This window comes from Phacochoerus africanus, chromosome 9 (assembly GCF_016906955.1).
Source record: "Phacochoerus africanus isolate WHEZ1 chromosome 9, ROS_Pafr_v1, whole genome shotgun sequence".
In the NCBI taxonomy this organism is placed as follows: domain Eukaryota; kingdom Metazoa; phylum Chordata; class Mammalia; order Artiodactyla; family Suidae; genus Phacochoerus; species Phacochoerus africanus.
Genome location: NC_062552.1, coordinates 59,266,889 through 59,325,126, shown reverse-complemented (window position 1 = coordinate 59,325,126; position 58,238 = coordinate 59,266,889). Strand labels below are relative to the sequence as shown.

At 46.4% G+C, this 58,238-nt stretch overlaps 2 protein-coding genes across 3 annotated transcripts; both read right to left on the bottom strand.

Annotated features, from left to right (window-relative positions):
• Window positions 1–11,808: 11,808 nt before the first annotated feature.
• Window positions 11,809–39,056, bottom strand: SNUPN (snurportin 1). 2 transcript variants are annotated; one of them, XM_047796351.1, is made up of 9 exons: window positions 38,924–39,056; window positions 35,466–35,628; window positions 30,760–30,907; window positions 23,609–23,713; window positions 23,302–23,398; window positions 20,578–20,675; window positions 16,950–17,027; window positions 13,807–13,887; window positions 11,809–12,397 (listed from the first exon to the last, which is right to left on the bottom strand). In XM_047796351.1, the coding sequence occupies exons 2-9, from the start codon at window positions 35,621–35,623 to the stop codon at window positions 12,074–12,076; spliced, it is 1,089 nt and encodes a 362-aa protein (XP_047652307.1). In that variant the 5' UTR covers window positions 35,624–35,628; window positions 38,924–39,056; the 3' UTR covers window positions 11,809–12,073. The 2 variants fall into 2 exon arrangements, with proteins under 2 accessions (XP_047652307.1, XP_047652308.1); XM_047796352.1 differs by lacking the exon at window positions 16,950–17,027.
• A 15,547-nt stretch (window positions 39,057–54,603) lies between these two features.
• On the bottom strand, window positions 54,604–55,751 carry IMP3 (IMP U3 small nucleolar ribonucleoprotein 3). The gene has a single exon (XM_047797010.1). The coding sequence runs from the start codon at window positions 55,682–55,684 to the stop codon at window positions 55,130–55,132; it is 555 nt and encodes a 184-aa protein (XP_047652966.1). The 5' UTR covers window positions 55,685–55,751; the 3' UTR covers window positions 54,604–55,129.
• Window positions 55,752–58,238: the final 2,487 nt, after the last annotated feature.

Below are 58,238 nucleotides of genomic sequence, written 5' to 3'. Positions count from 1 at the left end.
GCAGGTGGAAGGAACAGACCCTGCTAGCTGGTTGCTCGCGGCCCCAGCTCGCTCTCTCCTTGCTGACTGTATCCTGTAATCCATCACCAGTGTGGCTAATTTTAGTCCCTCACAAAAACAGCATCTGATTTCAAACCACTTTCAAGAATCACGGAGCTTTTGCAAGCCTTTGCTTTTCGCTAAGGCAAGTGCAGCAAAGAGCTTGGGAGTCTTACAGGATACAGTCTTGGGAGTCAGTTTGGGAGTGGAGGGGACAGAGGAAAAGGAGGACTAGGTCTGGCACGTTTTTGCATCATTCCAGACCAAAACTAAATATTCCAAAAGGGATCCAACTAACAAGTGAGTGCCACAGCTAGTTCCCAGAGCTGAAGCCTGGAGAACTCACAGAGAGAGGTCCATGGGAGGGGTCTTAAGACAACTGAGGAAGATGCTGTGAGTTCTGATGCTCCTTCTGGGACTTTAAAAGCAATTTCTGGAGTTCCCGTCTTGGCTCAGTGGTTAACTAATCCGACCAGGAACCATGAGGTTGTGGGTTCGATCCCTGGCCTTGCTCAGTGGGTTAAGGATCTGGCGTTACGGCGAGCTGTGATGTAGGAACAATCCTTGAGCTGTGTTATGAAGTGAAAAAAAACAAAACTCAAATAGTGTGCATAATAGGCTGTCATCATTATAAAGGAAAAAAATGAGTATCTGTTTTTAAATTTATTTATATATAAAAGAGCTTTGAGGGGATACATAAGAAAGATGGTAGTGGTTGTCTCCTGGAAAGGGAACTGGATTCTAGAGAACCGAAGGGAGAGAGAGACTTTTCCCTATATTGTCAATTGCACATTTTAAGTTTCTTTTAAAACTTTTTATTGAAGTATAATGTACATACAGAATAGTGACAATATGTATACAGTATGATGAATTTCATAAACTGAGCACGCCCATGTACCCAGCACATAGATCAATAAATAGGACATTCCCAACTTACCAAAGCCCTCATGTCCCCTCCCAGTCACTATTCTCATTACCACTGTCTTTGCTGCTAACAAACATTGTGTGTGTGTGTGTGTGTTTAAATTCTGCACGTGGACATTTAACCTTTTCCCCAAAAAAATGTTAAATAGTAACTTAAAAAAATACATAGGAGTTCCCGTTGTGGCTCAGTGGTAATGAACTCAACTAGTAGCCATGAACGTGGGTTCGATCCCTGGCCCGATTAGTGAGTTAAGGATCTGGCGTTGCTGCTAGCTGCAGTGCAGTTCGCAGAGGCAGCTTGGATATGGCATTGCTGTGGCTGTGGAGTAGGACAGCAGCTGCAGCTGTGATTCGACACCTAGCCTGGGAACTTCCATATCCCACAGGTGCGGCCCTGAAAAACTACGTGTATATATATATGTGTCTATATATGTGTATATATATGTATATATGTGTGTGTATGTGTGTGTGTGTGTGTGTGTGTGGTTTTTCTTCCTAAGCAGGCAAATGGCTATAGGACCAAGCTGGAGTAAGAAATGGCAGAACCTTAGTAGTACAAACCACTGATTGGACACAAAAGGATGGAGTTTCTTACATTTATATTTACATTTTTTACACTCGTTTTGTCCAGTGGGCCTCAGGACAGCAGGGGTCAGTGATTATCTAAAGGTCACACAGCTCATTAATTTGTATTGAGCTAGAACTGACTCCTAGTGCAGGTATCAGGTTAGGACAATTTTAAAAGGGAGAGACTTAACAGAGTGTGCTGGGAGAGAGAACTCAGTGTTTTCAGAGGCACAGCTGTGTGTGTGGGTGTGTAAGGGAAGTTTTCCGGAACTGTGGCCTATCACAGTCCTAATAGGACAATGTTTGGAAGTTTCTGAGCAGAGATGTAGGGAACAGAACCAAGTGCGAGGCAGCTGGCTGGATTTGCTCTGAGTAGCAAATTGGAGGAAAATCAGAGTACAAAGGCCTGCCCTTGGAGTTCATGGCTTAGCGGTTAAAGAACCTGACGAGTATCCATGAGGATGCGGGTATGATCCATGGTCTCGCTCAGTGGGTCAAGGATCCTGCGTTGGCGTGAGCTGTGGTGGAAGTTGCATACACGGCTAGAATCCCGAGTTGCTGTGGCTGTGGCGTAGGCCGGTAGCTGTAGCTCTGATTCGACCCCTGTCCTGGGAACTTCCATATGCCTCTGGTGCGACCCTAAAAAAGAAAAAAGAAAAAAAAATAGGCCTGCTTTTAACTGCAGGCTCAAATGAGCAAAATCAAGTATGATACCGTAGGACTATGATGCTCAGTCAGACCTGAGACTTTGAAACAGGTTTGTAATACAGAGATTAGAAACAATATAAAGGCTCATCAATAGAAAACTCAGTAAATAAATTATAATGGACACATACACTGAAATAATAAGTTCACATTTATTGTATCCTTACTGTATGCCAGATACTGCTCTAAATGACTTTCATCTAATCTCACCATCACCAGTATGAGATAGCTAAAGTTTTGATTTCAAAAAATAAATATGGGAGTTCCCATTGTGGCTCAGTGCTTTACGAATCCGACTAGGAACGATGAGGTTGTGGGTTAGATCCCTGGCCTTGCTCAATGGGTTAAGGATCCAGCATTGCCGTGAGCTGTGGTGTAAATTGCAGACATGGCTCGGGTCCCTCGTTGCTTAGGCTGTGGTGTAGGCCAGCAGCTGTAGCTCCGATTAGACCCCTAGCCTGGGAACATCCATGTGCCACGGGAGCGGCCCTAGAAAAGGCAAAAAGACAAAAAAAAAAAAGAAGGGAGTTCCAGCTGTGGTACAGTGGGTTAATGATCCAGCTTGTCTCTGTGGTAGCACTGGTTTGATCCCTGGAACAGAAGGTTAAGGATCTGGCATTGCAGCGGCTGCAGATGGCATTTAACCCTTGGCCCAGGAACTTCTATATGCCTCAGGTGGAGCTGAGAAAGGGAAAAAGAAAACAGACATAAGGTAGATCGATATGTATTGACATAGCCTTGGATTTTTGAATGCTTGGCTGCAGGGCCTCAGAAGGAAGGCTAGGGTAGGGTTGGGGGAGTATAGGTGAGAGACAAAAATCACGTTTTTATTAAATTAACATGAACTGAAATCTGAAAGTAGAAAATAAACTACAAAGAGAGAACCCTTGGGGGGAGGGGTATTATAGGTTGTACTTTTGTTTTTTTGCTTTTAAAGCATAGGTTTCAGGTCTCTGTCTAGGAAGCTTATCCGCCCTTCCTCCCACCTCCTTCACCAGACGAATCTGACTCATCCTTAAGGTCTCAGCTCAAAAGTCACTTCCTCAGCACAATCTTCCTTGACTACTCCCTAAACTGCTCCCTGTTACTTCTCTCTCCCAGTACCTTCTTATTTTTTATCAGAGAGCTGATCATGGTTTATAATTGTGCACATATTTCCATGCTCAACATAAGCTCCGGAATGGCAGGACCATAGCTGTCTTGTAGTCCCCTTTACCCTCAGTGCCTAGAGCCTAGTACCTAGTAGCAGGTCTTTCATAAATCCGTGCTGAATGAGTGAAATCAAGAGGGCAGCCGCCTCAACTCCGAGACCTCTCTTACCATTTTCTCCTGCCTTTTTTTTAACATTTGTTCAGGTCTATGAATAGATATATTTCCAAAGCTGTGATTAGAATTTTGTAACCTTTCCCCCCAAATACCTTTACTTCTAAAATCCAAAGCTCTTCTCAACTATTGCTCCAAAACACCTACTGCCTATGAAAGAGACGTGTGTTATGCTATATACATGCTTTGGCTACAAGAGAGAAAAAAATTCTTATTGCCATTTTTCTAAAAGACTGATACAGAATAAATAAGGTCATACTACTAACCACTGTTAAGGGTGAACATTTTTTTGTTTATGCATAGGCCAAATCTGTAATCACTAGGATGGCTGAAGTGAGCTATGTAAGGAAGGTGAAAAATCTTACCCCTTGGGAGTTCCCATCGTGGCGCAGTGGTTAACGAATCCGACTAGGAACCATGAGGTTGAGGGTTCGGTCCCTGCCCTTGCTCAGTGGGTTAACGATCCGGCGTTGCCGTGAGCTGTGGTGTAGGTTGCAGACGCGGCTCCGATTCCCGAGTTGCTGTGGCTCTGTCGTAGGCTGGTGGCTACGGCTCCGATTCCACCCCTAGCCTGGGAACCTCCATATGCCAAGGGAGCGGCCCAAGAAATAGCAAAAAAAGACAAAAAAAAACTTACCCCTTGGAAATAACATTTCCCCTATTACTCAATACTTTAGGGCCTGTTACTTACCTGCTAATTTCTGCTTTTTATTTTTCTTTTTTCTTTTTGATTTTGTCTTTTTAGGGCCACACCCGTGGCATATGGAGATTCCCAGGCTAGGGGTCAAATCCGAGCTACAGTTGCCAGCCTACACCACAGCCACAGCAATGCCAGATCCAAATCGCATCTTCAACCTACACCACAGCTCACGACAATGCCGGGTTCTTAACCCAGTGATCGAGGCCAGGGATAAAACCTGCAACCTCATGGTTCCTAGTCGAATTTGTTTCCACTGCACCATGATGGGAACTCCTCTTTTCTTTTTCTTTAAACTAAAATGTGATCTGGCTCCTTCCTCACACAAACAATTTTCTCATCTGACATTCCTACTGACACTCCTACTCACCACTTCCAGATCACAGGTTAATCAGTCACTGTTCTATGTTACTTCTATACTTGATACCTGTTGTCTAGAGTTTACCTTACACTCTAATTATTTATGTAATTATTTACTTACTCATCTGTCTCTCCCACTAGACCATGAACCCCTTGAGGGCAGGGACCATGTCTTACTCACAGCTCTCTCTTCAGAAGCTAGCACAATGTATAGTACACAGTAGGTGTGCTCAATCAATGTTTGCTGAAAGAATGAACCAACCTTTCCTAGTAAAGGAAGTCCAATTTTTTTTTACTTTTCCTTTTTAGGGCTGTACTCGCGGCACATGGAAGTTCCCAGACTAGGGCTTGAACTGGAGCTCAGAACTGTCGCTGCCGGCCTATGTCATAGACACAAGGAACGCTGCCAGATCCAAATGCATCCATGACCCATGTCACAGCTCACAGAAATTCCGGATCCTTAACCCACTGAGCAAGGCCAGGGATCGAACCCATGAACTCATGGATACTAGTCAGGTTCTTAACCCGCTGAGCCACAATGGGTGACTCCTTTCTTTTTTGGCCTCTCCCTGTGGCATGCAGAAGTCTCCAGGCCACAGACTGAACCTGCACCACAGCAGTGACAACACCAGATTCTTAATTGCTGGGCTACAGGGAACTCCGCAGTCCAATTCCTGCCAAGGAATACTAAACGAATTTGGTTACCTTGGATACTTAATTGTTCATGGGAAAACATTCAATACAGGAGAGAGGTACTGAGTTACATTATTCTCACTCATTTTGACTTACCTGTGTTAATAGGCCAGAGCAGAACAGATAAATTAGGTCCACAGATAGAGCCTTATTTGAGCCAGTTTCAATTTCCCCCCTTATAAAAGCTTTTGTTAAAGTTCCTAATGAGAAGCAGAACTGACAAGACTTGAGCTCCATCTTTTATTTCCCAGTCTGACCGCAGAGAAAACCTGAAGGGCAAAAAGAGAGGGGGAGACAGAAGACTTGAAAGACTGCCAGCCCACTGGGAGGGAGGAAGGGAGGAAGTTTGCTACAAATGCTAATGGTCTGTGCAAAATTCTAGCCAGAAGAGCTCTCTAGGTTTCAAAATTTGCATCTTCTGGTTCCACATTGTCCCTCAAGATGAGGAGAATACCTCTGGGTTGGGTCCCAAAGAGAGGTTTACCTCCCAGATTCCCAGGGTAACTCTGGCCACTTTTCTGCTTCATGAAAACAGATACAAAAGTCAACTTTTGAAAATACTCACCACCACTTAGAAGGGATGTGAGAAAGAAATGCACACATCTTACACTAGGGTACTCTGTTCCTTCTCTCAGATATTTACTGCCTGGGGCCGTTCTTTTTTGGCTGCATCCACAGAATGAGTTCCTGGACCAGGGATCAAACCTGAGACACAGCAGGAACCTGGGCTGCTGCAGTGACAACACTGGATCTGTAACCCACTGCACCACAAGGGAACTCCCTCAGGCCATTCAGACCATTCTTTTTTTTTTTTTTTTTGGCTGTCCTATAGCATATGGAGTTCCTAGATCACAGCTGCAACCTGTAGCACAGGTGTAATACTGGATCCTGTTATGCCACAGCAGGAACTCCACTGAGGTCAATCTTTTTTTTTTAAGAAATATTTTTAATTTTTGTTTGTTTGTTTGTTCCTTTGTTTGTTTAGGGCCTCAAACATGGCATATAGAAGTTCCTAGGCTAGAGGTCAAATCAGACCTAGCCTATACCACAGCCACAGCAACACCAGACCCTTAATCCACTAAGCGAGACCAGAGATCGAACACACATCCTCATGGATACTAGGCAGATTGATTAACCACTAAGCCATGACGGGAACTCCCACTGAGGCCATTCTTTTTTCTTTTTTTCTTTTCTTTTTTTTTTTTGGTCTTTTTGCCTTTTCTTGGGCCGCTCCCGCGGCATATGGAGGTTCCCAGGCTAGGGGTCCAATCGGAGCTGTAGCTGCCGGCCTACGCCAGAGCCACAGCAACGCAGGATCCGAGCCTCGTCTGCAACCTATACCACAGCTCACGGCAATGCCGGATCCTTAACCCACTGAGCAAGGCCAGGGATCCAACCCACAACCTCATGGTTCCTAGTCGGATTCGTTAACCACTGCGCCACAACGGGATCTTCGAGGCCATTCTTAATTCGCCTTCACTACTGCCAGCCTCCCAGCTCTCCCAGGCCTCCACAGTTCACCTCTGTCTTGTCATTAGACAGTAGACTCTCTTGGGGAAGATGGAGCAGAGGATGAGTCACAATCCATCAAGACCCCAAACCAAACCTCTCAGCACTTGAATCTGGTTCTTCCTAAAGATTGGGTATAATAACCCACTTGTAAGACAAGGTGGGACTCAAAAATCAGCTCATCTCACCAAAGCAAGCAGTCATACTCTGGCTAAAATCTCAAGGTTTTTGTCAACTTTTCCTGCCCTACATATCAGAAGGCATAAAACAAAGGGCCACATTTGCTTAAAATATATGTATTATGGGGTTTTTACTCATGTTCTTATTAGAAAGGAAGTCTACAGCTAGGAAGATCATTTCCTTCGCTCCTCTAATGTATGCAGTGAGAAGTTTTAAGGCTGTCTTTTTAATCATAGTCACAGAATTAAATATAGTTCTTGTTCTTAGAAGTCTGCAGCACATGCAACCACCTGTTAGCAGCCCACCACACACCTCCATTCCACCTTCTCCCCAGGGTCACTCCCCTGGGCAGCAGAAAGGGGAGGGGCTCTCCTCCAGACTGCATTCTCATTCCAGCACATCAATTCGTTCATTCAGCCAACACTCATTGGAACAAGGGCCAGGCATAATGCCAGCCACTGGGGATCTAAAGATGAATAAGACCAGGTCCTAACCTCACAGAGTTTGCAATCTAATAGAGGGAGTGTGTAGTAAAGAATTTAACCTTGCCCAAAGAAAGGCTGGCCTTTGCCCTTGGCTCCTGGGAAGTAACCTCTAAGCCCTTGGACTGTCCCACCTAATAAATGTCTTTGTTTATATGGGGGGGGGGTGCTTTGGCTACACCAGATAATCCAACAATGTGACTAGAAGGGAGGGGCACTTTGCATCACATGTTATCGTTTAGACCCCAGGAGGGGCTGGAGACTGGAGTTGGCCAACCAAGTGGGACCAAGTCCAGTAAAAACTTTGAACACCAAGGCTTAGGTGAGAATCTCTGGTTGGCAATACTCCATGGAGTTTTGTCATACAGTTACCAGCAAAGTTAAAGTTGTCCAGAGTTCTCTTGTGGCTCAGCAGGTTAAAGATCCCTTGTTGTCACTGCAGTGGCTCTGGCTACTGCAGTGGCACGGGTTTGATCCCGGGCCGAGGAACTTCTGCATGCTGCAAGTGGAGCCAAAAAATTAAAAAATTTTTAAAAAGTTAAAAAAAAAATTGTCCATGACTCCACTGGGATAAGACAACTAGAAGATCCACGTTTGAAACTTTCCTGGATTTCTTTCCTTGACTGACTCAAATTTGTTTCATTTCACTGTGATAAACTGGAACTGGGAAGAAAACAGCTTTCAGTGAGTGTGTGAGTTTTTCTGGTGAATTATCAAACCAAAGAGCAGTCTCAGAGGCTATCCCTAACTTTTGGAAATAGATATGTAGTGGGATGGAAAGGGCGCAAAGCTGAGAATGGCTAATTCTACCTGCAGAGGTAAAGTTTCAAAGAAGTATCTGTTGAATGGTGTTTTCTGAAGATGGGTAGGCATAGTCGCCAGGTGAATGAAATCGGAGTGAAGAGGGATGGTTTTGGGGGAACAAAAGTATGAAACATGTGTGTTTGCACTAGGAACTGTGAAGCAGAATCACCAGAAGCAGGCAGCTAAGGAAGCAAGGTATTTTATGAGACTAAGGCCAGGTCACAAAGACACTTGCATGGCAGGCCAAGAAGCTTCACCTGTACCTTGCAGGCATGGGAAGTCCTTGGAGTAACAAGCTCAGATGTGCATTTTTAGGAAGGCTCACTCTGCCAGTTGTTGTGGCAGGGATGGATTAAAGTGGTGGGGGGAGAGGAGAAAGACTGGTGGCAGGGACACTAGGTAAGGGATGCTGGCAGTTCTCCAGAAGAGAAATGATGACTTGAATTAAGGCCTAGATTGCGGAAAAAATGGAGAAGAGAGAAGTAGGATCTAAAGGACAGTGACTCACCGGTGGGAAAGGTAAGAGATGGACAGGAATTGTCAAAACAATTCCTAGGTTCCTAGCTTCGGTGACTAAATGCTGTTAACACGGACAAGAACCCCAGGAAGAACATGACTGAGGGGAACTGAGGGGGAAAGATAATGAGCTCAGTTTGGGACATGCTGAGTTTGAAGTCACTGGGGGACTGACCGGTAAGTAGTGAAGAGAAAGCCTAGGAAATGTCCCTTAGATTTGCAAAACAGGAGACCACCAGTCCCTTATGTGAGCACTTGAAGTGGGAGGAACAGAAGTCAGATTTCAGTGGGTTGAGGCATGAGTGAAAAGCGAGCTAGTAGAGAAACAGCAGATGTAGATAAACCACTGCCAAACAAAAATAGACTAGGTGGACACCAATTCCTCCATGCACACCCTGGAACCCAGTGTGGCTTTTCTTAGTTAACATTAACATAACCAAGACTCCTTATTTTGCGGAGTTCCTGTTGTGGCTTGGAGGTAAGGAACCTAACTAACATCCATGAGGACATGGGTTCAATCCCCAGCCTCGCTCTGTGGGTTAAGGATCTGGCTGTGAGCTGTGGTGTAGGTCACAGGCATGGCTCGATCCCACGTGGCTGTGGCTGTGGTGTTGGCCGGCAGCTGCAGCTCCAATTTGAGCCCTAGCTGGGAAACTTCCATATGCTGTGGGTGTGACCCTAAAAAGACAAAATAATAATAATAAAAAAAGACTCCTTATTTTGCATCTACTGGTTGAAAAGCCTGATCTGTTCTCAGTGCATGCGTTTCAGTGGCACTTGAGATGAAATAAGTAAATGATCTCAACTAGTAGTCCCTTGACAGTTCATGCCAAGTTGGCCCTCCAGCCAAGGGAAGCAGGGCAGGCCACACTGGAAAATGATATCAGCTAGGATTCTTTGGGTGCAAGCCCAGGAACCAGCTCTGGCTAATTTAAGCAAGATAGAATTTACTAGATGCTCACAGGTCATAGCAAGAAGAAACACTTCTGTGGGCAAAATAAATGAATTCCAAATGATTCACTGTCTTTGTTCCTCTGCTCAAAACACAGATTCCTGGTGAGGAGTATGTGACTGGTCCATACTGAGTTATGAGCCTGACGTTTAGCAGAAGGAGGGCAGTTCCCCCAGATTTCAGTCCCACCAGGCCATATTGCATAGGGAAGAGATAATTCCAGAAAAAAAGAAACTGGGAGCTGTTCAGTATGGTGACCAGAAAACTAATACCCAATCATAGCATCCTATAGCACAACCATCTTTGAAACAAGTGGCAGGAGGTAGTTCTGTAATTCACCAACAAAAACGACCAGGAGACACACTCTTATTTGGTGAGCGATAGATAACACTGGCTCCTCAGTTAAAACTACAAGGCACTCCTCTGAGATACAGCCTTCAGGCTACCGTTCAAGTCTCAAGTTGTGCATGGTAATAAGTTTGGCTGATATGTTCTTTAACTCATGCATCTGTCTCCAGAGAGTGTCCTTTGGGGAAGTAGTCCTTCCAGACCGGGTTATTTCTGGGCAGAGCCTGGTCTAGTCCCTGATACTAGCATGCACGGCTTCTGAAAAGGTACAGCTGCCAGCTAAGAGCACAGACTAGAGCATTCAGAAGATCATCAAGCAGAGACAAAACCTCTCTGCAGCCTACAACATGCTTTTTGGCAAGAGGAACATGATGTTCCCATTGCAGAAGTGACCTAAATTCAGGAAAGCGTTTATTGATGTAGGCACGCTTAAAACTGCAGCCAGCCAGATCATCACTGGGTGGGTGTGTGGGGGGGTTCTTACTTCTCCAATTTTACAGAGTCAGCCTGAGCAGCTCTCTAAGCACTCAACGCCGGGGCAAGTTCCAATAGTGTGCTGAATCTGTGTAATCGGGCTCTGCTAAACCACAACTTCTGCCCAGATCTGTTCCCAGAATTAACACAGAGAAACAACTGCATGTCAGAGAAGATCTGACCTGGATCCCTCTGAAATTTTGTGCACAGAATATGAGCACTGCTGGAGTGGAAGAGGGAAGTCCTTTTGTCTAATCAGAGAAGTCCTAGAAAAGTGCAGAGCAGAATGGGGAGCAGATTGAGGCCACAGGAAATGGGACACACTTCCTGCACACAGAGCAGAAACTGATGGGTTGGGGTTAGATACCATCATCCACTCCCACAGCCACCAAGAGCTTGAGCTCCCAAATCTGAAAGGGCCTGGGCTGCTCAAAGAGTTTCACCCGCTCCTCTTCATCCAGGACAGAAAATCCCAAAACTCTGCCTAACACACAGGCCATTTACAATCAGGCCTGTCTCTCTCTAGCCTCCTCTCCCACAGCTTCCCGGCCCCTTACACTTGAGCCCTGCTGAACCAGCCTCAGGTCCCAGAGCAAGGACTGCCCAGCTCTGGAGCGGTGCAGCTGTGTACCCTCCTGCCTCTGTGAGCCAACTCCTCTTCCCTTGTCTGCAGAGCGCATTGCTGTCCCTCCTTTGAGCCTGAGGCCAGTTTGACCTCCTCTGCGAAGCCTCCCTCTGTTCTTCCCAGCCCCTCACCCCCGCCCCATGCGCTATGCACCTTTCTGCACTATAGCAATCATACCACACTCTTGATGCAGGTGGGTTTATTTTCTCACTGGCTTGTGAGCTCCTCAAGGATGGAGATCCATCCATCTCCATAACCTGCTCCTATCGCAGAGGCTTAGCACAAGGCTTATCTTCTGGAAGGTGCTCAAATGTTTGTTGAAGTAGTGAATGAACTCCATTTGCATTTTATCTCTGGCTGTGTCTAAACCAAAGAAAATCACACATCTTCTCAGAAGAGGGAACATATTCAAATACCAAGAACTGCAGTTCCTGGTAAGACCTTTTAGAAAAATGACGTTACCAACAGCAGCAACTGGAAACTCAGCAGAATGCTTAAGTGCTAAAAACACTGAGATGGGCCAAGACTTGAACTGTCATGGTTTCAGGAGCCTGGAGGGGTGGAGGTGGGGGGCACTCCTGACTGTGTTTAAGAATCACAGACAGCCTCCTTCTTAAGAATTATGTATATTGACATTGTGGATCTGGCATACATTTTCACAGGAGCCGCTGCTCAAATCTGACAACCACTCAATCTGGGAACCTCTCCCAACTGTTAGAGCCAGCATTTCAGATAGGAGATTAGCCATTTCCACTTTCCAGCTTTGGAAAGTCTGCTCTAAAACGAAGTCACCTTCTTCTTGTCACTGTCCTCCTCCCCAGCCTTCCCTCTGGGACCAAGCACCATCCCGTGACTCCCAAAGAAGGCTGCCCTCCCTAGTTCTCCATGAGGCTCCCCGGGGGGTCGAGGCTCTGGGGAGGGCTCTTCAGCTTGGGGGTAGACAGGTGCTCCAACTCATAGCGCCCGTTCTCAGAGGCCTTGTGTGTGAGCTTCTCCTTCACGCCCTCCCTCTGGCTCCTCTTATGCTCGATAATCTGTTGGAGCTGGTGCCCAGCATATTCTGGCTTGGTGGTCAGCGGGCCAGCTGGCACAGCTACACCGAGAACATCTGACACCATGTAGGGCCGCAGCCAGCCCACCAGAGGAGTGCTTCCAGGGCTGTAGTGGGTCTGCTTGTGGTAGAAGAGAAGTCCATCCACCTGCACAGGAGGAAACCAGGGATCAGAATGATTTCTGGGGCCACACGTTTCCAGGAGAGCTAGATGCACAGGGGCAGCCCCTGTGGTCCAACTCTTTCTTTCTGGGTCACTGCCAGAGGAAAAAGAGTCCTCGTTTCTCACACACGAATTTCTCTAAATGAAGAAATGGCCTAGAAAACTGAAATTTAGAAAATAAAAACATAAGTAGTACTTTCCTGTTTACAAGGTGCTTTCCTACCCACTCTTTCACCTTCTTACCCACCATGAGAGTGTCTAAGAGACGGGGCTGCTCAGGCTTGGGGAGGTCTGGGGCCTTCTCTAAACACTGAGTAGGAAGCAGAAACCAACTTGAACCCAGGTCTTCTGTCACCAAATCCCAGGCACTTCCTGCCACCCAGTCGGGATGCGTTCCAAACAGGGAACAAAGCACCAAGATGCTGGACAGCCGAGCACAGGGGAAACAGCCTGTTAAGAAGCTCTGCTCCCCTGCCACTGCTGACTGCCTAAACCTCCCCTCTAAACTGTTTGTGAGCCATGTTCTGGGAAACTCGGTTTTTCTCAACGGGAAGACCTCCCACAGTCCCATATTTTCTTTTCTGTGATTCAGTGACTCATCTCTAAAAAGCATTTATTGTCACTGTGGCATAAGGGTTATAAATAAAGATGGTGTTCTTACCACCTTCTTAATTGACTCCCAGAAATGAAGGCAACTCAGCCTTTGCCATTTCCTCATTCAGGAAGCTGTGATCCTTTTAGCAAAATTATATCCAGTTCAAGCAAATACTTGCAGATGACTAGGCAGAATTTTAAAGGGTATGATAGGCAAAAGCAGTTGGCTTGTTGAGCCTGGAGAGGGTAAGCCGGGACGATTAAGGACTGCCCAGGACTGAGGAGATTATGGGGATGTGGGGCTTTCAGCACTAAAACCGGGAAGTCCTGGGGAACCTGGGACAAACTGGTCACCCTACTGCCAAGCCGCGGCTCAGCAAGCACTGCCATCCCCAGGGGACCATTTGCTTTTCAGAGGAAGGAAGGATTAGGAGTTCTGTCATCACAGAAGCCCCTTTACAACCAGCCTTGGCGATTAAACAAGGGGCCTGGCTCTCAGGCTTGTAGCAGAAAGAGGAACTCAAGAAGGACCTAGGAATGGAAGCCTCCCGCCTCTCTGGGGCTCAGTGTGTCCCCTGTGAAATGGGGGAGTCAGATGAGCTGTCCTGTCAGGGCCCTTCCTGCTCACTTCTCTGGCAGCGGGGAGCTGAGGCTCTAAAGGGCCCCAAGTGCAGCCTTTCCCAAGAGTCAGCTTTCAGCTCTTTGCTGGCACTTTGACCCAGCAAAGTCAGAGGAGCTCTTAAGATGCTGTGTAACCAAGTTTGATCATGTCAGAGCAATAAAGACAATGGTTTTGTTACCTCAAAAGGGAAATCCATAGATAGCACTTCACACAGGCTCTCAGGGGTACAAGGGAAATTCTTTAGCCCCACAAATTTAAACTAAAATAGAAATGAGAACAAAGAATGAGTGCATGTTACAAAAGATACTGGTTCCAGCAACTGAGGAGCTATATCAAAGAAGGAAAGTTTTCAGTCTCATCCTTCCCTACCGGCTCCACTGAACCTCCCCTCTGACTTACTAGGTGAGTGGTTCTTGGTTCTCAACCTTGCTTTATACAGGAGAACCATCTGGGAAACTTAAAATTACTGATGCCCTGGGAGCTCCCATGAGGATTCAGGTTCGATCCCTGGCCTCGCTCAGTGGGTTGAAGGATTCAGCGTTGCTGTGAGCTGTGGTGTAGGTCGCAGACACAGCTCAGATCCTGAGTTGTATCCTGTGGCTGTGATACAAGCTGGCAGCTGCAGCTCTGATTCGACCCCTAGCCTGGGAACTTCCATTTGCCCTAGGTGCGGCCCTAGAAAAGACAAAGAAAAAAATTGCTGATAACTAGGCCCCACGTTGACATTCTGACTACACTGGTCTGGGGTGGGACCCATGCATTTTTTTTTTTTTTTAAGATCTCCAATTGATTTTAACATACAGTCAAGATTGAGAACCACCGCCCTGTGCTAGGTTTAGGGATTCTATGTTTTTCTTCCCGCCCTATGACAGTTGCCCCTAATGAAGAGCTGGTCAAGCTCCTTTCACACCAGCATAAATTTTTAGACTGAAGCAGAATAACAAAGTGACTAGGACTATGATCACTTCTAAGTCAGAATGCCTGGGTTTGAATTCCCAGCTCTGCCAATCATTTAATCTCCCTATGCCCCCCATTTTTCCATCTGTAAAAAGGGTCAATAAAAGTACCTACTTCATAGGGTTGTTGTGCAGATTCAGGGAGATGGTACGTGCAGTGCACACAGAATAGCATCTCAGAGAAAGCAGCACCCATGTGCCCCTTCCTCAGGGCATGTTCTTCCAGGACCTTACTGATAACATCACTGGAAGTCCTGGCCCCATTTATTGTCTTGTAACTGGTTATACAGGTGCCTTTAAAAATGTTGTAAATGGGGGTTCCCATTGTAGCTCAGCAGGTTACGAACCTGACTAGTATCCATGAGGAAACGGGTTTGATCCCTGACTTTGATCAGTGGGTTAAGGATCTGGCATTGCTGTGAGCTGTGGTGTAGGTCGAAGACACAGCTTGGATCCTGGGTTGCTGTGGCTGTGGCGTAGTCTGGGAACCTCCATATGCTGCAGGTGCAGCCCTAAAAAAGAAAAAAAAAAAGTTTTAAGAAACCTGTGCAAATGCCAAACTACGGGACTTAACTAATAAAATGCAATGAAAGTAGCTATCCCATATTTAATCACTGAGCGAATAGCAAAGACACTTGGGCTAGTGTCCTGGATTGTGGGACCCTGGGGAAGGCAGTCCCCTCTCTGAGCCTATACCCTCATCTATAAAAAGAGGGAACTGTCTAGATAAAGTCACTCTCCACTCAGATACTGAAAAAGAAGTTCTCAGTGTGTTCCATGGACCAGCAGTATCAGTTTCATTGGGGAAATTGTTAGAAATGCAAATTCTTAGGCTTTACACCAGACCCACTGAATCAGAAACTCTGGGGGTGAGGCCCAGGAGCCTATGTTTTACCAGGCCTCCAGGGGCCACTGATACATGCTAAATTTAAGAACCACTATACTAGGGAGTTCCTGTTGTGCCTCAGTGGTAATGAACCCAACTAGTATCCATGAAGATATGGGTTCAATCCCCGGCCTTGCTCAGTGGGTTAAGGATCCAGCGTTGCGGTGAGCTGTGGCAAAGGTTGCCGACATGGCTTCAGTCTGGATTGGCTGTGGCTGTGGCTATGGCTGTGGCTGGCAGCTGTAGCTCTGATTCCACCCATTGCCTGGGAACTTCCATATGCCACACCTGTAGCCCTAAAAATAAAAAAGAAAAAAAAAAGAAAAAAGAACTACTATACTAGAATTCTTTTTTTTTTTTTTGTCTTTTTGTCCTTTTAGGGCCGCACCCGAGGCATATGGAGGTTCCCAGGCTAGGGGTCTAATTGGAGCTCCAGCTGCTGGCCTACACCACAGCCACGGCAACACCAGATCTGAGCCGCATCTGCAACCTACACCACAGCTCACGGCAACGCCGGATCCTTAACCCAGTGAGCGAGGCCAGGGATTCAACCCGAAACCTCATGGTTCCTAGTCAGATTCATTTTCATTGCGCCACAACAGGAACTCCTAGAATTCTAAATGGCATTATTAATCAAAGCAGTTATTAGCATTTTATATCAATCATTATTTATTGAGTGCTCCCCAGAAGTATTATGCTAGAAAGACTTGCACATTTACATCATTTAGTTCTTACAACAACCCTGTGAAGTAAGTATTATTAACCCTATTATACAGATGAAAAAACCAAGGACAAATAAAGATTCTTGTGTGTGTGTGCGTGTGCGTGCTTTTAGGGTTGCACCATCTATGGCACATGGAAGTTCCCAGGCTAGGGACTGAATTGTAGCTGCAACTGCCAGCCTGCACCACAGTCACAGCAATGCCAGATCCTAACCCACTGAGTGAGGCCAGAGATTGAACCCTCATCCTCACGGATACTAGTCAGGTTCGTTACCACTGAGTCACGACGGGAACTCCCAAGTGAAAATGTTAACCTAGTGATTGTTAAAGCCAAAACTGAAATCTGGATAACTGTTAAACCTATATGTTTCACACCATGCCATGCTGCCTCAAAAAGGAAAAAAATTTCATTCATAATGATCGTTTTTGTGTGTGTGTCTTTTTAGGGCCACACCTGTGGCATATGGAGGTTACCAGGCTAGTGGTCCAATGGAAGCTACAGCTCCCGGCCTACACCACAGCCATAGCAACGTCAGATCCGAGTCGTGTCTGTGACCTACACCACAGCTCACGGCAATGCTGGATCCTTAACCCAGTGAGCCAGGCCAGGGATCGAACTGTGTCCTCATGGATGCTAGTTAGATTCGTTTCCACTGAGCCACACTGGGAACTCCATTCATAAGGATTACATTTAGATAACGGACCAAACCAAACCAATCCCCCTAGGGAACTCTACGATCCTAACACCAGGTCTTACAGGATTGAGCTTAGTTTTCTCTCCCAGTCCTTCTTCTTCTGGTAATTTTGAATGCATCCAGTAGAATCGGAAATCAGTCTGCCGCAGACAAGAGAAACGGAAAGATGAAATACTGATCACTTCAAAGGATTATATAAACAAAAACATCCCATTCTAAAAAGTTACCTGATGGTCAAAAAGTGCAAACTGTCAGTTATAAGATATCTAAGTACTAGGAATGGAAAGTACATCGCTGTGACTACAGTTAACACTGCTGTATAAGCAGGTATGTATTTATGAGAACTGTTAAGACTAAATCCTGAGTTTTCATCAAAAGGGAAAAAAATTATTTTTTCTGGAGTTCCCGTCGTGGCGCATTGGTTAACGAATCCGACTAGGAACGATGAGGCTGCAGGTTCGATCCCTGGCCTTGCTCAGTGGGTTAAGGATCCGGCGTTGCCGTGAGCTGTGGTGTAGGCTGCAGACGCAGCTCGGATCCCGAGTTGCTTCGGCTGTGGTGTAGGCCAGTGGCTACAGCTCCGATTAGACCCCTAGCTTGGGAACATCCATGTGCCATGGGAGCGGCCCTAGAAAAGGCAAAAAGACAAAAAAAATTTTTTTTTTCTTTTCTTCTTTTTTTTAATGTATCTATATGAGATGATGGATTTTTTTTTTTTTTCCTTTTCTGGTCACCCCACAGTATATGGAGTTCCCAGATCAGGGAATTGAGCCACATCTTCCAACTACAGCACAGCTCATGGCAATGCTATATCCTTACCCCACTGAGCAAGGTCAGGGATTGAACCCAAAACCTCACAGTTCCTAATCGTTTCTGCTGCGCCACAAAGGGAACTCCCTGAATTACAATTTATCTGACTTACTGATACGTACCCTTCTGTAGGGGCTTTTCTTTAACTATTTTCTAAATTTCTAAACCAGGAGTTCCCTTGTGGCACAGTGGGTTAAGAATCCAGTGATGGAGTTCCCGTCGTGGCGCAGTGGTTAACGAATCCGACTAGGAACCATGAGGTTGCGGGTTCGGTCCCTGCCCTTGCTCAGTGGGTTAACGGTCTGGCGTTGCCGTGAGCTGTGGTGTAGGTTGCAGACGAGGCTTGGATCCCGTGTTGCTATGGCTCTGGCGTAGGCCGGTGGCTACAGCTCTGATTCAACCCCTAGCCTGGGAACCTCCATATGCCGTGGGAGCGGCCCAAGAAATAGCAACAACAACAACAACAACAAAAAGACAAAAAGACAAAATAAATAAATAAATAAATAAAAGAATCCAGTGTTGTCACTGCAGTGGCCTGGGTTGCTGCTGCGGCTCAGGTTTGATCCTTGGCCTTGGAACTTACACATGCCACAGGTGTGGCCACAAAGAAAAAAAAAAAAAAAAGAATCTATCTAAAACCAAAATAAAAAAGCCCCACAGTCTTTTCTTTGTATTATCAAAATATAGGTGGTTTTAGTTACCAGATTTGCAGGTTGTGAATGCATGTTACGGAACATCCTTCAACAGAATTAAGGGAAAATATATTCTGGATTGAATTTTCGAGGTGAGTTTGACGCTTGGCTCTGCATTTGGGCAAGGTACTTAACATCTGTGGCCCCCAGCTTTCATATCCATATGATGAGGAGTAATAACAACAGTACATACTTACCTTTGAGAGTTGCTGTAACAGATTCCAGGAGATCATGCCCACACCAATGCAAGTCTTGGCTATTCTATTTTTTTTAGGGCCGCACCCATGGAATAAAGAAGTTCCCAGACAAGAGGTCAAATCGGAGCTATAGCTGCTGGCCTATATACCACAGCCACAGCCACTTGGGATCCGAGCTGCGTCTGACCTACAACACGGCTCATGGTAACTTAGGATCCGCTGAGCGAGGCCAGGGATGGAACATGCAACCTCATGGATCCTAGTCAGGTCCGTTACCACTGAGCCACGACAGGAACTCCTTGGCTACTATTTTTTGAATGAGGTGCATGTTTTTGAATTCTGAAGTACACCCACCTTGCTTGATTTAGAAACTTAGCTTGGGGTAATGGCTGTGGAAAGAAGCAGCCTGTGGTGATAACCTGTGAGTCTCAAACCTGCGCTTGCACGAAGATCACTTGGAGGCTTGTTAAAACATAAGCCTTATCCCCAGAGTTTCTGATTCAGTAGGTCTAAGAATTTGCATTTCTTTTCTTTTCTTTTTTTTTTTGGCTGCATCTGAGGCATATGGAAGTTCCTGGGCCAGGGATCAAATCTGAGCCAGAGCTGTGGCAATGATGGATCCTTAATCTACTTCACTGGGCCTGGGATTGAACCCATGCTGCTGCAGAGACAACAAAGGATCCTTAACCCACTGCGCCACAGTGGGAACTCGAAGAAAATCTGTATTTCTAACAACTTTCTGAGGCCTCACATTGAGAATCACTCTGATAAACTAATTGACAAAAGGAGTTCCTATTGTAGCTCAGAGAACTCGACTAGTATCCATGAGGACACATGTTCAATCCCTGGCCTCACTCAGTGGATTAAGGATCTGGTGTTGCCACAAGCTACAGCGTAGGTCGCAGATATGGCTTGGATCTGGTGTTGCTGTGGCTCTGATTCGACCCCTAGCCTGGGAACTTCTGTATGCCACAGTTGTGGCCATAAAATGTAACAACAACAAAAAAAGACTAACTGACAAGGGACACCAAAAACCCACCACTATAAAAGTGGGACAATGATGGGGAAGCATAGGAACAGAGATGGAGCCTGTGGGGTGACCTTGCCTCTCTGATGACTGTCACTGTCACTCATAAGAATCACCAATCTGAGAAAAATGTTGTGTTGAGGGGAGATGATCTGGGGGCCTCTCCTCACTTGGAAAATCTTCCAGAGCTATAGCCCCTCAGGGATTTGAGGCTTAAGCATCTAACCAAGGAGGTCCTGACTTTTCCGGGTCAGGGTGTGGTTGCTGAAGGAGTGGAGGTGGGAGAGTCTATTTGACGGCCCTTAACATTCCACCTCCTCTTCCTTGCGCGCCTGCATGAGGTGACAGCCCCTTTGCCCACAACCTCCCCTGCCAGCAATCCTCCCCCCGATCTGCAGAGAGAGGAGGGGCGGTCACAGCTTGTACCAAGCCCCCGCCTACCCTCCCGTTTCTCTTTCCTCCCCTCAGGAATTGCTATACTTCCCTTAGTGCCTCCTACCTCTTGTTATAAATGAAGCTAATTTAAACACACTCAAAGATGCAAGGAACGTTAGATAATGTTCTTGATATACCACATCCTGTACACACCAAGAAGCTGGTCATGCACCAAACCCACACACTAAGGTACTTGCCTGGGAGGAGAGGAGAAAACAGGAGAAGACATGGAGTTCCTGCCATGGCGCAGCGGAAACGAGTCTGACTAGGAACCATGAGGTTGCGGATTCGATCCCTGGCCTCGCTCAGTGGGTTAAGGATCTGGTGTTGCCGTGAGCTGTGGTGCAGGTCAAAGATGTGGCTTGGATCTGGCGCTGCTGTGGCTGTGGTGTAGGCCGGCAGCTGTAGCTCCCATTGAACCCTTAACCTGGGAACCTCCATATGCCACGGGCGCGGCCCTAAAAAGCAAAAAAAAAAAAAAAGACCAAAACAAAATAGGAGAAGACATGAAGAGAACATCAGTCCTTACCTGGCAGTCATAAAAAGGGTGCCCCCGCCAACACATCACGTCCAGAACGTAGTAGGTCTGGTTCACTTCACTGTAAATGCAGTCCAGAATGGTGTAGTCTGGGGACACAAAGCACAAATTCCGTGCTGGGTTCCCCTTCCCATTGGGCTTCCCTCCACCAACCTAAGGGGCTTAGAAACTGAGGCTAGCAATCCTCAGTGCTCACACAGCAAGCACCTGCACTAAGGCACAAAGTTCCCTTTGTCCCTGAGTTTGCCTTTCCTGGCTAAGGGTGTGCAGCTTAAGGGTGATCTGAGGTATGACAGCATGAGAGAGATCAAGGCAACACTTAACGCCAAGCCTAAGTTCTGAACATCTAGATAAACCGGGACAATTTTTTTTTCTTTTTGGTCTTTTTAGGGCTGCACCCACAGCATATGGAGGTTCCCAGGCTAGGGGTCAAATCAGAGCTGTAGCCACTGACCTATGCCACAGCCACAGCAATGCAGGATCTGAGCTGCAGCTGCAAGCTACACCACAGCTCATGGCAAAGCCAGATCCTTAACCCACTGATCGAGGCCAGGGATTGAACCTGCAACCTCATGGTTCCTAGTCGGATTCGTTTCTGCTATGCAATGACAGGAACTCCCTACAATTACTTTTTGAGTTCTCATCAGAAGCGCTGTGTTCAGTGGGGATTATAAGTGACCCCTGCCTTTAAGGAAGTTACAATCCAGTTAAAGAGATAAGACATCCACAGGGGAAGGAACCAAGAGCTGAACCATACAGCGCAAACTAAGAGAAATGAGAAGTGGAGGAAAAAGAGATTGAAGCAGTAGTAAATGCTTCATAGAAGAGATGGGATATGAACAGACTCTTTGGGGATCAGAGAACTAAAATAACAGGGCAGAAGGGAGGTGGGAGGGCATTAGGCTGGAGCACTGAAGTGGCCTGAGCAAAGGCCCAGAGGTCGAACGAACTGGGCACACATGTGGAGCAAGGAGGCAAAGTGATGCAGGTATGGGGGGCAGGAGAAGGGCCACAGTCCTCATGTGAAGGGCTCCAGGAGCCAACAGAGAGGAGTGGGGCTCAATACAGAGGACTGAGAACCATCAAGAAAGCCTGAGCCAGCAGAGAAGGCCCAGCTCTGCCAATTGCTAACAGAATGACTGTGGGAAACTTATTTAACCTTTGTGACCTTAGTCTCCTCTGCTGGGCCCAGGTGGGATGGAGAAGCTAAGGTTAGGACAGTGGTCAAGGAGAAAAGGGGATTTGACATGGAAGCCCCAGCAAGAATTTACTGTATGTTAAACTTGGCCTTCTGAGGGAACTCTCCCCAGAAAAACTGCACTTATCACCTTGTGATAGGTATATTGACTTTAATTCAGGGGGTTACCGTCTAGAGGCTTCACAAGTTGCAACTGTTCTGCAACTGAGGAAGCCTAATCTTGAAGGAGAAACCAGTAGGCAAGGTGGTATCTGGGGTGCAGTTTCAAAGGTGCAGTTTTTTTTTTTTTAGAGCTGCACCTGTGGCATATAGAGGTTCCCAGGCTAGGAGTCTAATTGGAGCTGTAGCCAGTGGCCTACACCACAGCCACAGCCATGCCAAATCTGAGCCGAGTCTTTATTTTTTTAATTTTTATTTATTTATTTTTTTTGCCTTTTTGCCTTTTTTAGGGCTGCACCCAAGGCATATGGAGGTTCCCAGGCTAGGGGTCTAATCAGAGCTGTAGCCGCCAGCCTACGCCAGAGCCACAGCAACTCGGGATCTGAGCCGCATCTGTGACCTACACCACAGCTCACTGAGCAAGGCCAGGGATCAAACCTGCAACCTCATTGTTCCTAGTCGGATTCGATAACCACTGAGCCACGACAGGAACTCCTATTTTTTTAATTAAAAAAAAAATTTTTTTTTTTTTTGGTCTTTTTAGGGCTGCACTCATGGCACATGGAAGTTCCCTGGCTAGGGGTCCAATTGGAGCTGTAGCCACTGGCCTAACACCACAGCCATTGGCCTACACGGGATCCAAGCCAGGTCTTCGACCTACACCACAGCTCATGGCAACGCTGGATCCTTAACCCACCGAGCGAGGCCAGGGATTGAACCCACGTCCTCATGGATACTAGTCTGGTTCATTAACCACTAAGCCACAATGGGAACTCCTGTTTTTTGGGGTTTTGGTCTTTTTAGGACTGAACCCTCGGCATACGGAAGTTCCCAGGCTAGGGGTCGAATCGGAGCTACAGCTCCCAGCCTACACCACAGCCACAGCAATGCCAGATCTGAGTCACATCTGCGACCTACACCATGCTCATGGCTATGCCAGATCCTTAACCCACTGAGCAAGGCCAGGAATCAAACCCACGTCCTCACGGATACTAGGCAGGTTTGTTACCACTAAGCCACGACAGGAATTCCTACTTTTTAATTTTTTTACGGCTGCATGTGTGGCATATGGAAGTTCCTGGGCTAGGGGTCGAATCAGAGCTGCAGCTGCTGTCCTACGCCACAGCCACGGCAACAACAGATCTGAGATGTACCTGCAAACTCTGCTGTAGTTATGCGACAACGCCGGATCCTTAACCCGCTTGGTGAGACCAGGAATTGAACCTACATCCTCACGGAGACTATGTCTCTGCTGAGCCACAACAGGAACTACTCAAAGTGGGTCTTTAAAACAACTAACCAAGCCCTGTCTTTTACTGATTGTAAAGCTTAATAAACAGACAATCATATGGAGGTACCTTTTGCTGTTGTTGAGTTTCGCCTGTTGCCTCCTGGCAGAAGAGAAGAAAACCTGTTGACACAGTAACCACTCTTGGTATAGGCACTGGTAGAACCCTGTAGGGAAAGAGAGTTACCACCCTGCTTAGGCAGCCAGGTCTCCTCTTCCTCATCCACATTCTGCAGGGGTGCCAGCAGTCCAAAGATGAAAGCATTCCAATCCCCAGGCCAATACAGCCGCCGTGGCAGACAGGGAACACGGAGCACAGAGAAGCCCTCCTGCTACAGGCCAGGCATGTAGCACAGCGGGCAGGAGCAGCTACTCACCCTGGAGGCCACAATAAGGGCTCTTTTTCCAACAGGGCACACGACCACAATCCATTCCTGCCCCAGATCTGAAGGGACGTCAATCAACCACTCTGAGAGCATTAACTGGGAACACAAAACATAGTGTTAAAAATCAACAGGGCCAACAACCCAACTGAAAAATGGGCAAAAGACCTGAAGAGACATTTTTCCAAAAAAGATATACAGATGGCCAACACACATGAAAAAATGCTCAACATCAGTGATTATTAGAGAAATGAAACTCAAAACACTATGAGATACCATCTCACACCAGCCAGAATGACCATCATTAATAAGTCCACAAACAACAAATGCTGGAGAGGGTATGGAGAAAAGGGAACCCTCCTACACCGTTGGTGGGAATGTACATTGGTACAACCTGGAGTTCCTGTCGTGGCTCAGTGGTTAATGAATCCGACTAGGAACCATGAGGTTGTGGGTTCGATCCCTGGCCTTGCTCAGTGGATTAAGGGTCTGGCATTGCCCTGAGTTGTGGTGTCGGTCGCAGACGCAGCTTGGATCCCTTGTTGCTATGGCTGTGGCGTAGGCTGGCAGCTGTAGCTCCAATTAATTAGACCCCTAGCTTGGGAACCTCCATGTGCATGGGTGCAACCTTAGAAAAGACAAAAAACAAACAAACAAACAAACAAAAAAATTGGTACAACCACTATGGAAAACAGTATGGAGGTACTTAGAAAACTATACATAGAACTACCACATGACCTAAAAATCCCACTCCTGGGCATATATCCGGACAAAACTTTCCTTGAAAAAGACACATGCACCTGCATGTTCATTACAGCACTATTCACAATAGCCAAGACATGGAAATAACCTAAATGTCCACTGAGAGATGACTGGATTAAGAAGATGTGGTACATCTACACAATGGAATACTACTCAGCCATAAAAAAGAACGACATAATGCCATTTGCAGCAATATGGATGGAACTAGAGACTCTCATCCTGAGTGAAGTAAGTCAGAAAGAGAAAGACAAATACCATATGATATCACTTATATCTGGACTCTAACATATGGCACAAATGAACCTTTCCATAGAAAAGAAAATCATGGACATGGAGAACAGACTTGTGGTTGTCAAGGCAGGGGGGAGTGGGATGGATTGGGAATTTGGGGTTAATAGATGCAAACTATTGCCTTTGGAATCGATAAGCAATGAGATCCTGCTGAATAGCCCTGGGAACTATGCCTAGTCACTTACGATGGAGCATGATAATGTGAGAAAAAATAATCTCTACATGCTTGTGTGACTGGGTCACCTTGCTGTACGGTAGAAAATTGATAGAACACTGTAAATCAACTATAATGGAAAAATAAAAATCATTATAAAAAAAATCAACAGGGCTGTGCTATTCCTGTGTGTACAATGACAAAGAATTTATGTCCTATATATGCAATGAAAATACATGTAAAAGAATGAGAATGGAAAAGGGTGACAGTGGGACCTCCACTAGCTCTTAGTAATCAACTGTCTTCTGCTCCCTGTGAACTTCTCACTTTCATACCTGCATCCATACCCATTCTGCCTACCTCACCTCCTCTATCTAGGGGATAGGACCCTCCTCCTTTCCTTACTTTGTCTACCCACCTACCATCATTACAACCATTATGTTCTAGGGGCTACACCTCAGAGATGAGTAAAGTCCCTGACCTGATCAGGGACTTTATTAGATCATCATTTCCCAAACTACTGACCCAAATACTATACTAAAGGACGTTAGGAAATCTCCCTTAAAAAAAAAAAAAAAAGGCAGGAGTTCCCTTCATGTCTCAGCGATTAACAAACCCAACTAGGATCCATGAGGATGCAGGTTCGATCCCTGGCCTCACTCAGTGCAGTGGATTAAGGATCCGGCATTGCCCTGAGTTGTGGTGTAGGTCGCAGATGCAGCTTGGATCCCGCATTGCTGTGGCTGTGGCATAGGCTGGCAGCTATAGCTCCAATTGGACCCCTAGCCTTGGAACCTCCATATGCCGCAAGTGTGGCCCTAAAAAAAAAAAAAAAAAAAAAGCTGTGGTGAAATGAATTTAGAAAGACTTACTCTTGCACTCATCACTGGTCCCTCCCATACAGTCCCTCCCAAAGACAAAGACTTTGGTCTATTAATTAATCCCTCCCACTGAATCTCTCCCATCTCTCCTTAGGCTACAAAATACTCAACCCCTAATCTTCAAAACCAAGACAAGAATGAACACCTTTCACCACTCTACATTTTGATGAAGCTATTCCACTTTCTTTTTTTAAACTACCCCATACTTCTTGCTGCTGCTTTCCACCCACTCTGACACCCTCAGTCCAGATTTGCTACCCAGCAGCCCTGCTAAAGGCCATCAATGATCTCCTTGCAGCCAAGTACCTCTCTCTTCCCTCAAGTTCCCCTCTGCCCTTCCACTCCTGGTGTGATGCTGCCAGTCACAGCCTCCTTCTTGACACATGCCCTCTTGGCCCTGTGACACCATGCTATTGTTTTTCCTCCAAATATTTCTCCCTACACTCCCCCAAAACATGTAGATAATCTCCAGGGGCCTGTTTCAGATCCCCTTTTCTTTTCTCTTAGATGCTGTTCCCCATAGGGGTGGATCTCACCTATTTCTGTAGCTTCTTTTGTCATTTCTAAGAGGATGCTGCCCAATTCTCCTTTTTCATCTCCAGACTCTTTCATTTCTTCCAAACCTCTATTTCCAGCTGTCCCCTTGGCATCTCTTTCTCTGTGGGTCCTCTCTGTACCTCAGACTCAGCATAGCCAAAACGGAATTCAATGCCTTCTGCTGCCCAAGTACTTTCCATCCCTGAAAAACCCACCTTTCCCCTTCTGCATTCCATGCCCTGTTACTGAATCTTAAACCCAAGGCATAATCAACACTCCCTTAAAGAATAGCAGTAATATGGAGTTCCCATCGTGGCGCAGTGGTTAACAAATCCAATTAGGAACCATGAGGTTGCGGGTTCGGTCCCTGCCCTTGCTCAGTGAGGTAACGATCCGGTGTTGCCGTGAGCTGTGGTGTAGGTTGCAGACTCGGCTCGGATCCCGCGTTGCTGTGGCTCTGGAGTAGGACAGTGGCTACAGCTCTGATTTGACCCCTAGCCTGGGAACCTCCACATGCCTCGGGAGCAGCCCACAGAAATAGCAAAAAAAAAAAAAAAAAAAGAATAGCAGTAATACAACATCAAAAGCAGCTCTGATTAGACCCCTAGCCTGGGAACCTCCATACACTGCAGGTGTGGCCCTAAAAAGCAAAAAAAAAAAAAAAAGCACAAATGAAAAATTAAAAAAAAAAATGCCTAAATTAGATTAGAAGTTTCAAAATGTGAAAACTCTAGTTCTCTTATGGCCCAGTGGGTTAAGGATGCGGTGCTGTCACTGCTGTGGCTCGGGTTGCTGCTGTGGCATGGGTTCAGTCCCTGACCTGGGAACTTCTACATGCTGCATGTTGCAGATGCAGCCAAAAAACAAGCAAGCAAACAAACAAAAAAGCCTGAACACAGAGTTTCCACATAGCCTAGTAACTCAACCCTGGGGTATACGCTCAAGAGAAATGAAAACATACGTCCACGTAAAACATGTAAATAAATGTTCATAGCAGCATTATTCACAATAGACCCAAAGTGGAAACAACTCAAATGGCCATCAACTGATCAATGGATAAACAATGTCTGGTATATCTACACAACAGAATATTATTTGAAAAGGAATGAAGTCCTGACACATGCTACAACATAATTGTATCTTTTTTTTTTTAACTCACTAGATTACCAGTTTATTACAGGGGACCTTAAAGAATACAGTTCAGGGAATTCCTGTTGTGGCTCAGTGGTAATGAACCTGACTAGAATCCATGAGGACGTGGGTTTGATCCCTGTCCTTGCAAGGTGGGTTAAGGATCTGGCGTTGCCATGAGCTGTGGTGTAGGTCACAGATGCAGCTTGGATCCTGCGTTGCTGTGGCTGTGGTGTAGGCCAGTGGCTGCAGCTCCGATTTGACCCCTTGCCTGGGAACCTTCGTATGCCGCAGTTCTGGCCCCCCCCCCCAAAAAAAAGAAAGAGAAAGAAAAGAAAACAATTCAACAGCTAGATGAAGAAACACTCGGGGCAATGTTACAAACAAAGGAACCTCTGTTTTCATGAAATTTAGGGCCTGGCATGGTAGCACAAGTAATCTGTTTGGATCACCAACCTAAAAGCTCTCCCAACCTCCTCCTTCATGGTAACGTAAATGAATCTTGAAAACCTTTTGCTAAATGAAAGAACCAGACACAAAAGGATGTATCTCACATGATTCCATTTATATAAAATGTCCAGAATAGGCAAATCCAGAGAGACAGAAGGTATGTTAGTGATTGCTAGGCCCTGGAGGGAAGGGGCAATGGGGAGTGACTGCTAACAGGTATGAAAACACTCTGGAATTAGATAGTCATAATGGGTGCACAGCTCTATGAATTACTAAAAAACAAAACAAAACAAAACAAACAAACAAAGCAAAAAAAACCCCCACTGAATTGTATACTGTAAATGGGTGAATTGTATGGTTTATGATTATATCTCAATATGATAGTTCTACAAACAGCAGTAGTGGTTACACTGTGGGGTATTCCTATGGGCTCTGGGCTAGGTATCTAAGGCACACTATCTCATTGACTCCTTCTAACAATCCGATGGGATAGATGCCCCATTTTACAGACAAGAAACCAGAGACTTAGAATGGTTAATAACTTGCTCACGCTCAATACAGAGCCTGGCTTTGAGGTCAGATCTATGTAAGCTTAAATCCTTATCCCCGAAGTTCCCATTGTGGCACAGCAGAAACGAATCCGACCAGGAACCATGAGGTTGCGGGTTCAATCCCTGACCTCGCTCAGTGGGTTAAGGATCCGGCGTTGCCGTGAGCTGTGGTATGGGTCACAGACACAGCTCGGATCTGGCGTTTACTGTGGCTGTGACGTAGGCCGGCAGCTGTAGCTCCGACTAGACCCCTAGCCTGGGAACCTCCACGTGCCTCAGGTGCGGCCCTAAAAACAAAACAAAACAAAACAAAAAAACCAAAAAAATCCTTATCCGCTTCTCATATTACCTCTCCTAGCCAATCCACTGATAAATTCTGTCCATTCCACGTGGCAACATTTCTCACATTCATGACCCCTGTACCTTAGCACCTTCCCGGCCCCTGGCACCCACCATCAGATCTTTTGGCAAACCTAAGCTCCCTCCCACAGTCTCTCTCTTCCAGGCCTTTCCACACACTGATGTGAGAGTCATCACGTGAAGTCGCAACTCTGCTCCTGGTTCAAAAATTCTCTGTTCTCACAACCCAGAACAGTGGCTAAACCCCTACACTTGATGCTACCATACTCCTCACCCAGCCCTGTGCTGTCCCACCTCGCTGGTCTGCACGCCTGTACTCCTCTCCCAGCTCTGGGCTCTTGTGCAGCCTCTTCCTGCAGCTAGAGTGCCTCTGCCTGTCAATGCCGTGCCCTTGTTTCAAAGATGCCTCCTCTTTTGTTAACCTTTTCCTGATTTCCCAACCCTGCTTCCTTCCCTGCTAGAAGTTAATTTTGCTTTCTTATTGCAAATCCATAACCTACATTTATTCCAGGAGGGCAAGGGCTCTTTCTGGCCCACGTCTGTCTTTCCCACAGCACAGCCCAGCTTAACATAGAACAGGGCCTCCAGCAATACTTGTTCAACAGAACTAAACTGTACTTTTTCAAAGAAGATGTTATCTGTGCTATATTTTTGGGGCAGATAAAGAGGATGGGAGCATATGCACTCAGGAAGCATTTTTTTTTTTTTTTTGGTCTTTTTAGGGCCGCACCTGTGGCATATGGAGGTTCCCAGGCTGGGGTCTAATCAGAGCTGTAGCCGCCAGCCTATGCCAGAGCCACAGCAATGTGGGATCCGAGCCGCGTCTGCAACCTACACCACAGCTCACGGCAACGCCAGATCCTTAACCCACTGATTAAGGCCAGGGATCGAACCCGAAACCCCATGGTTCCTAGTCGGATTCGTTAACCTCTGAGCCACGACGGGAACTCCAGGAAGCATATTCTAAAAGTGGGAGAGGATTCTGAGGTGACAAGACACTTGGGCTATACAGAGAATGACAGAATAGCAGGGGAGACCCCTGGCCCCACATGGATGCATACCCTCCCTTCTGGAACACCTGGACCGCCAGAGCACTGGACAGTCCCCATGCCTGCTTCCCCTATGGTGCCACAGGCCACACTGGTTTCCTCTCTGGAACTGATTGGACACTTAAGTCAAGTTTGGTATCATTACCTGCTGTTTCACAGCCTCAACCTCACCTAGGCCAACTGGCTGGCCTGGGGTGGCTGGGAAGGCTCCCAGTGTTCAAGGATAGCTGCACGTCCAATCTCCTACCACTTGAGTGTGAAGCTCCAAGATCAGCCTGTTAGTTCACTGCTTAGGAAAGACTACCAACCTTGAGGTGGTGTGGGGGATGGTACTGGGCTGAGCAGGCCTGATCTAGAACAGCTGTATCATGAGTAATAAAGAATGTTAATAATGGAGTCTAGGAGTTCCCACCATGGCTCAGTGGTTAACGAATCCAACTAGGAACCATGAGGTTGCAGGTTCGATCCCTAGCCTTGCTCAGTGGGTTAAGGATCTGGCATTGCCATGAGCTGTGGTGTAAGTCGCAGTCGCAGCTCAGATCCCGCCTTACTGTGGCTGTGGTGTAGGATGGCGGCTATAGCTCCAATTCGACCCCTAGCCTGGGAACCTCCATATGCCGCAGGAGCAGTCCAAGAAATGGCAAAAAGACAAAAAAAAAAAAAAAGAATGGAGTACATCAGTAGCCCAGGAGCTTTCTGCAGCAGGCTGGAAACCTTTGGTAACAGCATGAGGAAATGGTTCCCAAACCCACAACACAGACTCCATCAGTGGCCCTCAGTCAACACACAGAACTGTAAGCCATCTCTTTTCATCCCATACATTTTACATACATCAGCAATTTCTGTGCAGTTCCTATTCCAGTCCCTTCCTTCCTCAAACTCCTCTCCATAAGGCATAATGCAAGTACGGAGTTTTGACTCTGACTCCAAAGCAGAAGGAGTGGAACTAGCTGCACATAACCTTCTCTGGACCACTCACTTGATTAGCATAGTGTTTTGGTAACTTCTTGCCAATGTCAATATCCATTTCTTCATCATCTTTCTTTTCTTCTTCTTCCTCACTCTCCATCCCTGTCCAGTCATTTTCAGCCAGTCTTCTGGCATGATTCACATAATCCTGCCGCTTGCTGGGGAAAGAAAAGGCATAAAGACAGGTCTTTATGTCGAATAGGAAGACACCCTACAACGTGACAGACATAATTCAAAGTCTCCAGATTCAAGAGCAACTTGGGAATTCTGGTGGGAGTAAGAGATGAGAGGATTTCCTCTGCTTAACTAGTAACCACCTTCTCACAGATCCTAAATAGGAAACCCCCTCTGAACATACCCAGGCTGCCTCAGAGTTTCTCAAGAATGGGCAAAGTAGAATAGTGAAAGGAATTCTCTAGTTCCCAAGTTCAAAGTTCATGAGTGGCTGATCCCACTCCCAACTCTACCTCAGGTGAGAGCTGACCCTTCCCTGCCTGGCAGACATCTAGTCTAAAGCCTCCCAGGAATTGTAGAGAGGAAACACTGACATGCAGTGAGAAGTATGACACAGGGACAGCATCTTGAACTTTCTGAGGAACAGCCAATTCCTAACTTTTTTTTTTCTTTTTTGGCCACACTCATGGCATATGGAAGTTCCTGGGCCAGGGTTCAAACTAGCAAGGCCACAGAGATCATTAACCCACTGCACCACAGTGGAAGTGCCTAACATATATATATATATATTTTTTTTGTCTTTTTGTCTTTTTGCCTTTTTCTGGGGCCGCTCCTACGGCATATGGAGGTTCCCAGGCTAGGGGTCGAATCGGAGCTGTAGCCACTGGCCAACACCAGAGCCACAGCAACGCGGGATCCGAGCCGCATCTGCAACCTACACCACAGCTCACGGCAACGCCGGATCGTTAACCCACTGAGCAAGGGCAGGGACCGAACCCTCAACCTCATGGTTCCTAATTGGATTCGTTAACCACTGCGCCACGACGGGAACTCCTTTTTTTTTTTTTTTTAAGATGTACTTTTTGGAGTTTCCTCTGTGGTGCAAGGGACAAATGACCCAGCTTGTCTCTGGCACAGGTCACAGGTACAGCCCAGATTTCATCCCTGGCCTGGGAACTTCCATATGCCATAGGAAAAAAAAAAGGGAAGTACTTAAAAAATTATTATTATTATTATTATTATTATTATTATTTTTGTCTTTTTGCTATTTCTTTGGGCCTCTCCCAAGGCATATGGAGGTTCCCAGGCTAGGGGTCAAATCGGAGCTGTAGCCACCGGCCTATGCCAGAGCCACAGCAACGCAGGATCCGAGCTGCGTCTACAACCTACACCACAGCTCACGGCAACGCCGGATCGTTAACCCACTGAGCAAGGGCAGGGACCGAACCCGCAACCTCATGGTTCCTAGTCGGATTTGTTAACCACTGCGCCACGACGAGAACTCCAAAAAAATTATTTTTAATTGAAGTATAGTTGATTCACAATATTGTGTTAGTTTCAGGTGTACAGCAAAGTGATTCATTTGGATATATATATAGAGATTAGGACTTTGTTGGTTAGCTCTTTTTTTTCAGACTCACCTGCGGCATGCAGAAATTCCTGGGCCAAGGTTCAAACCCAAGCCACAGCTGTAACCAGAGCCACATGGTGATGATGATATGTTCTTAACCCACTGAGCCACAAGGAAACCCTGGTTATCTATTTTATAAGTACTAGTGTGTCGACGTTAATCCCAAACTCCTAAATTATCTCCCTCACCTCCCCCACTTTAACTTTCAAAAAAGGCCACTGAGAACAAAGGAAATCTCAGTAAAGACGTATGGACCTTAGCTACTAATAATGTATCCATATTGGTTCATTAGTTGTAACAAAGTGTACTATAATATAAGATGTTATATAGGAACTCTTTGTACTACACAACTTTTCTATAAACCAAAATTATTCAAATAAAAGTTGACTGATAAATTAACACAACTTTATAAATCAGCTATACTTCAATTTAAAAAAATTGAAGAAGTGGCCTTTAAGAAAAAAGGCCACTTAGTTTAAAATTTAATCTTTTACCTTTTTGTTTCCCTTTATTGTTATCTTCCTCTTTTTTTAAATGGGTGCATCCACAGCATATGGAGGTTCCTGGGCCAGTGACTGAATCCTAGCTGAGGCAATGACAGATCCTTTAACTGCCTGTGCCAGGCTGGCGATCGAACTTGCACCTCCTCAGCAACCTGTGCCACTGCAGTCAGATTCTTAACCCACTGAGCCACAGCAAGAACTACATCTTCCTCTTTTTTTTTTTGTCTTTTCTAGGGCTGTGTGCAGCATATGGAGGTTCCCAGGCTAGGGGTCTAACCAGAGCTGTAGCCGCCGGCCTACGCTACAGCCAGAGCAACTCGGGATCTGAGCCGTGTCTGCGATCTATACCACAGCCCACGGCAATGCCCGCTTAACCCACTGAGCGAGGCCAGGGATCAAACCCGCAACCCCATGATTCCTAGTCGGATTCGTTAACCACTGAGCCATGACTGGAACTTCCCTATCTTCCTCTTTTTTAAAAAACTACATATTCCAGAAAGTTTGGGAAATTGAGATGGAAGAATAAGAACTTTTTGGAACTGTTTCAAAGAGACTTGTAGACACACCACCCGCTATGCTTGGTTTCCTCAACGCTAAGGCAAGGTATCAACCACTGAGGCAGTGAGACCAACTTAGCTGGTTTTTTCTGACACATCCACGTGTTCGCGCCCACTGACGCAAAGGTGCACGTCAGAGAAAGCATGATGCGCCTGCATATTTGTGAAAAGGTGCATGTTCGTGGTTATTTCCCTGGCATTGTCTGTAATCACAAGAGAAGGAAACTGCTCACATGCCCATCAGCAGGGGACTATCTACGCAATGAAATACCTGTACCATAAAAAAGGAGGTGGCACTTTATAAACTGATATAGGGAGTTCCCGTTGTGGCTCAGCGGTTAACGAATCTGATTAGCATCCATGAGGATGCAGGTTTGATTCCTGGCCTCGCTCAGTGGGTTAAGGATCCTGTGTGGCTGTGGCAGAGGCCAGTAGCTACAGCTCCAATTCGATCCCTAGACTGGGAATCTCCATATGCCACAGTGGCAGCCCTAAAAAAATGTATGTGTGTGTGTGTGTGTGTGTGTGTGTGTGTGTGTGTATAAAACAGGGTCACTCTTCTGTACAGCAGAAATTGACAGAACATTGTAGATCAACTATAATAAAAAATTTAAAAATAAATAAATAAATAAACCGACACAGAATCTCTTTAAAAAAAACACCGTTAAATAAATATGAAGAACAGTGGAAGAATTCCTGCTGGGGCTCGGCAGGTTAAGGACCTGAAATTGTATATTTGAGGACAGAGGTTCAATCCCTGGCCTCGATCAGTGGGTTAAGAATCAAGCAGTGCCACAAGCTGAGGCACAGGTGGCAAATGCAGCTTGGATCTGATATGGCTGTGGCTGTGGTACAGACTGCAGCTGCAGTTCCAATTCGACCCCTAGCCTGGGAACTTCCGTATGTCACAGGTGCAGCCATAAAAAAAGAAAAGAAAAAGAACAGTATATTGTACACTGCTACTTCTGTTAAAAAAGAAGAAGAAGAAGAAAAAAAGGCAGAGTTCACTTGTTCAGAGGGTTAAGGATCTGGTGGGGCTCTGGTTACAGCTGTGGCGAGGGTTTGATCCCTCGCCCGGGAACTTCTGCAGGCATACAACTATACACTTGCTCACATCTGCGTAGACTATCTTTGGAAGGATACATAAGAAACTAATAATATAAGAGAAGAACTTGACGTCTAGAAAACAGATTTGAAAGAGAGACTTTTCACCATACACTCTTTATATATCTTGAATTTTGAACAATATGAATGTATTACCTATTCCAAGTTAATTAATCATAATGTAAAACAACTGGGGGTGAGAGGAAGGGGTGCTCTGAGAATGTAATCTATACGCAACCTGGAAGCCCCAGGGCATCATCTCTGCTAAACACATCTAGTGATAAAGCAGTGGGGAAAATGTAGACTGTACGGAAACTGTGGCTGTTCCTCCTAATCCTTAATTCTTTAATTTCTTACCCAGAAGAGGCCTGTGTTGCACTGAGAATAAAAGGACAGGCCCGGCCTTCAGAGCAGACCAGCCTCAAACACTCCTAGCCTGCTCTCTCTCTGTTTGCTCCTATTTGCTCGTCTTGGCATGGAGAATGAAGTGTATGGAAGACATTTCCTCAGATTCCCTGTGGAATTATTTGTCTTGAACTCCCAAGGGCTCCACAGAAACATCTGGGCTGAAGGAAGACAGGAAGACGGCACCAGTGCCCGGATTCAGAGTGCAGGAGAAGTCACACAGGGAATGTGGGGAGTGGAAGTCTGGGCGTGGCTTTCACAAGTCCCTAAACTGCAAAGCTCAGTACTGCTGCCAGGAAAAAAAAAAGAAAAATTTAACCATATATTTGAGCTTTGCTTTCAAACTTAAGTCCCTCTCTACTTCCTCATCTTTTCCCAAGCTCTGGGTGTAAAGGATGTCTACCTCCGCCAGGACTTACCCCTCCCAAACGTATGGGCAAGAAGACCAACCTACAAAGAGTCTACTTGGAAGGGGGTTCTGGAGAGACAAGCCTGGAGCCTGCTGAAAGGATCACAGCTCCCGTCCTGCAGAAAGAAGCCAAGGAGTTAAAGCATCCCTTACGATTTCTGCAGTTCCAGTAACCGGCGGCGCCGCTCGCTCTGCTCCAAGGAGCTGTACTTGGACTTGTACTGGGACAGGCGGGGGTGGGGGGCAGCTGTGCTGTTCAGATCTTGAGACACAGAAAAGCTACTGGCCAGGGCTTGACTCAGCTCTTCCATCTTCCCTACAAAGGAAAACATAAGAAAATGGTTCATTCATTTCCTATCACCTCCTGGGTATAGGCAGTCATGATGTAATATGATGGCTACTTTCCCAAAAAGTCTCACATAATCCAAAATCACAACTATTTGCATGGGGGAAAAAAGGAAATTAAAGAGTGAATTAACATGCAAGCAATAACATTTTTTCTTGACGATATTGCAATAATTATTTTGATAGCTCTGAGTGTGTAGATACAAACCTCAACATCAAGCACTAAGCAAATTCGCCTTGTGCTGGAACCTAATTTTTGCTCTTTGTCATCACTCACCAGGGGCCTTGCCACTAATTGCTTCTTGCCATCGACAATATCTAGTGATGTGATCAAGTATCTGCTTTTTTCTGAATATTTCTAAATAGCCATTACTCAATAATTAAGGTAATTTTCTGATGCAAGTTTTATCCAATTGGCTGCTTATTTCTCTAATAAACGCCTATTCACATCAAGAAAATTTACCTCAAGTTCCCACTGTGGCTCAGCAGGTTAAGAACCTGACATAGTGTCCATGAGGATGAGAGTTCGATCCCCAGCCTTGCTCAGTGGGTTAAGGATCCAGCATTGCTGCAAGCTGCAGCATAGCTCACAGGTGGAGCTCAAATTCAATGTTGCTATGGCTGTGGTGTAGGCTGGCAGAGGCAGCTCTGATCTGACCCCTAGCCTGGGAACTTCCATATGCCACAGGTATGGCCCTAAAAAGTAAAAAAAGAAAGAAAAAAAAAAGAAGAAGAAGGAAGGAAGGAAGGAAGGGAGGAAGGAAGAAAAAGAAAGAAAATTTAGCTCTAGGAATACTGGTTCTGGAGCCCAGGGAGGAAGACAAGAGGAGCCAAAACCCCAAATCTGGCAATTACTTTCTTTTTATTTTATTTTTTGTTGTCTTTTTAGGGCATATGGAGGTTCCAGGCTGGGGGTCTAATTGGAGCTGTAGCCGCCGGCCTACACCACAGCCACAGCAACACTAGATCCGAGTCACATCTGCAACCCACACCACAGCTCACAACAATGCCGGATCCTGAACCCACTGAGCTAGGCCAGGGATTGAAGCCACATCCTCATGGTTCCTAGTCAGATTCATTTCCATTGCACCACAAAGGGAACCCCTACTTTCTTGTTTTATAGTTTATTTTGTTTGTTTCAGGTGGGCCCAAGGAAGATTTCAAGGCTACTTATGTGTGACTAAGAAAAGCTCTAGGATGTGTTAACAGCAGCTCTACGACTGTGAAGAACTGACATGTGGTACATTTGGGAGACAGGCAGTAGATGTCTTATTGGAGACAGATTACCAAGGCAGACCCCAAAGAATGGGAGTGGAAAAAAAGAGGTGAATTCGCACTTCACTCACCCCTCCATCAATGAAGGTGTGAGGTGGCCCAGAAGCTTACCCAAGGATTGTGTGCCTCAGTCTGTAAGAAAACTGGAACACTTGGAAGAAATTTGACTCACACAGCTGGGCTGGCCCAACCCTCTAGTTCTAGTGTAAACCAGAGGGCACGACCAGTGCTTAAACTCCACCCCAGGCCATGTCCCAATGCTCTAAACACCAAAACTAACAGGTTCATTTCAGAGCCTCCATAGTTAAAAATACAAGCCTATGGGCCTCTACTTGGCAAGGAGTTATTTTCCATTACACACTTGAAGTCAGATTTTTTAAAATAAATCTGCAGCATTAGATGTTTTTCTAATTTGAAAAGAACTTTATGCGTGGTTAAAAACTCATGATGTAAAATTTACCATCTTAACCATTTTTAAGTGTAGAGTCCAGTTGTGTTAATTACATTCACAAAGCTGTACAACCAATTTCCTGAACACTTATGCTTGTAAAACTGAACCTCTATACCCATTAAACATTAAAAAAAAACAGAACAAAACCCAGAGTTCCTGTCATGGTTCAGCAGAAACGAATCTGACTAGTATCCATGAGGACACAGGTTCAATCCCTGGCCGCACTCAGTGGGTTAAGGATCTGACATTACCATGAGCTGTCACAGTTTGGATCCTGGTTGCTGTGGCTGTGGCATAGGCCAGCAGCTGTAGCTCCAATTCAACCCCTAGCCTGGGAACTTTCATGTGCCCCGAGTATGGCCCAAAAAAAAAAAAAGAAAGAAAAAGATTACATATTATCAGTGGATTAGAGGCATGTCTCTTTTTTTGCATGCTTTTTTTTCCCTTAGGGCTGCACCTGAGGCATATGAGAAGTTCCCAGGCTAGGAGATGAATTGGAGCTGCAGCTGCCTGCCTACGCCACAGCCTTAGCAATGCAGAATCCCAGCTGCATCTGTCACCTACACCACAGCTCAGGGCAATGTCGGATCCTTAAAGCCCTGAGCAGGGCCAGGGACTGAACCCACATTCTCATGGTTACTGGTAGGGTATCTAACCTGCTGAGCCACACCAGGAACTCCCGAGGCATGAATTAAAAGTAAATGTAACCAGGGTTGCATAGTTGAGGCTGGGTGATGAGTAATCAGGGTCCTAAATGGTATGATATTTTCTGTATTTTTCTGTACTTTTGTATAAGTTTGAACACTTCCACAATAACTTTTAAAATTCATTATGTCTTTGGCTTGCCAAAGTAATGACCAAATCTAAAATACATTTATTAGGCCTTATCGTGCTTTATCTTGGTGTGGGCTCCTGCTCTGCCAAGAACCATAAAATCCTTAAAAGTGATCCCTGTGCCTCCCTTTATGGCTGTCCTTGCGCTAGCTCCTGCTCTTTCAATCCATCCTTCAGATGGTTCTGACTCCAAGGGTTCTGACCTAGCGGTCTCATCCATTACCTGTATCCACTCTAACTTCCAAATTTCCAACCAGCCCGGGCCCCTCCCTCGAGCTCCAGACCCCGGCCGTCCCCCGCAGCCGGCCTCTTCCTCCTCTCCCTCCCCTGCACCTCCAGCGCCCCCACCTCGACTCCCAGAGCCCAGGATCTAGGCCACCTGGGCGTCTGCCACCGGGCTTCAGTCCGGGGGACTCTACCTGCTCCATTCAGCCATCCTCCCCGCCACAGCCTTTCTCTAGGGACAGGATCATCTAGGCCTTGCATGATTCGCCCCTCCCCCACAAGAAGCCCCTGAGGGGTCCTGGCTAGACAGTCTGGAACTGAAGAGTGGAAGCGGGCCCAAAGAGAGGCCCCGGCCTGGGTCTGCCCCTCCAGGTGATGCCTCGGGAGGTCAGGAACACGAAGTGGACCACAGGGAGTCATAGCCAGGCGCACATGGACTATTCGGGAGCCGGCGGGGCCCACGCTCGAACCCAGGACTCACCGGGGAGAGGTGACAATTCCACGCGCCGCCGCCACCACTGCGGTCGGGAGCCGACCAATCAGCTGCCTGGAGAGAGTCGGTCCCTCCCCCTTAGCCGCCGCCGAGCCACCAGACCCACCCACCTGGAGCTTCCGGCTCCTCCCGCCGTTGGGAACGCCGGGAGTTCCGCAGTTTGGTCGCCGGCTGGCCGTTACTTCCGTCCTCAACGGCCAGGCCTTTTCCTTTCCTGCCGGGCGGGGATACTCTTTCTGCTTTTGCTTTGCAGTGTCCGCGACCCTTCTGCAAGGTGACTGGCTGGGCCGAGACCTTGCTCCTGGGCACGAGCTTCTCCGGCCTCCTTTCGCCAATAGGGGGAACCCCGAATTCGTGGCTGGGTGTTCAAGGCCCTCCTGGCCCTGGATCCTGCCGCCTCCCCCAGATCCACAGATCCTGCCGCCTCCCCCAGATCCCCAGTCTTTAGAGGCGCACCAACAGTCCGCTCCCTCTCCCCGTGTCCTTACCTGCCAGTTAGCGGAATGACTGCTCACCACCTCCACCCCCAAGTCTCAGAAAATTAATCGTTCTCTCCCCATTCCTCCCTTATGTTAGCACACTGGAAGCAGGATTTCCCCTTGTGGCGCAGTGGAAACGAATCTGGCTAGGAACCATGAGGTTGCGGGTTCAATCCCTGGCCTCGCTCAGTGGGTTAAGGATCTGGTGTGGCGGTGAGCTGTAGTGTAGGTCACAGATGCGGCTTGGATCCGGTGTTGCTGTGGCTGTAGCTCCGATTGGCCCTAGCCTGGGAACTTCCATATGCCCTGGTTGCGGCCCTCAAAAAGACCAAAAAAAAAAAAAAAAAAGAACACCGGAAGCAAACCTTGATTACAGCCCCTTTGCTCCTCCTCTGTGGGCATGGCAATGGTAGGGGTCTGGTTTGATTCCAGGGTCCAGCACAATGCAGAGCACTCTATAGACCCTGATGAAGGAGCAAGAGGTGGCAGGGGTGGAGGGAAGCAACTGAGATCTAGGAAACCTAATCAAACTAGAGAGCAGCTATTGTGGGGTAAGACTGATGAGACACAAAATAAAAATGTGACTAGCCGTGGCGTTCCCTTGTGGTGTGCAAGGAATTAAGGATCCAGAGTTGTCACTGCAGCAGCTTGGATTACTCTCTGGCTCAGGTTCAGTGAACTTCCAGATGTAGTAATCATTGCTTACATTGAGGCAGACACTTCCATATGCATTATCATTTAACCTCAAGAAACAAGGAAGTTACTGACCAAAGCTCAGAGAGGTTAAGTAACTTGGCCAAAGTCACACAGCTTTTGAACCAAATATTTAAATTTGCTGCATGTTTGACTTAGAAGTTAGATATTGCTATACTACAGAAACAACATATACAAAGTTGGCACTCAGTCAAAGGAATGCCAACAACACATGGACTGGTTGAATATTTTATGTACATGACACCATCCATTTGGAGACCACATTGACAGGGAGGGTGGTAGTTGGGGCTCTGGAAGACCAATTTGTTTTACTTCAGAATTGATGTAAGTGAGCTCTAACTTTCAATGGTCAGGCTGTGCACTAGGTTATTTATGTGGTACACTGACAAATAAAAGCTGATATATGGGACTGCCAAAGAAAACCCCAGGGCCTGACTTCACCAGGCAACTTTGACACCAGGATATTAAGTATGCTGTGCCTCAAAACCACCATTCTCTAGCCACAGCCATGGATGTCACAGAACAAGGCCCTACACTTTGGAGGAAAATAGACTGAGACTGACATTATCTGTGCACTGAGGTCCAGGAGAAAGGCTCCAGTCCTTCATTCACACTGAGTATCACCGAAAAGAAACTAACTAAATGGCACATGGCCTAGGGGCTCATTTGCGGCCAGTGGATGTTCCATAAGGGGCTCCTCTGCCTGCAACAGCGATTGCTCAACTGTAGTCATTTGCACCCCATCTTCAGAACACTGGATATACACATACACCTATATCTGCTGTCTCTCTCTCTCTCTCTTTTTTTTTTTGTCTTTTTAGGGCCACATTCATGGCATATGGAAGTTCCCAGGCTAGGGGTCTAATCAGAACTGTGGCCACTGGCCTATGCCACAGCCACAGCAACGACAGATCCAAACTGCATCTGCAACCTACACCACAGCTCACAGCAAAGCCAGATCCTTAACCCACTGAGCGAGGCTAGGGATTGAACCTGCATCCTCATGAATACTAGTCAGATTCCTTTCCACTGAGCCATGATGGGAACTCCCTATATCTGATGTCTTTAAACCAATTTACTTTCCAAAAAGCCTAATACATTAATTTGAAAGAGGAACACCATAGCATTACCTGAAATCACTTCCCACTTTAATAGAAAGCATCTACGAACTCTAGAGCGGCAAGAGTATAATGTTATAATCTAGCTAGATACTGATGTCTGAAGAAAACTGTGAGGCCATGGACTTTGTAAAAATCATCGATTAGCAAGTGTTGGAGAAGTGATAAGGAGTAACACTAACCAAATTTTTCTTTTGTATAATCAGAAAAGTTCACAGTGGAGTTCCCATCTTGGCTCAGCAGTAAGAAACCTGACTAGTATCCATGAGGACTCAGGTTCAATCCCTGGCCTTGCTCAGTGGGTTAAGGAATCTGGCATTGCCATGAGCTGTGGTGTAGGTTGCAGCTGCAGCTGGGATCTGTTGTTGCCGTGGCTGGTGTAGGTTGGCGGCTATAGCTCTGATTCGAACCCTAGCCTGAGAACTTCCATATGCCATGGCTACAGCCCTAACAAAAAAAAAATTAAAAGTTCACAGAGAACAGAAGAGGGAAGATCCACTTCCTCTACTCCTCTATGATTTAAGGTTATTTAAGGTAGAATTTGTGTAACCCCTAAAATCTAGTAAGCACCTTCACGCAGGGGAATCTCTACCTAGAAAATAGGAGATTGAGGAGAGGAAGGTGTCCACCTTTTTCCAAAAAAGGAGGCTCTTGCCTCCTTAACACATGTGTTTCTTCTTTTTTTTTTTTTGTCTTTTTGCTATTTCTTTGGGCCTCTCCCAAGGCATATGGAGGTTCCCAGGCTAGGGGTCTAATCGGAGCTGTAGCCGCCTGCCTACGCCACAGCCACAGCAACGTGGGATCCGAGCCTTGTCAGCAACCTACACCACAGCTCACGGCAACGCCGGATCCTGAACCCACTGAGCAAGGCCAGGGATTGAACCTGCAACCTCATGGTTCCTAGTCAGATTTGTTAACCACTGAGCAACAACAGGAACTCCTATTCTTCTTCTTCTTTTTTTTTTCCTGGCCGCATCTGCAGCATGTGGAAGTTCCTGGGCTAGGAATCAGAGCTAGCCCAGGAGTCAAATCAGAGCTGCAGCTGTAGGCCTACAGAACAGACTTGGGGTTGCCAAGGGGGACAGGGGAGGGAGTGGGATGGATGGAGAGTTTGGGGTTAGTAGATGCAAACTATTACATTTAGAATGGATAAGCAATGCGGTCCTACTGTATAGCACAGGGAACTATACCTGGTCTTTTGGAATAGACCATGATGGAAGATAACATAAGAAAGGGAATGTAATTTATGTATGACTGGGTCACTTTGCTGTACAGCAGAAATTGGCACAACATTGTAAGTCAACTGTAATAAAATAAATAAATTTTAAAAATTAATGAGGTAACTTTTAGAAAGTCCTGGAGAAGGGAGGTGCTGGTTGCCAGGGGAACCGATGTGCGATTGGTGGGTTATAACTTTTGGTCTAATGTCTCTCCTTCCCCCACCTCCTAGGAGGGGAGAGGGGCTGGAGGTTGAGTTAATCACCAACAGCCAATGATTTAATCAATTTTGTCTGCATAATGAAGCCTCCATAAAGATCTTAAAACTGCCAACTGGGGAGTTCCCATGGTGGCTCAGTGGAAACAAATCTGACTAGTATCCATGAGGATTCATGTTTGATTCCTGGCCTAGGGGATCCAGAGTTGCTGTAAGCTGTGGTGTAGGTTGTAGACGCGGCTCAGATCCAATATTGCTGAGGCTGTGGTATAGGCCAGTGGTTGCAGCTCCGATTTGACCCCTAGCCTGGGAAACTCCATATGCCACAGGTGCTGCCATAAAAAAGCAAAAAAAACAAAAACAAAAACAAAAACAAAAACAAAAAAAACCACCCAAAAAACAAAACAAAAAAACAAACCAACTGGGTTTGGAAAGCATCTGTGATGCTGAAAACTGGAGGTGCTGGGAGGGTGGCACATCTAAAGAGTGGTGCCCCTTCCCCCATACCTTACCCTATGCTTCTCTTCCATCTGGCTGTTCCTGAGTTTAGATCTTCTTATAATAAACCGGTAATCTAATAAGTAAACTGTTTTCCTGAGTTCTGTGAGTGGCTCTAGCAAATTAATCAAGAGGGACTTCATGGAGCCTCTGATTTACAGACAGTCCATCCAAAAGCATAGGTAACAACCTAGACTTTGGCATCTGACACTGGGGAGGAGAGATGCAGTTTTGCGGCACTGAGTCCTTAACCTGTGGGATCTGGCATTATTTCCAGGTAGATCACATCAGAAGTGAATTGAATTGGAGACACCCAGCTTTGCTGCAAAACTGCTTGATGTGTGAAAACCTCCACAAATATTTGGTGACCAGAAGTGTCAGAAGTGAGGAGTTCCCTTGGAGTTCCCGTCGTGGTGTATCGGAAATGAATCCGACTAGGAACCATGAGGTGGCGGGTTCGATCCCTGGCCTTGCCAGGAGCTGCCGTGAGCTGTGGTGTAGATTGCAGATGTGGCTCGGATCCCATGTTGCTGTGGCTGTGGCATAGGCCAGTGGCTAGCTACAGTCCCGACTGGATCCCTAGCCTGGGAACCTCCATATGCTGTGAGTGTGGCCCTGAAAAGACAAAAAAAAAAAAAAAAAAAAAAGAAGTGAGGAGTTCCCATCATGGCCCAGAGGAAACAAATCCAACTAGGAACCATGAGGTTTCGGGTTTGATCCCCGGCTTCACTCAGTGGGTTAAGGATCTGGCGTTGCTGTGAGCTGTGGTGTAGGTCGCACAAGTGGCTCAGATCTGGCGTTGCTGTGGCTCTGGTGTAGGCAGGTAGCTGTAGCTCCGATTTGACCCCTATTCTGGGAATCTCCATATGCCACGAGCACGGCTCTAAAAAGCAATAACAAAAAAATGTCAGAATTGAGGTCCTCTATGAGTAGCATTATAGCAGAGAAGAAACACAGAGGAGTTTTTCTTCACATACCTAGAGTAGTCATATTTGTAAGGACAGAAAGTAGAAGGGTGATTGTCAGGGGCTGGGGGGAGAGGGAACGGACAGTTATTGTTTAATGAGTGTGGAGTTTCAATTGAGGATGATGAAAAAGTTCTGGAGATGCAGGATGGTGTTGATTACACAACAATGCGAATGCCCTTAATGTGACTAAACTGTATATTTAAATGGTTAAAATGGTAAATTTTATGTTATGTATGTTTTACTTCAAAAAAAAAAAAAAGAACTGGATATATATAGGATGGATAAGCAAGGTCCTACTGTATAGAACAGGGAACTATGTTCAATATCCCAATAAATCATAATGGAAAAAATATGAAAAAGAATCTATATACAGGAGTTCCCGTCGTGGCATAGTGGAAACGAATCTGACTGGGAACCATGAGGTTGCGGGTTCAATCCCTGGCCTCGCTCAGTGGGTTACCGATCCGGCGTTGCCATGAGCTGTGGTGTAGGTCGCAGACACATCTTGGATCCCGTGTTGCTGTGGCTGTGGTATAGGCCGGCGGCTACAGCTCCGATTGGACCCCTAGCCTGGGAACCCCCATGTGCCAAGGGAGCAGCCCTAGAAAATGCAAAAAAGACAAAAAAACAAAAAACAAACAAAAAAAGAATATATATACATGTATGATTGAATCACTTTGCTATACAGCAGAAATTAACACAACATTGTAAATCAGGAGTTCCTTTGTGGTGCAGTGGAAATGAATCCAACTAGTACCCAGGAGTATGCGGTTCAATCCTTGGCCTCCTTCAGTGGGTCAGTGATCTGGTGTTGCCATGAGCTGTGGTGGGGGTAGCAGATACGACTCTGATTCTGCATTGCTGTGGCTGTGGTGTAGGCCAGCAGCTGCAGCTCCAATTGGATTCCTAGCCTGGGGATCTCCATATGCCACAGGTGCACTCCTAAAAACCAAAGAAAAAATAAAAAAAAAACCATTGAAAATCAACTTTACTTCAATAAATGTTTTTTAAAAAGAACTGGAAAATGCTCGAAGTGTATTTTCTTTGATTATAATAAAAAATAATCAGGAGTTCCCATGTGGCTCAGTGGGGTAAGGATCTGGCATTGTCCCTGCAGTGGCACAAGTTGCTGCTGTGTGTGGTTCAATCCCTGATCCAGGAACTTCTGCATGCCTCAAATGCAGCCAAAAATAAAAGTGAAAAACAATCTATTTTACCTTGAAGTTCCTTCCTGTTCAATTTATGCTTATTCCTTTTCCTGTTTTTATGAAAATGGCCTGGCTAGTTTGTCACAAAGTTCCTCGGAGACATCTTAACATTAAAAGCATGGAGTTCCCTGGTGGCTCAGTGGGTTAAGGATCAGGCATTGTCAATGCTGTGGCTATGGTCACTGCTGTGGCATGGGTGTGATCCCTGGCCTGGGAATTTCCGCCTGCTGCAGGTGCAGCCAGAAAAAAATATATATAGTTATCTCCTGAAGAATGTATCCTTCACTTTGAGAGAATATTACTAGGTGTTTGTTAATAGGAAATAAGTTAACCTATGTTGACTGAAATAAAAATGCACAGCCTGAGAGCTGTTTCAGTTTTATTTGGGGACTTAACTGAGGACTATAGCCCAGGAGACAGTTCTCAGAAAGTTCCTGTCGTGGCTCAGTGGAAATGAATCTGACTAGTATTCATGAGGGACACGGATTCGATCCTGGCCTAACTCAGTGGGTTAAGGATCCAGTGTTGCTGTGAGCTGTGGTGCAGATCAAAGATGCAGCTCAGGAGTTCCCATCGTGGCGCAGTGGTTAACAAATCCGACTAGGAACCATGAGGTTGCGGGTTCGGTCCCTGCCCTTGCTCAGTGGCTTAAGGATCCGGCGTTGCCGTGAGCTGTGGTGTAGGTTGCAGATGCGGCTCGGATCCTGTGTTGCTGTGGCTCTGGCGTAGGCCGGTGGCTACAGCTCCAATTCGACCCCTAGCCTGGGAACCTCCATATGCTGTGAGTGTGGCCCTAAAAAAAAAAAAAAAAAAAAGTTAGCTCTAAGGAACTACTCTGAAAAAGTAAGTGGGGGAGGCCAGTATGTCCGTAATTTTGGAGAAGGGGTACATGCAATAAAGTACACATCTCGGTAGAAGGGTATCGCTAGTCACAAGGAACAGTTATCTTTTTTTTTTTTTTTTTCTGTTTTTGGCCACCCTGAAACATATGCAAGTTCCCAGGGCAGGGATGAGACCTGGGCTGCAGTTGCAAACTATGCTGCAGCTGTGGCGTTGCCAGATCCTTAACCCACTGTTCCGGACTAGCGATCAAACTTGCGTCCCAGGGCTCCAGAGACACCGCCGCCAACCCCACTGTACCACAGCGGGAACTCCACAGTTATCTTAATGATTTTACTGCTTTTCTAAATATGGGAAAGTACAAGAAATGTAGTTCATAAAATTTTCTCCTGAAAATATCTAACTATCTGAAGGCCTGTTCTGCCAGTTTTCCCAGAGCTCTGAGGGCCTCATTCCTCACTGTCACCCTGAACTCCTTTTAGGGTGTGTTGAAGGTTAGCGACTGCAGTGGCTAAAGACTCAGTCCTTGTAGAGCTGGATGGTGAGCAACATTCTTTACTTGGCACCTACCTGCTATGACTTGGATGCCTTTTTCCCATAATTTCATTGGTACCGAATATCTTCGATTCACTTTTTTTTTTTTTTTTGGTCTTTTTAGGGACGCACCTGCAGGATGTGGAGGTTCCCAGGCTAGGGGTCCAATCGGAGCTACAGCTGCCAGCCTACACCACAGCCACAGCAATGTGGAATCCGAGCCTCATCTGCAACCTATACCACAGCTCACAGCAACTGGATCCTTAACCCACTGATTGAGGCCAGGGATTGAACATGCGTCCTCATGGATACTAGTGGGGCGTTAACCACTGAGCCACGACGAGAACTCCCACTCTTTTTTTTTCTGCTGTGCCTAAGGCACATGGAAGTTCCCAGGCCAGGGATCAAAACTGCACCACAGCAGCAACCCAAGCCACTACAGTGACAATGCTGAATCCTTAACTCACTGCACTATAAGGGAACTCCCCCTCCTTTTTTTCCCCAATTCACTTTTTTTTTATTACTCAATGAATTTATTACATTTATGGTTGTACAATGATCATCACAATCCAATTTTATAGGATTTCCATCCCACAACCCCAACACATCCCCCCACCCCCAAACTGTCTCCTTTGGAAACCATAACTTTTTCAAAGTCTGTGAGTCAGTATCTATACTGCAAAAAAATTCATTCTGTCCTTTTTTTCAGACTCCACATGTCAGTGAAAGCATTTGATGTTGGTGTCTCCTTGTCTGACTGACTTCACTTAGCATGATAATTTCTAGGTCCACCCATGTTGCTAAAAACGCTGGTATCTCGTTCCTTTTAATGGCCAAGTAATATTCCATTGTGTATATGTACCACATCTTCTTGATCCACTCCTCTTTTGATGGACATTTGGGTTGTTTCCATGTCTTGGCTATTGAACATAGTGCTGCAGTGAACATCGGAGTACATGTTTCTTTTCCACTCCTGGTTTTCTCTGGATAGATGCCCAGGAGTGGGATTGCTGGATCAAATGATAGTTCTATTTTCAGTTTTCTGAGGACTCTCCATACTGTTTTCCACAGTGGTTGCACCAATTTACAATCCCACCAAAAGTGTGATAGGGTTCCTTTTTCTCCACTCTTATTGTTTGTAGACTTTTTGATAGTGGCCATTCTGGCTGGTGTAAGGTGGTACCTCATCGTGGTTTTGATTTGCATTTCTCTAATAACGAGTGATGTTGAACATCTTTTCATGTGTTTTTCGGCCATCTGTATGTCTTCTTTGGAGACTTGTCTGTTTAGATCTTCTGACCATTTTTTGATTAGGTTGTTTGTTTTTTTTTGGTGTGGAGCTGCAGAAGGTGTTTATAAGTTTCGGAGATTAATCCCTTGTCAGCCAATTCACTTGTGAAGATTTTCTCCCATTCTGTGGGTTGTCTCTTCATTTTGTTTAGGGTTTCCTTTGCTGTGCAGAAACTTTTTTTTTTTTTGTCTTTTTGCCATTTTCTTGGGCCACTCCTGTGGCATATAGGGGTTCCCAGGCTAGGGGTCGAATCGGAGCTGTAGCCGCCGGCCTACGCCAGAGTCACAGCAACGCGGGATCCGAGCCACGTCTGCAACCTACACCACAGCTCACGGCAACGCCGGATCCTTAAGCCACTGAGCAAGGGCAGGGACCGAACCCGCAACCTCATGGTTCCTAGTCAGATTCGTTAACCACTGAGCCACAATGGGAACTCCCAGAAACTTTTAAGTTTCATTAGGTCCCATTTGTTTATTTTTGGTTTTACTGTCATTACTCTAAGAGGTGGATCTGAGAAGATGTTGTTGTTTATGTCAAAGAGTGTTTGGCCTATGTTTTCCTCTAAGAGTTTTATAGTGTCTGGTCTTATATCTAGGTGTTTAATCCATTTTGAGTTTATTTTTGTGTATGGTGTTAGGGAGTGTTCTAATTTCATTCTTTTACATGTGGCAGTCTGGTTTTCCCAGCACCACTTCTTGAACAGGCTGTCTTTTCTCCCCCAATGCACTTTTAAGTCCAAAAGCAACAAGGCAATTTGTCTGGGCCTCTCTAGCAGACCTGACCACGTGACTCTAAAATATTCACATCCTCAAAGCTTTTCCTCGGGTAGTTGCCTTTTAAAATAGACTTAAGTTGAAAGAAAGATGATGTAAAGAAAACGATTAAGAAAATAATAGCAAACAAACAAACAAACAAACAAACAAAATTGGGAGTTCCTGTCATGGCGCAGTGGTTAATGAATCCGACTAGGAACCATGAGATTGCGGGTTCGGTCCCTGCCCTTGCTCAGTGGGTTAACGATCCGGCGTTGCCATGAGCTGTGGTGTAGGTTGCAGACACGGCTCGGATCCCGTGTTGCTGTGGCTCTGGTGTAGGCCGGTGGCTACAGCTCCGATTCGACCCCTAGCCTGGGAACCTCCATATGCCGCGAGAGCAGCCCAATAAATGGCAAAAAGACAAAAAAAAAAGAAAAGAAAAGAATAACTGTGAGAGGTAGCCAAATGCAAAGTGAGGGGATACCATGCACAAAAGATTGTCCTTTCTGACAGCACTTGCAAATTTCGGGGGTTCCCCAAACCATCCTCAGGTTTGACAATTCACTAGAAAGACTCACAGAACTCACAGAAAGTTGTTATTCTCAGTTATGGGAAAGGGAATAGATACAGATTAAAGTCCTCTAAGGGAAGTAAGCCCAGAGCACAGAGCTCCATCGTCTTCTGCCTAATGTGATCAGGACAGCTTTGCTCTGCCAGCTTCGATGTATGACAACACGAATGGAGCACTGCCATCTAGAGATCACTGGGTTAGAGTCTTTATTGAGGCTCCATCACATAGAAATGGTTAACTGTCCATCCAGGGGCAGTTTTTAGCCCCCTCAATAAGCCCAGCTGCTGCCCCAAAGGTCCCACCCTCCATCACATTATGGGTGTGGCTCAGAGCCACCCTAATCACATTGCTGCTCTCTGCTCCCAGGACCCCAGGTAACCAAAGACATTCCTATCAGGTGTGGCATTCCAAGGGTTTAGGGATCACCTCCCAGAAGCAAGGGCCATGATCCCTGAGTGCAAGGTTAAATTATTTACTACACAGTAATTCAAGTGGGAAGGGGCTTTGGCAAATACTGTGATAATGGTTCGGAATGACTAGATCTTGGGAAACCACGTGAGGCTGGCTGAGCCTAGAGATAAACCCAGAGATTTAAGTAGCCGGTTCACTGAGTCTCTGTCCTCTTGGGATAGAGCCCATGCCTTCTCTGTACGGCATGAGACTCGTTTCTCTGGCGTTTTTTGTTTTTATTTTTTTTGTCTTTTTAGGGCTACACCCGTGGAATATGGAGACTCCCAAGCTAGGGGTCCAATCAGAGCTGCAGCTGAGGTCTACGCCACAGCCACGGCAACACTGGATCCTTAACCCACTGACCGAGGCCAGGGACTGAACCTGCATCCTCACAGAGACTATGTCGGGTTTTTAATCTGCTGAGCCACAACAGGAACTCCCAGGTGTGTGATTTTAATTAAAAGCCCATGGGGAGGAGTTCCCATTGTGGTGCAGCAGAAACAAATCTGACTACAGAGCATGAGGTTGCGGGTTCCATCCCTCGCCTTGCTCAGTGGGTTGGGGATCCGGCATTGCCTAGAGCTGTGGTGTGGGCTGCAGACTCGGCTGGGATATCCCACTGCTGCATAGGTCAGCAGCTGTAGCTGTGATTTGACCCCTGGCCTGGGAACCTCCATTTGCTGCAGGTGCAGCCCTAAGAAGTGAGGGAGTGGGGAGCCCATGGGGAGTTGCCTGGTGGCCTAGTGGTTAGGGTTTGGTGTTTTCACTGCTTCAGCCTGGGTTCAATCCCTGGTTTGGGAACTGATATTCCACATCAAGCCACTGCACACAGTAGCAAAAAAAAAAAAAAAAAAAAGCCCATGGGTTTAAGTCCTAATCTGGGTTTTGCATGGGTTTGCATCCTGGCCTGTGGGTTCAAGTCCCAATCTGAGATCTGAGTTGTGCAATGTCAGTCATACTCACCACAGGCACACTGAGAGTGATATTAAAATGATGTGCAAGTTAATTGCTGCTGCTGGAGGATGAGACAAATGCACCCCAGCCAAGTTGCCACAGTTAACCCAAGCCAAGGCATCCTAGACCTAGACCAGCTGACAGCCAGCCAGCCCACGCCCAGACTTAAAAGAGAGCACAGTCAAGGTCAGCAGAGTCATGAATCCAACACATATTCAATCACAAAATCCAAGTGAGCCCAGCAAAGACCTGAAGTTGCCCAGTTGACCTGCAAGTTCATGAGCTAAACAAAAGCTTATTGTTTTAGCTCTGAGTTTGGGGCTGGGTTTGCTACACACCATTATTGAGGCAAAAGATAAATGATACAGAAATTGGCAAGACCAGAGGTACAGGTGACAAGGTAGCCACGGAGCTGGGCACTGCCAAGGCTCTGACCTAATTCCTATAACCTGGGGCCTAAGCACTCCTCTTCCCTTCTGTTGGCTACTTCTCTGGCTTGTGGAGCCCCAAACCCTCAGCTACTGGCAACTTCTGTGGTCAGAAGCATTTTTACCTTGACACTGTCCACCTGTAAAATCCTATGGAGTCAGGGAGAGAGGCGGCAGGCCTCAGGCAGGATAGCAGCCACGTGCTTTCATCCACAATGCTCCAGTTCTGTTTGGTCTCCTAATTTTGATTCTCCAGATCCAGCCAGAGTCTCTTGGACCTAACTTGACAATGAGGCCTGCCCAAGAGTCCATGTGAACATACAAGATCATCAGGAGGCTTTGTGCTATCAACACAGGCATCTGCACTTTCACCGAATGGCTGCCATGTGTCTTGACACCTGGATGGGGGGTGGGGGTGGGGGAAGACAGGCTTGTCTCTTGCCTCAGTCCTTACCTCCTTCCTATTAGTCATGTCACCTCCTCCTTTGTACTAGAGAGGTTCCCTAGAAACAGAGCCTGAGGCAGGGATGGGAGGGAATGTGATTTATCAAGAAGGTACCCTTAAGGAAAGAGCTTCCAAGAGGTGAGGAAAGCAGGAGAGGGAAGAAAGACCAGAGCTGGGATGTGGACTCAAGGAAGGCCTAAGCTCCGCTTGACCCAAAGGGGCTCTGTGCCAGAGATGCCCTAGTGTGAGGCGAGGGGCTTGGCCTTTTGTTCCCCCTATCAGTCAGTCACTAGCTGCAGAGCAGTGATTGAAGGTAGCGATAAGGAGTTTCATCTCTAGGGTGAGGAGGCTCAAGTCAGCAGAGGCAATTCCCCAGAGGAGGGAGGTGGCTAACACTCACAGCACCTGGGGCGTGGGCACCCTCGCCAGCTAAGGGGCATCTGGCTGAGGTACCAAGAGTATCTATTATAGTCTCCAAAACAGACTGCTAACACAGTTACTTCTCTCCAGCCTCACAGCCACCACTGATCCATCCATACCATTGTTTCTCACCTATAAGACTGAAAAGCCTTCTCACCGCCCTTTACACATCCATGCAGGCAGGTCCATGTCTAATTCAGTCTTTACATAATACCAAATTGATCCTCAAAACATATTAATGTTACTGAGTTGGTCCTACTCTTTTTTTTTAAATCTTGCTATAATAACTTCTAATAGTTGTACTTCATTGTAAAGATATCCAGTAATTTAACCAGTCCCCTCCAGACACATTTTAAATTTCCCACTATTATATTCTACGGAGTTCCCTGGTGGCTCAGTGGGTTAAGGATCTGGTGTTGTCACTGCTGTGGCTTAGGTTACGTAGCATGGGTTTGATCCCTGGCCTCAGCAACAGTGGATCCTTAACCCACTGTGCCCGGCTGGGGGTCGAATCCTTGGTGCCAAAGAGACTATATATATATCTCTATCTCTCTCTATGTGTGTATATATATATATAGTTTCTTTCATGTATATGTGTGTGTATCTATCATATGAAGTTTCCTGGGCTAGATGCTGAATCGGGGCTGTAGCCACCAGCCTACACAACAACCATAGCAATGTGAAATCCGAGCCGTGTCTGTGACCTACACCAAAGCTCACGGCAATGCTGGGTCCTTAACCCACTGGACGAGGGCAGGGATAGAACCTGCGTCCTCGATGCTAGTCAGATTTGTTTCCACTGAGTCACAACGGGAACTTCCCGCCTAGCCATTTTTAAGTACACAACTCACTGGCACTAATTACATTCACAATATTGTGCAACCACCACCATCTATTTCCAAATTTTTTCCATTGCCCCGAATACAAACTCTGTAACCACTAAGCAATAATTCCTCTTTTTTTTGTCTCTTGTCTTTTTTTTTAGGGTCGCACCTGTGGCATATGGAGGTTCCCAGGCTAGGGGTCTAATTGAAGTTGTAGCCGCTGTCCTACGCTACAGCCACAGCAATGCTGGATCCAAGCCGAGTCTGCAACCTACACCACAGCTCACGGCAACAATGGATCCTTAACCCACTGAGCGAGGCCAGGAATTGAACCCACAACCTCATGGTTCCTAGTCGGATTTGTTTCTGCCGTGCCACCATGGGAACTCCTCATTCTTTCTTTTTTTTTTCCCCCTTTTTAGGGCCTCACCTAAGGCATGTGGAGGTTACCAGCCAGGGGTTGAACTGGAGCTGCAGCTGCCGGCCTACACCAAAGCCACAGCTACACCAGATTCGAGCTGCGACCTATTCCACAGCTTGTAGCAATGCTGGATCCTTAACCCACTGAGCGAGGCCAGGAATTGAACCCACAACCTCATGGTTCCTAGTCGGATTTGTTTCTGCCGTGCCACCATGGGAACTCCTCATTCTTTCTTTTTTTTTTCCCCCTTTTTAGGGCCTCACCTAAGGCATGTGGAGGTTACCAGCCAGGGGTTGAACTGGAGCTGCAGCTGCCGGCCTACACCAAAGCCACAGCTACACCAGATTCGAGCTGCGACCTATTCCACAGCTTGTAGCAATGCTGGATCCTTAACCCACTGAGAGAGGCCAGGGATCAAACCTACATCCTCATGGATACTATCTGGGTTCTTAACCTGCTGAGCCACAACGGGAACTCCTGTTTTAATATAATACTGTGTGTTAATCCCAAACTTCGAATTTGCCCCCTCTTGGTAATCATACATTTGTTTTCTATGTCTTGAGTCTATTTTGTTTTGCAAATAAGTTCATTTTTATCATCTTTTCGATTCCCCATATAAGTAATATCATGCACTGTTTGTCTGATTTACTTAATATGAAAATCTCTTGCATGAGTGAGGTCGTTTCCCTACTCCCGCTTCCAGGGAGGGGGCTGGATTAGATCAGGGCCTCTAGCTTCATATTCCTCCACTGTCGTCAGGCTAGGTTCCCTGATTCCCAATCCATCCATGGCTTCTCTATAAAACCCACCCCAATTGAGAATTAGAATTCACCTTTGTCTAAACTAAAGGCTGGGCAGGGAGTGATGCTGGGATGTGATGGGCAGAGGTGGTCCAGGTTCTGCTCTGGGCAGGCAGCCCTGGGACCTCTGGAGGGCCCCACTCCTAAGACTATCTAAGTTTCCAGGAACCTCCTGGGCCACTTCTAACCACTAGATGGCCAAGCTACAGGGTGATTATTTCCTTAGGCAAGCAAACACTTCAGCCCTCTAATGCGGTATTTCCTGGACTTGGAATGTCAACAGGAAGCCCTGTGGGGAAGGCCTCTGCCAAAACACTCATTCCGAGGGATTGGTAAACTGACAAATTTGTCCAGCCTTGTACAACATCCTGCAACCTCCACACGCAGGCCCTACGGCTGGCCTCAGCCATAGGCAGATCGCTGCTGTCACTATTCCTCTTCTCTGGGTTCCTGAACCAAGGAGACCTATAGATGTGACCCTATGTGAGAAAACAAGAAAAAATGTACACTTTAACGGTAGTTAAGCCATTTATTGGCATTATGAGAGCATTCCCTTAAACAAGAAAAAAGACTCAGAACACTAAAATATCACCCATTTTATGAAAACTTGAGACCAAACTCTCCAACATCTGTACACAGCTTAAACAAGAAGAGGAGTAAGAATTCGAGTTAAGTAAGTTAAACCAAACTGTCCTACAAGAAGATGAAAGGGAATGTAGGGGTGCCCCCCCCCCCGCAAAGTCCTTTCTTTCACACTACGATGTTTCAGGTACCAAAATCTAACAACTCCCCAGTGAAGCACAAAACCGCTTCTCATGGTCTCTAAAGGCAGTCATTTAATTCTAAATCGTCCAAAGGCTGAGAAAAATTCGTGGAAAACGGGCGTACCCTTTGGCTCCGCGCGTGGCTTGTAGCTGAGGAGCCAAGTTCTTAATAACCGACGACTAGCTGACACTTCTGGGAGAGCGTCCTCACAGAATCTCAGGCATCAGGTCTCGGCTTCTCCATCTATAAAATGCAGTCCTAGGGAGGGAAGACCCGCTAGGCTTCCAGATCGAAGTCGTCACGCTCCTCATTGTACTCCAGCACGTGCCGCTTGATCTTGGACGAGTCAACCCAGGTAACAAAGTCCTCCATGCTGCGCGTGACAAGGAAGGCGGGATCCGTGACCACGTCGGGGCCCACGCGCACGTGGCCCTGCTCTACGAAAGTCACGGCGGCCTGGAGGTGTTGAGCCATGCGCAGCTTAAGGAGCACCGTGGGCAGGCGGCGGCGGCAAAAGGACGAGGCAGTGACGAAATCGCATAGTTCCAGCGACCCGCGCGTGGGCACTAGGCCGAGAGCATAGAGCTTGTCCAGCAGCGCTGCCGAAGCGCGCACGCGAAAAGGGTCCCGCTCCGGCAAGTCCCGCAGGCGCCGCGCCAGTTCGCGTACAGCACGACTCAGTTGGTTGTAGCGCGTGTAGTCCTCCCGCCGCTGCAGCCGATAACGCCGCAACACGCGAAGCTCGTGCAGGTTATGGTCGGTGACCTCCCAGTTCAGGAAGTCCACCTGCTTCAGCAGCTTTTGCTCGTGGAACTTAAGCTTCCGCACCATGATGGCGGCCCCGATACCGCTGGACCAGAGGCTCAGAGCGTGTTCCGGAACCCGAGCGACTTCCGCCCCCGCATGCCAAGCCGGGGCCACCCTGGGAACTCTGAGCCAATGAAAGAAAGGCTCGGTGCCACGCCCCCTATTTCCATTGGTCAAAGTGGAGCCACGGCCCTGAGTCCGTATCTCGCGTTTTTCTCCGCGTTCTCCAAGAGAAGCCGGGCAGAACTGCTGACGGAGGCAGGGGGCGGTCCCGAGGCAAGGCTGAGTGGTTTTAAGTGGAAATGATTTACCACCTGGTGCTGTGATAGTTTCCTCTCTTTAAGACTTTTGCCATTCAAGGGATCTCAAAGTCTCTCCCACAAGAGCAAAAGAGACCAGTTCCGGGAAAGACGGAAGACTGCCGCTCTAGTTTGATCTACTGTGCTAATTGATCGTTGTGTGTGTGGCGGGGTCCTCCCACCTTGGTGGGGGGTGCTTCCTGGAGCAGGCCAGGGCTGACCCGGTATCTCCACCGCCCACGAACCCCAGGTTAATCACCAAGTGGGCGGAGCAGTTTCTTTCTGCCAAGTGGGGCTGGAATCCACCTAACCTATGAAATACTGATTCCCAGGTTGCTTCCTACATGGACTGAATCGGATCGACACAGGAGTCACCTAGAAATCTGTATTTTTATTATTTTTTTGTCTTTTTGCCTTTTCTAGAGCTGCTCCCGCGGCATATGGAGGTTCCCAGGCTAGGGGTCTAATCAGAGCTGTAGCCACCGGCCTAGGTCAAAGCCACAGCAACGCAGGATCTGAGGCTGCGTCTCCGGATCCTTAACCCATTGAGCAAGGCCAGGGATCGAACCGCAACCTCATGGTTCCTAGTCGGATTCCTTAACCAAGGCGCCACTACGGAAACTCCCAAAATCTGTATTGTTAACAAGAATGACAGGTGATTCATAAAACCCAGTAAGTTTGAAAAGCTTGGATAGTAAGTACAAGTCCTGACCCTTTAATCTGGGCTCAAGCGAAATAGCTTGTCAGGGTGGATTTCTGGTCCCAAGTATTTAGTTAACAGGTTTAGCACATTTTCGGCTGGCAATATCTGTTTTATCTCAGTATAGCGTTAAAATAAAATTTAAAAAATCTTAGTGTAGTGCTACAGGACTAACCTCTTTATTTGCTCAAGACTTTGACGCCACCTAGCTTCTTCGCTGATCAAAATGGGTTTTTTATGCTTTTTTTTTTTTTTTTTTTCCCACTGTACAGCTGTACAGCAAGGGGGTCAGGTTATCCTTACATGTATACATTACAATTACATTTTTCCCCCAGCCTATTTTTTTAAATAAAGTATTTGACATATGGAAAATACTATATGTAACATATGTAAGATACAAAGTATAATGAGTACTTAGGGACCCACAGCCAGTATAAGGGTCACTAGGACCACCTCATCTACCTATTCCAGCCACTCTCCCGGCCAGAGGTAAAGGTAGCTACTCTCCTGAATTTAGTGTTTATTTTTACCCTTCATTTAAAAAGAAAAATAGGGGAGTTCCTGTCTTGGCGCAGTGGTTAACGAATCCAACTAGGAACCATGAGGTTGCGGGTTCAATCCCTGCCCTTGCTCAGTGGGTTAAGGATCTGGCGTTGCCGAGAGCTGTGGTGTAGGTTGCAGACGCGGCTCAGATCCCTCGTTGCTGTGGCTCTGGTGTAGGACAGTGGCTACAGCTCCGATTCGACCCCTAGCCTGGGAACCTCCATATGCCTCTGGAGCGGCCCAAAGAAATAGCAAAAAGACAAAAAAGTAAATAAATAAATAAAAAGAAAACGAAAAATAGTTTTATTATTGTAAATGCATCCCTGAAAACCTTCTCACTCAGAGTGTAGCCTGAGGATCAGCAGAGATCTATTGGAAATGCAGAATTTCAGGCCCCATTCCTGACCTACAGAATCAGAATCTATTTTTAATCAGATATCAAGGTAATTTGTACACATACTGACATTTGAGAAGTGTTGATTAGAAGACATGGCATCATGTGGAGTTTATTATACATGGCTGCAGTTGCTTTTTTTTTTAACTGCTATGTAATATTCTATTGTTTGGTTTTATCCAATTTATTAATCCATTTCCTGTTGGATTTTTTTTTGGAGGGGCTATTTTTAGCAGTGCTGCCATTCACATTCTTTTAGATTTCTCCTTGCACATATGCAGTAGCTTCTTCTATACATCTTCAAATTGAATTGCTGAGTTGTAAAGTGCATGTTCAGCTTTACTAGATATTGCCAAATTGTTTTCCAAAGTGGCTGTACCACTTTATATTGCTTTGACAGTGCATGAGACTTCCCTTTGCTCCCCATTCTTTTCAACGCTTGGTGTTAGATTTTTTTAAATGTTTGCCAATTTGGTGAGTGTGTGATGGTATTTCATTGTGACTTTAATTTGCATTTCCTGGTAAATAAAGATTTCATATGTGTTTCCTCCTCTATGGAATGCTTCTCCCTGTCTTTTGTCTATTTTTCTATTGGATTGTGGGGCAAGTAAAAAATGGTCCCTCCAACAGAACATTGTAAAT

Excerpts from the sequence above, each read along its gene's own strand:
- SNUPN (XM_047796351.1), bottom strand. The coding sequence starts at position 35,623 with ATGGAAGAGCTGAGTCAAGCCCTGGCCAGTAGCTTTTCTGTGTCTCAA. Across the intron at positions 17,028-20,577 it reads ACCCTTTTTATGACTGCCAG|ACTGATTTCCGATTCTACTG; the intron begins GTAAGGACTGAT and ends TGTCTGCGGCAG. Across the intron at positions 12,398-13,806 it reads CTATGGATTTCCCTTTTGAG|GTGGATGGACTTCTCTTCTA; the intron begins GTAACAAAACCA and ends CCTCCTGTGCAG.
- IMP3 (XM_047797010.1), bottom strand. The coding sequence starts at position 55,684 with ATGGTGCGGAAGCTTAAGTTCCACGAGCAAAAGCTGCTGAAGCAGGTG.